The following is a 72,089-nucleotide window of genomic DNA, read 5'->3' on the forward strand; positions in this document are numbered from 1 at the left end:
GATGCCACCACGGTACGACCCACCTAATCAACGGGCCATCATCACTCTTCAGCTTATTCTTCCAATAATCACAGACCCGAGTAAAGTCCACCATGTACAACCGCGTCCTCATCGCAATCGAACGGGAATGATAGGAAAGTGCATGATGGCGGGGCTCGATCAATCGGGAGCGTTCCATAAGCCAAACCTACCAAAAGCGGGTATTAGAAAAAAAAAAAAAACATCAAAAAAAAAAAAAAAAGTGGTGTCTTTTACCTGCAAAATGACGGGACTCCCCAAGAACGGCAGATTGCGGTTGGATTTCCTATTGTCCAAACCAAAAATAATCTCTCCTAAGCATAAGCAAGCTGGGCTCCTGCGCAGCTCTATTTGCTTAATAAGGCCCAAAAGACGGGGATCACCCCTCAAGTCTTCATCAACGTTTCCTTGGAAGACATACACGTGTAACAAACAAAAGCCAAATGCCCTCCTCCTAGCAACATGAGAAACAGTAGGGTCGGCCCTGTTGATAAATCGGTCCACAAAATCCAACATCCTCACGCCTTTCGGGGTAACTAGACGGTCCACCTCAAGTCGGTCACCCAAGCAAGTCTCGAATTTGCTCTTATACCCTTGTGAAGTGGAAGGAATGGCAGGTAAATGTTCGGGGTCCCACCCACCAATAGCAGCTATTTCTTCAGGAAATGGGCAAATGTCACCTCCTGGGAACGCGAAAACATGATAATTCGGGTCCCAATAGTCAAGGCAAGTATCCAAGAACGGTTTTACAACCTTGATGAGTTTCAAACTCAACAAAGACCCAAGGTTATAAGCACCCATGTCATGCTTCTCCACATTTGAAAATTCATTGGTCCATTCCTTCAAGCGGATCTCTAAAGTATTCATAATGAAAAAATTTCTTTTGAAGATTTATTTTGAGGGTTTTATGTGAATAGACGAAGAAGAGACGAAAGATTTATGTGAATTAAAGCCCCGTCGACGCTTCTATTTATACTAATTGTTGTTTCCAAAAATCCGCCAGAACGGACCAGCTTGGGAACAGGCACAGCACCTGCTGCGCCTCTTCAAAGGGACGCAGCTCATCCTACGCCTCTTCCCCAGTCTCACTTCTGTGATTTCCGCGTTGGATCTTTCCTAATTCTATAACGCATGATTTCCTATTCCTGCGGGGTTTTATTTTGGTAAATACGAGAAGTTTACCATGTTTCAAGTTTCCTAAAGTCGCGGGCACGCATTTCGAGGCGACGTCGACACCTTCGCCATTTCATCACACTTAATTCTTTTTTATTTTTTAGGAAATAGTTTTCATTTTCTTTTTAGGAAATAATGTTCATTCGTTTTCTTTTTGGGAAATAATTTTCATTTGTTTTCATTTCTAACAAATTTCAGCATTTCATTTCTACATTTTCTAACTTATAGATTTATCTTTTTTCTTTTTTTAGGGGGTAACCCTCCCTACCGTCCGGTCATTTCCGGCAAAATTTTTGCATTTTTTGCATTCTTTAGAGTCTCATTTTTGCGCTAATTAAGGCCATATGTATATAAAATGTATGTTTTGCGTGATTTCTATGTAAATTTCGGCAGCATGACGGCGTAAACCGTTGTCTACCAAACCTGTTCAAGAACTAACCTGCAGATACAAGCAACACAACCCAGCAGCAAAGGCACTCAGGCCGTCGTATATACACCAAACAGAGCAAGTGTACAAGCAAACTGGGGGCTTGCGCCCCAAACAAAGTCCAAAAATGTTCAAAATCAGATGTACAAGTCTACAAAACTACACAAAACTACTGCTAGGCGCCCTCCAACTCGGCAACTCTCGCCACAAGAGCAGCGATCTCGGCATCCCGAACCTCGAGCTCCCTCAACACGCGAATTTTGTCTCCTCCCGAGATCAGGTCAACTCTCGCTCCGGCTCGCGGTCACCACATAAAAATGACAATAAATTGGCTCATGTCAATCGATGCAAGCAAGATTGGAAATCAAAAAATCAAAAAAATCAAATAAGGTTCATACCTGACGATCTCGACCACCGACGAGTGCCTCGATGGCAGTAGCTCGCAGCCGGTTGGCCACCCTCCATAGTGCCACGAACCGGGACGGCGCGATCTGCATTTTCAAAGGAAATTCTCAGCAAATTGAACAAGCTCAATCAAACGTGTTCCTACACGAAAGTTATACAAGTTAGAGGCTCACCCTCCGAATCGATCTTGCCGATCGTCTAGGCCGATCCGTCACGGCTACGTCAAAGTCACGCAGCTCGGAGATCGTCGTCCTCCCGGTCGCGTCAGTGTACTCGAGGGTCTCGGGGTACACTGGGGGCTCGATGCCCGCTGCCTCGACCTCCTGCAAAGACAAATAGCTCTCACCAATCGATGATCTTTCGTCGTAATTCTCAAAATCAAATCAAGAAAAAGTAAAAGATACTCACCACTGCCGGCCTGTACGCCAACCTCCCGTAAAGGAACGCCGAGTAGTCCTCGCCAGGGAGAAGAAGGTCGTCGCCACTGGCACCAGCCAAGTCCGCCTCCCTCTCAGCCTCAGAAGGCTCCCTAAACATCATCCTGTGAGGATCGACGGGAACCGTCAACGCGTCCCGAGAGCACTGACGAGCCAAACGCTCGCCCAAGTACCACACATGACCCATCGACGTCCTCGGCCAGCCGGCTCGGGCTCCTAGGTCGAAGGACCTCGGCGACAAAGGAGGCGCTCAGCGTACTCCGCCCAAGGTCCTGGGCACCCACTATGACAAGATAAAGCAAAGATCATTCCTATGATCAAGTAAAGGCAAAGTATAAGAAGTATAAGTGAATACGAATGGGATACTCACATTTGCTCGGTGAAGGGCGTTCACGTCCCACCGGTGAGACGTTGTGAGAAGAACGCTTGCTCTTCGTCGACACATCACCCAATCCCTCACCACGGGATAGGCCCTCTCCGCCGCTCCGTCCTCTTGGGCGCGAGACTCGGGAAGTAGGAGTACACCCACGCCCTGTAAGCGAGAATAATCAATGACGATCTTTCGTGATTTGATGTAGAAAGGAATTTACTTTGGTCTAAAGGAAGGTTCATACCTCCGGCGATAGTCCGGGCCCGACAAAGACTGGAGAAGTCCCCTTCTCCATCAACTCCGGACAAACCATGGCCCTCATGAAGCGGATGAGGACCGCAAAACCAGCGTGATGACCCGGTCCCGGCGCCTAGGGAACTCGGAGTCGAGAAAGAAAGGGAAGAAGCTTCGTCGTGACCTCTCGCCCTTGTCTCCGAGGTAAATCGAAGACAGAAACCACCAAAGCCACGGGCGAGCCCTCCGCTCACTGTACAGGAGGAGGAGCCGTCTCCCTCCCATCAATCGTCACCGGCCGGGGTCTTCCCCGCAAAGTAGTCTCGAACGTAAGAACGGGTACCAAACCCAAGATCGTAATGTGACTTTCGGAGACAAGTTCCACCGATCAATCTCCTCGCCTCGGCCGAGTCCGCCCTCATGGCGTCTCGGCCACACCATCTCCTCGGTCCCCACGGCGGACCGAGAAATCATGCCGTAATCCTCCAAAGTGACTCCCACCTCACCAAAAGACATGTGAAATGTGGAAGTCGTATCCCAGAATCGGTCCAAGAAAGCGCGGACCAGGCTAAGGTTAGCCCGCAACTTCCTCTTCACGATATCCCTCCGGACACTGAACCAGGAGGAGGACCGAACGCTCCACGCTCGATCATGGCCCTCTCCTCCTCCGCCGACACCGCTCGTAGTGCTCCATCGCCGTCGTGTACCCCGAGAACGACCTGATGTTCCCGGCCTCCTATTATGATTTGAAACAAAGCTATCTTTAGTTTTGAATGAAATTTGAAAGAAATTTGGACAAAAAGAATGAAAGAGGATGAGTAGTGAGTAGTGAATTCCTATTTACAAAACTCTTCACCGTCTGTGGGACGGGTGACCCTCTCGCACCCACACGAGGTGCCTACTCTCCCGGTCTTAGCCCACGCAGAGCTCCCCTCGGTGACGACCTCCTCGCCGACGTTGGCTCGTCTCGGGATCTCCTCCTCCTCGACGGCCTCCTCCTCGTGAAACTCAGCAGCTATCACCGCAGTGGTGAAGACCTGCTCTAAAGCCTCCTCAACAGTAGTGGCATCTATCTCCATGGGAGCTCTCCCAGAAGTAGAAGCCTCATCGCCTGCAACGTTAAAGCAAATTCAGGCCGCGTCACATGACGACAAGCCTTTGTTAAGGAGTTTTCGAGCCTTCAAAGCCCTGAAATTGCTCTTCCTTGCCATCCTTGGCCATATTCCCATCAACCCAATCACTCATGTGATAAATTGGGTCAAGTCAAGTCTAATTCGAAGCCTAGTTCCGGGTTCAAGTCGAAATTTCGGCAGCATTTCGCTATAACGGCGATTATGCCCTGGAAAAGTGTCCTGAAAAAGTTGTCACAAACCAAAATTCCGAGATGGTATAAAGTTTATCCATCACCCAAGGATCCCTAATATCAAATTTCATCGCAAATGGGCAATCCTAAGGCTATTTTCGAAGCAATTTACGGTTTAGCTGTAAAACCGTCTCAAAATTTCACTCAAAGGCTCAAAACTCGACAAAAATTCGAAACAAATACATGGTTATGCTCCTAACATCACCTAATATCCATTTCTAACGTCAATTTGACATGGCAAATCCATTTGGGGGAAAAGCCCCAAATTTTCGATCAAAAGGGTCGAAAACCCTAAATTTCGCGGCTCAAAATTCAACAAATGCAGAAGATTAATGCAAGATTAAGACACATACCTCGATTAGTCATGTTTAAAGCAAGCTTTTGAATCAAACCTTGGCGTAAATGGTGAAGATTTGAGAGAGAAATGAGTGATTTGTGTTTCGAATGCAAATGAACACAATGCCTCTTATTTTCGCGTTTTTACGCAGAAAAGCCAAATTGGGGAATAGACGCAGCAGGCGCTGCGCCTCTTCCAAGAGACGCAGCTCTTGCTGCGCCTCTTCCTTTAGTTCCCTCCATACGGATTTTCAAAAACTCGTTATAAGTTCGTTATTTGTGGGCCCATCTTTGGTGCGCCTCTTCCCCAATGCTATTTTACTCTTTTGGTCCGTTCGACGATTTTCTTTCGTTCCGGCTCTTATTTCCAAGCCAGCAGCAGACTGATTACTCCTTCCAAGACCCGTTTTTGCTTGTCGCAACGAGCATTTACTTATTTACAAAAATTCGACGCACATTCATTATGTCTCGAGCGAGAGTAAGCGGATATACTTTCCCTCTCATGACAAGAAGAATAATCCCAACTATGTCTCTAGCGAGAGTAAGCGGACGTACTGTCTCTCTCAAGACGTGAGGATTAACATCTACCCAAGCAGATTTTCCCTCCAGCAGTTCCCAGCCGTGTCCTGCTACTTGCAATATTTTCCCAAAGATTATCCAAACAATTTCCTCTCAGCAGTTCCCAGCCGTGTCCTGCTACTCTCAATATTTCTTGTTTCCCCGCGGAGTCCGACGAGGGTGTCGTTCTCCAGAAGTTCCCAAACCCAAAGCCTTCTTTCTTAGGTTCGTAAACCCGAAATTAGGACTTTTTAACTATAGGATCCCACTCCTTCTAGGTTCACAAGCCTTCAAGTTCCCCAAACCGATAGAGTTCCTATACCCAAACCTCCGGTTTACCCCTTAAGTTGAACTTACTTTAGGCCTCCTTCCCGTCAATGCTTTCCCTTAGGGTCCCATACCCTAGCACAATCCTTATATATCCTTTAGGTCTTACCCTTAGCTCCCATGCTCAACCTTAGCTCCTACGCAACTCCGGAAGCATCTCGTGGAAGAAGTCTCAGGTATGGTCTCTTCTTATGGCTGGCGAGCCTCCTTACGTAGTCTAATGGACTTTAAACGACCCTCCCCGATAGTCGACAGACTCTAAAATGTTCCCGACGACAGGTCCTTGGTTCAGACCCCTTGAGCCGCCTCGCGTCGCCATAGTCGTCGAGGTTGTAATCTTGATTGACTGATGGCTATACTTTGACTTTCGCCTTGTCCAAGCCTCAGTCAAAGTGGGGGCTCTGTAGATACCTCATTTCTGCACCTCCCGCAAACCACCCGGTGATGATTGGGCCGCATGTTTGATACGCGGAACGATTTGTGACAGTTCGTAAGATTATCGTCAAGTGATTGCTCAAATATTAATGTCGACCTCTTAGTTGTCATCTACGTCCCGATACGGTCGTTTTGGCAGTAATTAGAGTACATTCGGAGTCCGGGCCTAAAACCGTCTCCATTTTTCTGATAACCGTTAAATCCCGAGTAAGAATGTTCTGGAATGTTCCGGATATTTCTATTCCATATTTCAAAAATTTTATCTCTTGGCAAATAATATCCCGTAATATTCATATAAGATATTAAGGAAATCGAATTATTTCCGTCCTACCATAACTCAAACGCGGAGATCTTTCTTCAGCAGGAGGAAACCTCCTGGGAATAGACGCGGCAGTCTTTGCGCCTCTTCCAAGAGATGCGTGGGCTGCTGCGCTTCTTCCCAGGCCCTTTTCTGCATGTTTCTCGTATTTTTTTCATATCTTTCCGAGATTCACTTCCAAAGAGTCTCCGAAACCCTAATTCCTTCACGTGATTAGTATAAATAGGAGCCTTCGCTCCTCATATTTCTCACGCGAGTGTCCGCCCTTCTCTTCTCCCTTTGCATTCTAGACTTTGTTCTTACTTATTGGCGCCTACGTGCTTGAACTTTCGACCACGTAAGCTCGGATCTTTCCGGGTACCAGCCTCTCCGTTGCATGACCGACCAATTTGACCAACTACACTTAATCAACTTAATTAATCAATCATTTTCCTCTTACGAGGGCACTCTCTTTGCATTCGCGTCGAGCATCACTAATCGATATCTTAGTTCTTCTCGTTTCGTCAACATGTAAGTCTGAGGGTGTAAATCTCTCTTTTAATTATTGTATTATCATCAATTGTAAGGTTTACGTCGAAAATACCGTTAAAACCGATTCCTAAAACCCTTTGTTAAAACCTGTTTTTTGCGGATTTCCAGTAGATAACCATCGAGAAAGGACGCAGCAACTGCTGCGCCTCTTGAAGGAGGAGCGCGATTCTGCTGCGCCTCTTCGTGAGGTGCATGATTCTGCTTCCTTTCTTCTTCGTTTGTCCTATGTAATTCGTATTCAAAATCTTTCTTTTGCTTGTTCGCTTGTTAATTCTTCGTCTTAATGTCATAATAATTCCACATGTATATTATAATCATTCATTCACATGTTTAATTCATCAAATCCGACTTAAATCCCAATTAATCCAATATTTGCGGGTTTTCGTCATTAAATTCAATTCCGGGTTGTAGAGATTCAATTTGTTCATATTGGGTTTCTGGAATTCATCTTTGATATAGCTTTCATCTGTTTACTCGCATGTTCATCACATATTCGTCATATATCATCGTGTTTAGACTAGTTAATTGATTTCAATAGAGGACTCATTAATATTTTTCACTTCTATTTCATCATGTAAATAATCCGTTTGCATCCGTCTCATTCATATTTTTTGCTTTCATGACCTATTCATATGTTAAATAACTGTTAATCACTTTCATCCGAGTAAGTAATTTAATTAATCATTAAAATCACCAATCGACATTAACGGCTTGCAATTACGGCTTCACGACGGAGGCGAGCCAAGGAACGCAGACGCGGCGTCTGCTGCGCCTATTCCAAAGGAGGCGGCTCTGCTGCGCTTTGTTCTGGCTGAGTTACGTCACGAACTCTTTTTACGCCTTGACGTAGTTTAATTAGACTACGTATTAACTAACTATTATTCGTATTATCGCCTTCTGATCTGTTCGTTAGTTTATTTTATTCTTTTATTCCTTTTTCTCAAATTATCCGTTTTAAAGGTATTTTCGACACCTATCCCAATGTAATTAATGTAATTTTCATTATTGTATTTCTTTTATTGTATTCCTTTCATTGTTTGTATGTTTTCACATGTAAATGAGCATTAAATCCTACTTCGACCCAATTGTATGCTAAATTAGTTGTCAACCGACTTAGTCTAATTCTCACATGTTAGGATTAAAACTTGGATGTTGCATTGCATGCATATAGCCGACGATATATCAAGTACGAATAACTTCCCTAATCATTAGTAGAGGCCGCTATCGAGGCGGGCGGGATTAGGTGTTCGATCAAAAGAGCTTCCTAATACGTACCCTCACCCCTTACTCCAGATCTCCGTGAGCACCCGTGTTCATTGGCATCCACGAGAGTCATTCTAGACATAGAATGCTAAGGGTAACGATTGCTTAGTGTTCATGTCACTACTTTGTGTCTTGACATGACACGAGGTACTCGAACGGTTCCAATTTCCCATAAAAATTGGTGGCGACTCCATACAAAATGCAAACGCTTGTTTCGTTCTCACCAAGCGCCCCCGTGGGCGGCCCGCTGTCCACACTAGTATTCACATGCTAGGACTATGTGTTGTTATATTGTTGTTCACATGATAAGTACGATTGTCTAGCATCTATATGCTAAGACTATGTGTTATTCATATTCATATTCTTATGTTTACATGTTATATTAATTATGACATTTCGTGGCTGGGAGAACTCGGAGTTACTCCCCACTGACTGTGGCTTTCGTATTTGTATAAAATGCGATTGACAGGTAGGTGATGCATATATGGGGTACATGGACGAGCTAGCGAGCAAAGTAACCTTCGGACCTAGAATGGCTTTATTTTATTGTGACCCTTAAACACTTTTTATGTCATATACTTTTAGGGAAATATGTCTCCCTTTTTCACATTTGGGTTGTATAACTTTGTTTCGCGATTTTAGCGATGCTTTATTTATGAGTTTTTATTTTAGACCTTGCATGTTTGACACCTTCCCATTTGGATATTTTTATAACAGGTTCAGGTTTTTTTAAAATTTAAAAGTTTTTACCCAAATGAACCCATTACAAATATATCCATGCAATTTTTATCTAGAATTATCTGTTTACTTTTCCGCAATAAATGAGGGTGTCACAAATAAAATTACTAGAATGAAATAAATTCAAACTAATTCGTAAGTCATCCACACAGAGCCCAAACGGTGTCCTCGCCTCGACTTTGTTTTTAATAGCCATAACCAAATTTAGCGCATCACTTTCAAGAGTGATATTAGGGTGACCCAACTGGTTTGCTACCGCCAGACCAAACATAGCGGCTCGTGCCTCCGCAACATCTACATCCCACTCCGCCCCAACCCTCCTACAACCCATCCAGACCAAGCGACCCGCCTCATCCCTTGCCACCGCCCCCAGTCCCACCATTCCATTCCCGGCCATATGGGCATCGACATTGAATTTAATAAACCCATCCAAAGGAGGAGTCCACGAACAACCCCCTACCTCCGTCACCATTCTCGATTTACTAAAACCCCGATCAGCATACCCTTGGTAATCAGCCACCATCCTCACCAAACCCAAGCACACAACTTCCGCAGGAGGGTAAGAGTCTTCAAATAAGCGTTGATTCCATATAGTCCAAATACACCACATCATAGCCAGAAACCATCTAAGCTCCATCTCACCAAGTTGTTGTAACACCCAAAACACCCGTTCCTCACAAGAGTCACCAGGAGCGACCCCAACGAGATCCCCAAAGCCACTTACAACCCAATGCCTCCTTGTCCACTCACAACGGAAAATAGCATGGTCACTACATTCTTCGGTATCACAAAAAAGACACATTGGGGTAGGGCAATAATGACGGTCAAATAAACACTTCCGTACCGGTAATATTTTTGCACAAATCCTCCAAATAAAATGAATTAGTTTAGGCGGTACCTTGAGGTTCCAAATAAGCTTCCAAAGAGACGAGCCATCAGCGTCACCAGTCGGACTAATATTGCTTCTCCTTCCAAGTCAATAACCCGATTTTACCGTATAACGACCATCTTTAGATGGCCACCAAAACAATTTATCACACGACAACCTGCTACTCAAAGGAATATTTAACACCTTCTTCGCATCCTCCTCCATCATAACAGCCCCCACTACCTCCATATTCTAGCACGCATGCTCAGTATTAATCAGGTTAGCAACACGCATACTCGGATCAGTCTCCTTGTTTGGCGTAGGTACCATTCCCACACTATTACCAGATAGCCAGGCCTCGTCCCATATCCCAATTTTATGCCCATTCCCAACTCTCCACTTCAAGCCCTCCAACAAGAGCGATTTAGAGCCCCATAAACTCCGCCATGTGAAACTAGGGTTATACCCCCTTCTCGCATTCAGAATGGTGTCATTCTTGAAATATCGCGCCTTAAGGACTCTCCTCGCTAGAGAATCGGGTTCGAGCATTAACCTCCATATCTGCTTTGCTAGCAAAGCCTGATTAAAGACACGCAAATCCCAAAAATCCATTCCCCCCACACGCCTTAGGCTCACATAAACGCTCCTATTTCATCCAATGTAATTTTCGCTGGGCCTCAGTCGAACCCCACCAGAATCTCGCCATTACCCTACGTAGCTCATCAATAACACCCTCCGGAATGGAAAAAAGACTCATCATATAAGTCGGAATAGTTCGGGCCACAGCTTTGATAAGGACCTCCCTCCCGGGTTTTGAAAGCAATTTCTCCTTCCAGCCGTTAACTTTCTTCCATATCCTCTCCTTTAAACATGTAAATATCACCTTCTTCGATCTTCCAATAATGGTTGGAAGGCCTAAATATTTTTCATGCTTGTTCACTTCCCGGACACCCATTACCGCTTTTATAGCTTCCCTCCTCCGACCTCCAACTTTCTTGCTAAACACCACTTCCGATTTATCAAAATTATTTTTCTGCCCCGATGTTCTTTCATATTGGCTAATAATATTAGCTACCTTCGAGCATTCCTCAACATTTGCTTTAATAAAAAGGATACTGTCATCAGCAAAAAACAAATGAGATATCCTAGGAGCCCCCCGACACACCCGCATCCCATGAATATCACCCCGCTCCGCCGCTCTACCGAGCATATGCGAAAACGAATCAGCACAAAGAAGAAAAAGGTAAATAAAAGATCAGACTGTCTTGCTTGTGACAGTCACAAGCTTTTGACATTTCACAGTCCTTCTTCCACTTGCCCTCCCGCTTACTGTTTGTAAGAGGTCACAAGCTTGTGACGGAATAATACCGTCACAAATGAGAATTTCTGATAAAAGATTATAGTAAGGTATGCTAATCCAATTTTTGCCAAAACAAATGGGTATATTGGATTAAATTGTCCTAAAAAGGAAAGTTAGTACATTGAATTGTATTCGAGAGAGTATTATAGTTGAGAAGTAACTTACTAACAATAAAAGTTCATTATAAACTTACAAATTTAAGTTACTTTCAATTATAATATAGTTTTTTAATGATTTCGTATAAAAGACTATCTTTCCATATGACTTATAAATAAATAATTTATGTCTTAACGTTCAAACCCTTATAAAACAATTTGGCTTTTTTTTTGTCAGGAGGAAAAAAGGTAATTTAGAGTACCCCAAAAGTTACAGAACAAGTTAGTTGACTAAGTTGGCGTATAAACCCGACTAGCAAATCTAGTGCTACAAAGCCTAACTTAAAGATACATAAACCTTTATTAAAAATAAAAATTACAACAACAAAAACTGGAGCAACGAGGGCAAGATGATGAAGAATAGATGGACAACGAGCTATCTCATCCACGTCATCAGCAATACTAATAATTCCCAAAGACCAACGAGACGAATCAGGTACACTTAAGCCACAAGAGCGTAGAAAGAAAAGAGGAAGAACAAGTCGAACAAGATTGCCTTCAGTGGAGAAGATTCTTGTACACCGTGGTGATCGACTCCAACAGTTCAAAGACCAACGAACCAAGAAATCAAGTAATGTTATAAGGAGGGCAAGAGAGCTCCCCCCAACCAATCTCCCAGCTAGGAACCTCGAAAGAGGATTCAAGGTGAACCTGCCACCAACACAGCCCAGGCTCAAAGGCACGTCCAACGACGCCTTTGAAAGGCCATTATTCTATAGAACATAACTAATCCTATCATAGAGTCTGCCATAAACGGAGATTATTAGAAAAACATGACGAAAATAAAGTTAAAAAACGGCATTGAAATTGGAGGAGAAACATCGCATCCAACCTTCCTAACACCACAAACTAGACCCTTAACAACACAATCCAAACCAACACAACCACACAGACTAACACAAATAAACCAAAAGAAGACCAAGAAAACCGACGAAGAAAACAACCCTCCGAACCCGAGACAGTCTTTACATCTGACAAACATCTAGCTTCACCGACAACACCTAAAAGACAAGACAAAAACCCAAACACTGACATAACAATTAACCAGGACAAACCAACAAAAGCATCCAAATTGACCATTCGTACCACAACCCGACCCAGACAAATCGACGTAGCCCAAAGATGGCACACAAGAGACATGCAAAGCAAGATCAACCCCAACTAGACATGTAAAGACCAACCAGTGAGGGAAGGGGCGAGGGGAGGGGGAACACCAAGTTATGTACATGCACAACCACTATAAGGAAGACAGACCTCGATAAACAACCAGAACGACCAACACGGAGACAGACCAGCCAGATCCAAAGATATAACTTATCTAGGAGGTAGGGGAAATGGCGAGGGGAAGGCCAGGGGAACACCTCGTAGGTAAAGTCCCAGACGATGGCACTCGAAACACGGCGGCGACGACAACGGAGAAGCCGATGACAATGGCGACAGTTGATTAAAGAACCAACAACGAATGAATGAGCAATTCACAATTAGAACGGGGTGAAGAAGGATAGCCGGAGTAAACATAGATGAAAGAAAGGCGAAGGAAACGGAAATCAGACCACATCCCGGAAGACAAAGGACATAAATTGGAAGAAAAACGGCGTTAATCGAGAGTGAAATGAAGGTTCGCTGGAGATGGGCCTAAGCAGAGCCACATCTCCGGCGAAAGGATGTGAAGTAAGTGGAGTGAGATGGGTGGGAGGTAGATATGATGGTACACGGGAAATAAAGTATTAGATTTGGGTTTTTTTAGAGAGTTTTCTTTCTCCATTTTTAGAGAGAGAATTTGGCTTAAGGCAATGCCTTCTTCAATAGAATTACGAAGTATATGTAAATATGGTAAAGAAAAAGGATAGTTGACTTATTTGCGTAGTTTGGTAGCTTTTAGAGCATCTTTATTGGTAAGCAACAATACTATTAACTTAACTTTCCATCAATCTTTTAAGCTATAACATTTTTAAGTTATAACATCCCTTAATGATTTCAGTTACTAGAATTGTTACTTAGATGGGCATACATATTTACGGAGTATTTAATTGGGATATGTCTCTTTATGAATCCATTTAAGCTACTAGTTTCATGAAACTAGTTGCTCTAACTAAGGCTGTTTTTGGCAAGACACTTCATGTAGCTTATTTGACCAAAGTAGTTTATTTGTCCAAAATTTCAGCTACATGATTTTTTTGCAAATGTTTGGTAAGTAGCTTATTTGACCAAATAAGCTACCTGAAATGAAATGCTATCTCATGTAACATTTGAGAAATCAGGTACCTAAATGAGTTATCTTCCATTTTTTACCCCTTTAATCTAGTATATTAAATAATTTTCATATCTTTTTAGGTCATTTTACCTAAATCAGCTTTCTTTTCAGCTAGTTTGCCAAACACATTTTCATATAATCAGTTTTACCTTATCAGTTTCTAATTTTCAGCTACCTTATCAGTTACCTTTTCAGATTTCAGTTAGCTTTTCAATTTTCAGCTACCTTTTCAGCCAGTTTACCAAACAGAGCTTAAGCTAGTCCATGAAAAACACTTCAATAATTGAACAATTACTACTTTTTTTTGTAAAAGTTGCAAGTAAATCTTTTTATTTAATCATTGAAAATACTCTAATATGATAAAAACCATATACACTACTCTAGGCTAGAGATGGCAATTCGGGCCGGGCTAAGGCGGGCGGCACGGGCACGGCACGAGTCCGGCACGACACGGCACGGATGAATAATACTGATGGCACGGGCACGGCACGAACGGGTTGGAGGCGGGCCGCGGCTGCGTTTTTTGGAAATTCCCGTGCCTAGGCACGGCACGGCCCAAGCACGGAGGGTCCGACACGAACCAGGCACGGCGGGCCTGGCACGGCACGGCCCGAGATTTGGTCCGTTTCTTAATTATAAAATTAAATTCCATTTTTTAATTATTTAATTAAATCTAGTACGTTAAAAATACAAGTAATCAACTAAACAAGACATCAAATACATTAATATTTAATAAAATATATATTTAAATCATTAATATCCATTACTTATATAAATAAAAAAGTATTTAGAAAAAAATACTAAGGTTATTGGGCCGGCCCACGTGCTAGGCACGATTAGCCCATGGGCCAGGCACGGCCCGAGCACGAAACTGGGCGTGCCAGGAGCGGGCCGCGGCGGGGATTTGGGTGAGTGGGCCAGGCACGGCACGACACGGCCAACCCAATATCCGTGCCTAGGCCGGGCCATATTTTGGGGAAGGCACGATGGGCCGACACGCGGGCCGGCCCAGCACGGCCCATTGCCAACTCTACTCTAGGCTCCACCTAATTCTCGTTAAAAACAAAAAAATTCAAGATTATGAGTTGTTATAAAGGAGAGAAATTTTCTTCATGACAAATACTATGTACGTTACTTCATGAGGAGTATTCCGGTAGTGTACATTAAAGAAACTACTCCTATTATGTACGGAAACGGCATGGTTCGAGCAAACTTAATTAAAGAAACAACTCCTATTATTAATCAATTTATAAATTTATCAAAGTTGGCTGGTGTGAGTGGTAAGGGCTCTCATCTCTTAAACAAGTGGTCAGCCATTAAATTGCCTTCAGTACCCCGAAGGAGATTGCCCCAGCTGTTGGTAAGAGGATACTCCTGGTCAACACCCAAAAAAAAAAAAATCAATTTATAAATTTGGAGTTTGATAGACTTTCTAAAACTAAAGCGAAATACTTTGTTTGAAGATCAAACTGTTTTCATGCCAAGGTTATCTATTCGGTTCACAGACAGGGTTTGTCAAAACAACGGTCTAATCAGACCTAAAAAATATACGATTTTTTGGTTGGGTTATTTATATTGTGTACTCCGTACGTCCGTAGTTAAGTTGTAAAAGACACCTCAAAAACAGGCGAAAATCAACCACATTAGCACATGTTGCACGTGACAATCTAATCTTGCAAATGTTGGATTTTGGTAATTAAACTCTGTTACGTTACGCGACGAATCAAAAATAACCCATCTAATTAATTATTTAATTAATCTAAATCTGCAGTTTCCACATCTTATCCAACACCAAAGCGTGCATAATTACCTATTTTCCAAGTATTGAAACTGGGTGATCTCAGCTAACTAAATTATACTGCACTCTATTGACTTTCAGGTTTAAATACCCTGTATTCCATGTTTGTTTTGGCTCTTGGACGATACTTTGGGACTCTGATTTAGCTGTCGTTTAGGAGGTGGTAATCATCACCAAATTTAGTATTGTATACGGAAAAACAATCATAAAACGGTTATTATTGAGTTTAAGTATCACCATTTCATATGCAAAAAACTGAACACCATAAATAACGCAAATTTGAAATGAAGAACAAATTGTGACGCGTCATGAAGGAGAATTCGTTCTTCACAAGTAATGTCCATCCATGATAGCTTCTTACTTCTTAGACCTAGTTCCTAAGCCAGGCCGCCTAGCCGTAATTGTTATTACGGAGTATGTTTTATCACCATCCTGATAAATGTAGCAAGTTAGTCAATCTATTTGGCTTACATTATCCAATTTAATTCAGATTCGAGTCAGGTAAAACTATGACTACTTTGTTACGCAGCTCGTCCCTCGTTTTCACTATGGCTTTGATGTACAACTTCATGTAGTACACAGTATAATATTCGTACTATAATGTGGTAAAACTGGAGGAGAGGGATCACGTGACCCCTTTGATCAGTACCTATAGCCACAGCCCACAAGCCAGTTCATACACTGCCCTATGCCCTTATTACTTACAAGTCAAAGCTCGGTCAACTCTGCCAACTCAATACCCTCCATATACTTAACTCTTTCCAAAATTCAGAAGATCTCCTTCCTCTCTTTACTCTCCCACATCATGCTTGCCCACTTATTGTCATTTAAACCCCACTTTTCCCTCCTACAATTTCAATACATAAATGTACTAAACCTTTAGCTGGACTTTTGCTGCTTCCCAACGCCATGCAATGTTTTTCGTGTCGCTAATAACATTTCGACCTTAGAGTTTTACGGACATTTCCGGTCATTGTTACCCTTCTCGTAGAAAATGTCAACTTTTGAACGAATTAAGTTGGTGTTGCACTTACCTTAAAAGGATTCACCGAGAATTTCCTCTCTCGTTGAAAAAGCCCGATTCCATATATGATGCTGAACTCCATCTACAAGGAAAAGAAAAAAACCGTCATAATGCCACATTGCCATGGCAAGAAATGTTCTTCCACAAAGACGATAGCATATCGCGTAACACACACACGCGCGCGCCACACGCATGTCTCTTCTCCTGAAAAGAAAACGATAGCATAGGCAATATGCAATAGCCAATAGAGGGTGGACAGAAATCATACCTTAGATACCACAGTAGTCTATAACATGAATTCACCACATCCTCACATATAATGACCCTATATACTGTACATGGTATACCCATCATTTGTACAATTGTACCAAGGTGTTTTGCATAATTGTTGGCATTTCAATTCCTTACAGATGGGCATGTTGTTTTCCTGGTCACTATATGCAAAACATATGATAATTTCTATGTCTTGTTACTATCATATGAATAAACCTAGAGTTTCAACCACAAATAAATTATATTGTCTACCATTTCCTCACATGTAATACTGTTGTACCTTGTAACACAGGCACCTTGTTAACCACATCCAATTTGCACCAAAACATTTTTTACTGCTTAGATGAGCTAAAGAAATAATTCAAGAGAAGGTTTTGAGGCCATTATATTTTGTTATAGCTTGAAGAATTCCCAAAGGGCCGGCATTTCAGGTCCTATACATTGGTTTATACCCGCTGAGCAGTATTTATCGATCTATAGAACATGTAGGCAGTAATTCAATAAACAATTACAACCCCTTGTGCTCTTGCTCTTTGTAGTAGTAAATCACACATTATAGCATTGAGTACAATTAGTTAAAATTAGCCTTTTCTGGCATAAAATTTGTCACAAAAACAAAACAAAATAAAATCACAAATTTGACAAGTGACCACAATCAATAGCCTGGTATGCTTACTATGGTACTATATACCATACAAGGCATTTTCCATGAGAAGTAGATAAGAAACATGTGTGGTTTACTGAGTTTTAACCATAGTCTCAAATGTTTAGGAAGTTTCAATTGTCTTCAAATTAGCTTTCAGAATCTAAAGCCATGATTGAAAAAAAAGAGACAAACGGTCTTCTCAAGGATTTTTCTTCCGTTAAAATTTGCCTAACTCAATTCAGCAAAACCGAGCAAAGTTAAATATAAATCAGCAAAACTGAGGTTAAAAATAAGTCAATTTAAGTCCTTTTAGTCTCTTACTAATTGAGAAAAATCAAGAAATCCATAAATGTGCATCAAGTTTCATAGCATAGTGGTAGTATCAATTCATAAAATGCTACCTACCTACCCAATCAGGGACAATAATTGATGGCACCAAAGAGCTAGCTGCTAATCACCAAGAAACCATGGCCAAGTGCAAGCATGACAAAATGAGGAAAAGGGAGCGAGTAACAGAGCATCTTCCACAATAAAAGCTAAATCCGGTCATTCAATGTAAATCTACATGTTATGACAAAATAGCATCACATCATGACATGACATGCATACTTTGTCAATATAGCCGAGTGTGTCTACTCTCACACGTCCATACCCTATTTCACAAACTTCACAAATATTCAATAAAATACACAAATAATGTTCGGAACCTATATTGCCAAGACTCATATTCATTCTTCCAAGGGAATTATTATTACTAGTGTACGACCAAAATGGTACAAACTTTTCTCTAGTCATCCGATAACTGAAGTCCTTGGAATAGTGTTATTGACCGCATTATGGCCTCCCATAATGTTAAAATACCGAAAAAAAAAATGAGATTAGACGAATAGGGTAAGACCGATGGCAACTGCAACATTAAGCTGGTCTTTCTAACTTCTATGAGCTCCGGCAAAATGTTGGGTAAGAAAAGTTGGTCAGATATACGATTATACGCAGTCATACCCTTGTTTTAGTCTATGAAAGACTGTTACTAGATGACCAAAAATGAAAATTCTCAGAATCTTTTAAAAGAAAAGAAAATACAAAAAAGATAATATAAAAAAAAAAGATAATATAAAAAGGGTAGAAGAAGCACTGAATAAAAAAAAAAAAAAAATGTGCATTCAAAGCCTCCTGCCCTTTACTGCCTTAAAGCCTGTGATATAAATACAAAAATCTAAACAGTGGTGTGGCCTGTGGGGTTAAGGGGGAAAGAACAGAAACCAATAGATAGGGTCCATCAAAATTTAAGTAGGAGGGAAAAGAAATAAGGGAAGACTAGTCCTTTTTCTTTTTGTTTGTTTATGCTACATTGTTTGGTTTTTTCCCTTCTTTTATTCATTTTTAGTTGCTGATTCTTTCTCAGTCTAATGGCATGTTTAGAGATGTACAATAACTCTACTTCTTCCTCTCAACCTCCTCCCATGAGCCCTAGAATCTCCTTCTCTAATGACTTTGTTGAATCTCAAAATTCACACCATTTGCTTAATGCTTCAAGATCATTAGAAAGACCTCCACCTTCTTCTGATTTCGAGTTTTCTGTGTCAAATTACAGCATGCTACCTGCTGATGAGCTCTTCTTTAAAGGCAGGCTTTTACCCTTCAAAGACAACAACAATGGCAATAATGGGCAGTCTCAGAGGACCCTGAGAGATGAGCTCCTTGTCGACGATGAAATGGATTTCTCCCTTAAACCCCCAAAGCCTTCTTCTTCAAATAGATGGAAGGGTTTTTTGGGTCTCAGAAAGTCCCACATTGGTTCCAAGAAATCTGAAAAAAGTGGCTCTTTTGATGATGGTAAAAGGTTTGCTTTTCCTCCCGGGAATGCCAATCTTACTCTATCTCCCCAGGTATTCCTCTTTCTATTAACAAGCTCTTTACAATCATATAAAGACATAGGTGTGATTCTTAGACACATAAAACCTATGTTACTCTGACTCTTCTTATTCCCTTGCATAGAGTGTTCGACCCTTGAGACTCCGACATGGATATGACACTAGACACCTCATTTTTAAACCCAAATAAGCATACTTTTTTGCTGAATCCGTGTCCAGGTCTCAGATTCTTCTAAAGGAGAATAACATAGCTTAAAAGTTAAAAGTACTGTGCAACTTATGGCAATGCAGCCATGGTAGACCATTTCCATTAATTTGCTAACTTATGTACAAATAAGTAACAGAGTTAAAATTACTTTGTTTCGTTTCCGATTTCAGGACACAGTGAGCAATGATGGTTCAAGTAGCACTGATATGGAGATGGGAGTATAGTTAATAGAAAAGATGAATTCATGTCAATAGAGGGAAGGTGAAGATTTGACTGTTTTGTCTCTTTGATTGTTTTTTTTTTTACCTTCAATTATCTTGAAGGTCAAGATGGGAATCTAGGGATGCTGATATCTGGTCAGTAGATTGGTTTCTACTAGTTGGATTATTCATCTTATCTTTTTCATCCCACCCCAACCATGTGTTTCTAGAACTCTAGTGTTTAACTGCTCTAGGAAGTTTGTCGTTTCAGTTGTTTTGATGTACAAAGAGAAAACAATTATTTGATGGATTCCTCTCCAGTCTTATTTCAGATGATTAGCTCTGCTTTGGTTCCAGATGGGGCATGTAATGTACTTCATCTCTTTTTTCAATGTAGTTCAAATTCTAATGAGCTGGTTACCTTAGTTCTTATGAATTTTTCTCCCATATTTTTGCCCTAAAACACTAATTTCTGCATATCATGACATCATTATCACCCTATCCACATTAGTTTTTTTGTTTTTTTCCTATATTTCAGTTTTTTCAATTCTTAGCCCCCTCCCTTTGTCTGATAGAGGGATGGTAATTTGGGTGTTAGAATGGTTGACACACATTCTCAAGATTTGCACCCGTATTTGTTTAGAAAATTATACTCTCTCGAACTCAGATTAAACAACTCCATTTTTGGACAAATTACTTACATGCAAAATGATTAACTTGTCCTAACTCCTAATCAGCCAAGTTTTTTTTTGAGACGGTAAGAAAAAGACGACTTACACCATAGCTTTTTTGGCTATAGTATGAGCAATCCGATTAAGACTCCTAATCAGCCAAGCTGTAGATGGGGTTTATAACAAAATCAACTACTACCTTGTAATTTTACACCCACTAGCTTACTTTTACATTTGTTTATTGTAACTTTATTATTCCTTGTGCAAAAAAATAGTCGCCATTAGTAGCGACTTTAGCGAAGAATTACATTTGTTTATTGTAACTTTATTATTCCTTGTGCAAAAAAATAGTCGCCATTGGTAGCGACTTTAGCGAAGAAAAAATAGCATTTTGGGCTTGATTAAAATGCTTGATTAAAAAATATCCAACAATGTGAGTGCCTACGAAGGTTGTACTGAAAAAATAGTCGCCATTTGGGCTTGATTAAAACATACTTCCTAATTTAAAAATAGGGTCCATGTAGGATCGGATGGGGAGATTCGTCATGTCGCGTGGCGACTTTAGGATAAAGTCGCCATTTGTAATGACGACTTTAGAGAAGAAAAAATAGCTACATCAGTATTTTTTTGGTAAAATACTATGGTTAATTTGTTATCTAATATGGCTGGTACTCTAAGTCGAGCTCGAGACAATTGGCTATGATTATCAACACTTAACCGCTTTGCGATCACCAATCATGTGGTATACTTCAACTAGATTGTGTATATGTCAAATGTTGTCATTGCAAACATAAAGTCGCCATCTCTTCCACATACCCACCTGATCGTACTTGGACCCCATTTTGACAATTAAGTTTTTTCCCAACCCAAACCACTAATTCTTTTTTAACATTACTTTAACAAAATGTTTGCAAAAAAATAAAAATAAAAAAATAGGAAGTTTAATCCATAACAAAGGAAGTACTCATCTGAAATAAACCATGACAAAAGTGGTCCAAATGAAGGGCCTATACAAATACGTACTCCTATTTTTATAAAGCTTCCATATTCGTATTTAAACGAGAAATACAAATGCACATTAGGATACCAATACTTGTTCTTTTTGGGTTTTTTTTTACTACACCACATTGATGAATACAGTATATTCAATAATGAGGTAAAAAAAAAAGAGTAAGAATGGAAAATACACTGATATTCCTAATACGTCTTTGTATTTTTGTATAAAAATTGGTATTGAAGCTTTCAAAGTGAATAGTTGGGAGTACAACTTAGAGTAGAATTTTTGCTACCCTTACATTGCCTTGCCATAGTTCTCTCATATGTATGATATATCCTCAATAGGTTACAACAATAATCCTGTTCATGCGTATTTTGGGTAATGAATTCTCTCGTTAAACCATCCACAACAATAGTCATCTCATTTTCCTCAAAAAAAAAAAACAATAGTCATCTCATCATCGCTCCTCTTTCATCATTTTTCTTTTATCCAACTTAGATTTTTGCTTATCATCAAGCCCGACAAAAAAAACACCCATAATAATGGTACAACAATGACTGATTTTTTCTAATTTTTGTCTTCGTTTTTTAACATTAAAATGAAAAAAAAAAACTAAATAAAAAGACGTAACTCTCATTTCTCCTTCCCTCTCTCTTCTTTCCTTGGCCATCATACACTATGCCTCAGAAAGCCAAGCTATTAACAACTTAAATGATTTGGCAAATTTTCATTGTTGCGTGTGTCTTTTTTCTATGATTCCGATTTGTGATTTTAAACCAAATCAATGTCATGGATGGTCTTATATATGAATGTCGCTCCAACAATGTGAGTGCCTACGAAGGTTGTACTGAAATATGATGCTCCCACAACTCATCCTCTCTTAATCAATTACTTGAAATTACAATCTCATTGATGTTTTAGCAATTAAAAGACCACTTAGGACCTGTTTAGTTTCTAAGGACTAACCATCTTGAACAAGGTAAACTTTCCTAAACCTTTAAGCAAACAAATTCGGAAATTTAAGTAAACATTTGTAATACCCAAGTATACCATAAACTTCCACAAGCCAATCATGGACTCGGTAAAGAGAAAATAAAAAGGGGGGCATGAGTACTATTAGTCTAATGCACTGAAGTTCAATTCTGCAGAATCTAAATGTTGTTTTGAATACTTACGGTTGATCACTCTAAAGTTGTTTCACAAATTCAAATCCACTAAACCAGGGGAGATGGCCAAGATGGAGATGTGTGTGGTTTTTGGACCCCTATTTTGGAGTGATGTAGTTTGGATTCAAATCCACTACCACAATGATTCAAGACCAGAAAGTCGTATTTGGTCAAGTAACAAGATATGCAAGGCCACATAACAGGAATCATGGCACAAAAGGAAGACAATGGGGACGTCAGGCGCAGGTATTAAATTAAGAACCACAAAAGGATGCACTTAGCAGAAGTTAACAATAAAGACAAGACGGAACACAAAATCAGTCTTTCCAAACAAATCAAAACAATGCATTTCGCTCGTAAGTACCTTTCTCCTTGAGTGGAAGCATGGGGAGGCGGCTACCTAGACATTACACATTTACACCTGCAGATTTTCGTAGAAAAGGATCAAATGTAACAACTTCCAACCTCATCTCTCAACTAATCTTAAGGAAATTGGATATCTAAGTGAATACTAAACGAGCTGTAAGGTTCATACCAAAATATTTTCCGAAAGGCTCAATGCAGTTTGCTTGGTTCCGATTTCAGGTTGGATCAATCTTGTCCAGATCCGTCAATAACCCGAGTCACTGGAATATGAAGTGTCCTAAAATATTCAGAAACCCTCAATTGTATTTCTTTTGTTTGCTTAGAATAGCGCATTGGATTACAACTTACAAATTTGTTATAAAGCCTGCTGAGACATCTACTTCTAAGGGCAGGCCACATAGAAGCTAATGTACATTAGCATTGGCATAATCGTGATTATTATTAACCAAGCCAAAAAAAAGGCATAATCAGTTAATCACTGCATTGGTAAACGAGTAGAGTATAACCATTGGAGCACTGACCTGTTCCCGGAACCACAGTTCATGTTTCTCAATCTTTGATTTCAGTTTCACAATATTACCAGCATGCTTTTGGAAAAATCTCATCAGCTAGGATAATTATCATGGAGACTCTTGATCATGATCGACATGAGCCATGAGGCAATGATCTGTGGCTGGAATGAAACTGATTGTAGCTCAACTTGATATGATGGGGAAACTGGATATCTTTCTCAAGCAACTCATTCATCACAATAAGTCCCCAAAGGTCATACTTCATTTAGTTGTCGCCATGAACAGGAGAAACTCCAGCACTCTTTATATTTCCCACCCGAAGTAAGAGCCAAGTCTGACGAACATATAATAGAATCAGTTACTAATTACTTCTAACAGAGAGCAAGTAATACTGACAGTAACACATCACATATCTGTGTACGGCTCCGACATACCCAAAGGCTTACCTTGAATTTGGTTGGAGAACAAGCAGGATAAGATTGATATCAATTTCAGACAATATCCGGCTACTGAAAAACACTCTCCGAGTCTCCACCCACCATTGAATGCTGTCTCTTGTACTAGATATATTGCCTTGTATTGTATGACTTGCCATATTCCTTTCCCAAGAGATCATGATTTCCGATTGAAGGTAAATGTATCCTGCAAAATAGCTTGGAAAGCTAGTGAGGTTGCAAATGACCACCTTGTAAACTAGTGGCTATAACCCTTCATAGATAAAAGTGTAAGTCTAGAGAAAGTAAAAGAAGGCCTTCGTATTATAAGGAGCTAATCATCAAGACAACTGGGAGTATGGAACTTTGTCAAAGCTTTTATGAAACTTGGATGTTTAATTTGGCTTCTAGCTTAGAGTGAAACTCCACGGCTCGATTCACAAGTGATGGCTTTACTTTTGGTCTACAGATTCAGACGCATTAGATGTTTACAATAGATCATGAGATTGCAACTCCGTACAACTTTTAGGTGTATGAACCTTCACTGTTTCCTTGGCTCCCTGCTGCTGAGTGCTGATCACGTTACCTTTTAACCAAATCAACAAATCTACGAATCTTATCAGGATATTTTGCATCAAAAATAACTCTTCAATAAGTTAGAGATCTTAAATTGCTACAAGCCACATCTTAAAACAGTCAATCCTTGAATATTTCTCAGAGACAAATTGATCACACTTTGTAGACTACATAATCGGAATCTAAACCCACATTACGAGTCTCATTGGAAAATTTGTACGTGAAAGGGTTGATGATACGTAATTCTTATGTAGCCATCTATATGACCTGGTTTTACAATGACCTTCACTATGCAGTTATTGTTTGTATAGCAACTTACAGAAATTATTTTCAGTTAGGAGTGGCTACTGGACAGCAAAATGCAACTCGGAGGCTCTATGTTCTATGTCTACCTGGCCAGGAGCATTGGTGATGTTGGACTGGCACCAGAAGTGGTGCGATCAAGGTGTCAGACCACTACTGAGGGTAGAACACTACTGACAGCGCAGTTATGTTGATCTGACTCCTTTTTTTTTTTTTTCCTGAAGTACCTATGTAGAATACTCAACCCTCTGACATGAAAACCGGAAAAAGCACACTTGATACTAGATTTTAGGTAAAAAAAGACAAAAAATACCTCTACACTGACACATACTGATGCCAGATATGTGACAATTTGTAGTCGAATTCGAGCAACATAGGATCGAACATCTATATAGATGACACCGTGTGGAAGTAACCCGAGCTGCACTGCGCCTCTGACCCTGATATTAACCCGACTTGATGGTCCCCACTGCAAGTATATAACCTGCAAAGCCAAGCTGCAAATGAGGATTCCAATTAGACTATACTAAACTATGTTCATGCACAATGAGGTGTAAAGGGTTAAAGGCCACTTAGTGAAAACATCTCAGTTCTCACAGAGTTCTGTACTGACAATCCTATTCAAATTTCACACATTCCGGTATCATGACCAGTTCCTCACAAAAATTTTGGATAACACAAAGGCACAAGATGCATAGTGCCATACTGCCATGGAACATTGAATTTGTCTATTTTATATCCACCTATCCGAAATTTCCGAGTCTTTTACTGCAGCATAAGTTGCCCTTTGATGAGTCATACCATTACTTATAAAATGTGCATCTGTTATTGGAATTAAAATGGGTGGCCTATTAGACCCCTTTCGCAAAAGGGTGAGTACCGACAATGCATTTTTAAACTCTCTTTGGTGTATTGTGAAACGGTTTCATATTGAGTAATATACACACAGACCAGCCTATTAAAATAAAAAATCCGTCCAAGTACAATTACCCACCAAATGGCTGTCCTTAATAATTTCACAACGGGAATTCGTGTTTTAACCAATTCGATATCCCTAACTCGTCCCAAACATGGTAACTCGCTTGTCTATGAGCCACAAAATCACGTTAGAAACCGGCCCAATTACGGCTGTGAAAAGCTCTAATTCCCTTCAATGACTCCATTACTATGCTTCAAACTATAATTCCATACATTTATCGCTTCCAATTTCCGCCCCCGTAATTTAATTAATTCCGCACTGTAGCGTCTACAATAGGAACTATCAACTCATCCTCCATTTCTACCGTCACATACTCTACTCGGAAAATCTCAGGTGTAACTAAATTTACAGTAGCAAGAGTAAAAACAATCACTAATTACAAAAATTTGGGAAGAAAAACCTGAATTGTTGGTGATATAGTTGGATTTGTACAGAAATTTTCTTCTTATTCTTGATTTATTGCATCTTCACGACTTCACCCTGCAAATTTACAGTGTTAAATTGTGAGAATTACAGCGAGAGGGAGAGAATTAAAGGGAGGTGGTGGATTTTCTGTACAACGACTCTACGCCTACTCTCTGTAGTCTGTGTTGTTTAGTCATACCTGCAAATGGAGTTGATAATTTTAGAGCATTGATTGGTTCTCAAAATCGTTACATAATAAACTCCTTTCAATAATGCTCTTTAAAGTGGAGGTGATCAAATACGCATTAAGGTACACATATGGGTTTAAGGGTTTGATGGAACGGATTTTCGTAATTTTGAATACACAAATTCTCATTATAGACGGACACTATCCGTCTATACGTATAAACGGATACCATTTTTCCTCACAAAATACTCATTTGCCATAAAGTGGGAAGCACATGGGGGTGCCCACCTTGTCCCCCCCTACCCATTTTATTAGAGGTCTTTACCTACGCCCCACCCGCCTATACCAAGACCTATTGTTTTGAATAATATGTTGTGTGTATCCTCTTTAACCCAAAATCTCATTTGTGACGGCACGTATCCGTCACTTTGGAGTGACGGATACCATTTTCTCTCACAAATGACCCAAATAGAGGAGAGAGGGAAGCACATGGGGGTGCCCCCACCTTGTCCCCCCTATCCGTTTTGTGAGTGACATTACCCGTCACTTACTCCGACCCGTCTTCAGCAAGACTAATTGCCTCTTTAATGGGTTCACTTTGTTAGGTTTAATGGGTTAACTCGTTCAAAAACATTATAAGTTGTAGGCGAAACCAAATATAATAGTACACACACTTTTTTTACATTTCTTTTTAATCTATCATTGTTGATCGAGTATTAAAACTAGGTTTGTGATCCGTGAGATTCACGGGTTTATCTGTTTTAGTTTTGTTGTTTTTATCGTATTGTTTATATTTGTCTGAGCAATTAGTTGATCCATTTAAAAAATATAGTCTTGAAATACATAAAAGTTAGTTGGTTAATGCCTTATTTCTTTGACAATTTTTGTTTATTTTCAAAACTATATATTGTATTTTAGTTGTTATTTTGATTAATATACTAAAAACATGTGGTTTTAAAAAACGTTAACCTTTAAATAAGTCCAGTAATTCATGACACCATGTAAAAAAAATTAAATGCTTTAGGTTGCTTTTTGATTAGATTGTATAGATTTTGTACTAAATTTTCTATGTAAAAGTTTGAACGTCTCTTTGTCTTCCGGCAAATAAAGTTAGTAAGTAAAGACGAAAGGTAAATTAATGCATAATGTTGAATTGTTTCTCTTTTTTTTCCTTCTTTTTTTGAGAATAATAAATCTCACAACTAGTTTTGGAGCCCGTGAAAATCACGGGATCGTTAATAATTTATTGTTTTAATCAGCTTAAAGATTATGGACTATGAATGTTTATCTTCCAACAAAAAATTTGGGCGTTATTGTAAGTTCTCTTTATTGATTGAACTAGTACGGGTGCCCGGCTTCGCTCGGGCTACCTTTATTTAGCATTAAAATTTATTTTCAATTAGTTAAAATTACTTTAAAATTGCATAACTCATAGATTTATCATTAATATATTTTTCTAGCATACGGAGTATATCTTAAAATTACAATGAAATAAATTATGATACAAATTCACTACTCTCGCTATTAATATTTTACTTAAATCGATTAGTTAGTTAATTGTTCATATATACTTTCTTTTGTTCTTAGTATTGTTGCTTTTATTACATTCGTTATTATTACTTTTGCTTTCACTACTCCCGTCGTAATTATTGTACTTTCACTATTTGTACATAAATATTGATAATTTCACTACTCACTATTTTGCTTTTACTATTTAAACATCCAATGAGTGATTACTATCATATTACTTTAATAAATATATTACATATATGCATTAAATATATTACATGTATGCGTTAAATTAATCAAATCGAAATAATTATGGAATTTTATATTTTTTGGAAATCTAGCTTTATTTATTTACATTTTATTAGTTTTCCAAAATATAATATACTTATATTATATTTTTTTATGTTAAAATAATTAACATATTTATACTAATTAATACCATAAGTGGAGGCATGTTTATTTAAGGAAAATCATCATATTCCGGTGTTCTCTAAATTTATACTTTAACCAAAACTATATTATATTTACATTGAAGTCCCTTAATCAGGTCCATCGCATAGTGATATTGATTTAAAACTATATAGTATAATTAATTTGTATAGATTTATTTAATTACGTTGGAGTCTCTTGGTTTCTGAAATTAATATATAGTATTGATGAATTAGAGTGTTTAGACCGACAAAATAAAATCTCAAAGGTGTTTAAGGTAGACAAGTAGAGATATTGTGATAACACAAGAGATGATAATCGTAGACTTTATGGCAATGTGTATAGGTAGTATAAATGAGGAAGGAAGCCAAAAATTCATCATTTAAGAAAAAAGTGATATGCTAAATTAGTAAAATGTATTAATTATTAATAGGTATAAAGATGAGAGGAAACTGAAAAGTTTATTACATTTACATTCTTTTGTCACATTAAAATTTGTCATTTTAGGTACCATTTAATTAAATTGTATAGATTTATTTATAGATGAGTGAATGAAATCAATGCCATGTAACTATAAATTGATAATCCACGTCACATTAGAATTTCCATATTACATTTAATTAAATTTGTCATTTTAAGTACTCCTTTAATTAGATTGTATAGATTATAGATGGGGTTTTAGGGCCGCCGCATGAAACTTCATAGCGAAAAGAGTTGCATATTAAACTAATAAAAAGTTGCCTAAGGTAATTGATCACTCAATATTTTACGCATTTTTAACCCATGTTTTATTTCTTATTTAGTCTAATTAATAACCCGAGTTAAGTTAATTCACCCATTTTAGTTTTAAATAAAATATTAGTCGTCTAGTTTTATGTAATGTAATTTATACTTCCTCCATTCAACTCCACTCTCCCTATTTGTATTTTGCACAAATATTAAGAAGGGTGGGGTTGGGTGGAAAATATTGTAAATAAATAATAGGGTATAATGTAATTAAGCGGGGTATGAGTGGAAAATGGTGGAGTTTGATGTAGAAGTAGTTGGGTATGAGTGGCAAATATTGGGGTATGAGGACAAAATGGTCATTTGGCATTCCTTTTTAGGAAATAGGTAGAATAGAATTGAATGGATGAAAAAGGAAAGATGGTAGAGTGGAGTTGAATGGAGGAAGTATTACTTTTTGGGATTTTCGTACTCCTCTTGGTAATTTTGTTTTGTAGGTACCAACTCGAGCGAAAACCCGAGTCCGTCACATAATATTTCTAACCCGACGTGCGTGCGGCCCGTGGGCTGTTTTCCATGGGATTGTATTTCGATGTTGCTCAATTCTTCAATGTGGGCCTCGCTTCTTATTGGACCATTTTGCAAAGTGGGTGGAGTTTTGAGATGATTGCAAGGAGCTGGCAAAACCCATCTTTTTTGTCTTTTCCTTCTTGGATTAAAACAGATGGCCTTCATTTTTTGGGCTGGTTTTTTGGAATTGGAGAGAAAAAGGGAGGGCTCCACAATTGAGAAAAGGAGGACGAGAAGTAGTAGGTTAGAAAAAGGGGGAGCGGCTCCAATTGGTGTCTGGTTCTAATGTGCTGGGGTTGGCTGGGCAGACGAACGAAAAAAGCGAGATAGGAGCACTAGTAGTAGGTTTACATTTTGTTCTTTCAAAAATAAAAAAAAACTCATTTCTTTACATTTCTTAGTCTAATTTAGTTAGTAATTATGGTTCACAAGATTTGTATGAAGATTTATCATCTTATTCTTCCTTGATTCAAGTTGGGTATAATTTCTTCTCTCCATTTCTTTTATTGTTATTTAACTTATTGTTATGTTTTTAATTACCTTAGTCATTTTTGTTAATTAAAGTTTCAATCTTTATACTCTTGTCATTTTCAGTGTTATAATTAGACTATTGGATAACATGTTTAGTCTTAATTCATTCTTGTTAAGTCATTAAATTAGTTACAAACTTTATTATTAAATTATGCTCAATTTTATGTTTAGAGTAATTATAAATGTGTTTTGTGTTAGATTAATAATGATTAGTGAGTAATTTTCTCACTAGGGTTCGATTTAGCCCCGACATGTGTAAGTTATTTGATTAAATCCTCTTTTAATTAGTTGTTGGGGGTGTAGTAAGGGTTGATTAGGGGACTTGATTTGTCTTGAGCTTATTTGTGGTAAGTATTTGACTTTTGACCCTTGTCCATTGGCGGGAGCCGATTAGGTTGGGAATTGGATTACCATATTTAAGTTTAATTGCCGACCTAGGTTGAGACCGAGAGGGAGAACCAAGGGAGGGCACCCCTAATCTTGTGTTTGAAATCAACCTTCGAGAGAAGGGGGGGGGGGGATGACCCGGAAACCGACGTGAGCTTAATGACCTTAGTCAATACTAGGCTACCTTGAGAATTACATGTGTTTTCGGGTAGTTGGGTATTAAACTTGGGATACCGACTTTCGAACCCGAGAGGGGGGTTAGTCGGGATAGCTAGTGTCCTATTATGAGCCCGAGAGGGAGTTCGTAGGCAAATTAGAGGCGTTTTCCACTTTACACATCACCCTTATGACCAATTAACGGGATTATGGTAGTAAATGAACATGTCGGAGGTGAGATCGGACCCTAGGCTTTCCTTTATTGTTAGACCTTTATTATTTATATTACTTGCTTTCTTAGTTTAATTTAGTAGTCTTAGTTAATTTAGTTTAGTTAATTAGTTTAATATCAACCAATTTCTTGATTCGCGTAGCTAACTTATAATCTAAGACAAAACTAGTATTCAAACTTGATCTCCCTGTGGTTCGACCTCGACTACCCTTACTAGTTGAGTAAAATTGTTTGATCGGGTACGACAACCTCTACCCGCATATCAGTAATATTTTTAAATTATATGAGTATGTATCATCCTCCTGCAATTTAAAAACACAAAAATAATAAAAAATAAGATTCTAATTAATTCAATATGCAATAAAGAAAAAAAGTAAAAAAATATTCTAGTTATCTATGTAAACTTTACATAGCAATTTTTGGAATAAAATGGAAATTTTGATTGTTATATAATGATGAGGGGAAAGCAAAAAGATCATCATTAAATAAAAGTAATAAAGTTAAATAAATAGGGTAAATTGATGACTAAAGTTATGAGAGGGAGATAAAAAGTTTGAATCAATTTTTTTTAATTTATTTTGTATGTTTGAGACTTTATATTTTTAAATTTTTTTTACTAATAAGCATGTGACACATGATAATAAAAAATGGTTTTTTTTTATGACACATGGCTTAGTGAGATGACTTAGTGAAATATTTAGTCTTGCCTTTTTATAATATCTATAAAATCTTATTAAAAGGCTAGCCTTAAAAGGCCACGCAGACAATGCCACGTAGGATAAAGAAAAGCCACGTATGCATTTGCAATGCCACATCTTAATCTATAAAATCTATAATCTATAAAATCTATAATCTATAAAATCTTATTAAAAGACCATGCAGACAATGCCACGTAGGATAAAGAAAAGCCACATATGCATTTGCAATGCCACATCTTAATCCGCGTGTCACTCTAATCTATAAAATCTTATTAAAAGGCTAGCCTTAAAAGGTCACGCAGACAATGCCACGTAGGATAAAGAAAAGCCACGTATGCATTTGCAATGCCACATCTTAATCCGCGTGTCACTCTAATCTATAAAATTTTATTAAAAGGCTACTTGAAACACGTATTAAATGTCACGTAGACATCGACTAAAAGCCACCTAGCAATAAATTATTTTTTAATCCACTCTTTTTTCCTTCTTTAAAAAAAAACCAAAATTGGATTAGTAATCCCCTGTTCTTTTACTCCACCCACATATGAATCAACTACATATACAATTTTCAAAATATCATCTTCCCCAATTTTTTTTGCCAAATTGCAATTATTTTTATAATTTAAATCATGATCTTATGATTTTCACACAAAAAAAAAATTACTAAAACTTATAATGAATTTTAATAAATTTCTTAAAGTATCCTTAATATTAACAATATAAAAGTATCCTTAATATAAATTAATAGAATTTAATTATGATAATCCTACATGGCAAAAAATTAAATGTATTAAGTTGCCTTTTAACTATATAGTATAGATATAGATTATATAGATTTATAGATGTGACATTCGTGATGCACAATCTTATTAAAAGGTTAGCCTTAAAAGGCCACGCAGACAATGCCACGTAGGATAAAGAAAAGCCACGTATGCATTTGCAATCTGGCAAAAAAAATTGGGGAAGATGATATTTTGAAAATTGTATATGTAGTTGATTCATATGTGGGTGGAGTAAAAGAATAGGGGATTACTAATCCGATTTTGTTTTTTTTTTAAAGAAGAAAAAAAGAGTGGATTAAAAAATAATTTATTGCTAGGTGGCTTTTAGTCGATGTCTACGTGACATTTAATACGTGTTTCAAGTAGCCTTTTAATAAAATTTTATAGATTAGAGTGACACGCGGATTAAGATGTGGCATTGCAAATGCATACGTGGCTTTTCTTTATCCTACGTGGCATTGTCTGGGTGACCTTTTAAGGCTAGCCTTTTAAGGCTAGCCTTTTAATAAGATTTTATAGATTAGAGTGACACGCGGATTAAGATGTGGCATTGCAAATGCATATGTGGCTTTTCTTTATCCTACGTGGCATTGTCTGCGTGGTCTTTTTAGAAGATTTTATAGATTATAGATTTTATAGATTAGAGTGACACGCGGATTAAGATGTGGCATTGCAAATGCATACATGGCTTTTCTTTATCCTACGTGGCATTGTCTGCGTGGCCTTTTAAGGCTAGCCTTTTAATAAGATTTTATAGATGTAAGGAGCTTAAAACATATATAATTATAAGGTTTTTTATCTTCTCAATATTTTAATTGTCATAAATCATATAGTAGCATAGTTATGAACTTTAATAAATGTTAGTCTTACTATATCATCTATACCAATTTGTCAAAAATTCTAAATTTTATATTTTTGCATAAATGATAAAATGAGTTAAATAATAGCCTACTACAAATCTCATTGTAATCTCTTATGTGTTATAAGACATATGCATTAGATAATATGACATGCACGCATAAATATTAGATAATAATTTACATTTAGCCATTATCTATGTCCATAGAATTTTTTTGTCCAACTTGTTAATAAGATTGAGATCCTCGCAACTTCAACTTCATTCTATGATAGCTATTTTTCAAAGGGAAAATGATGAATAAAAAAGAAACACATACCCAAATAAAACATACATTAATTTGAAAGTTTCTGAAATACTAAATTTTATCTATGAACCTAAAAACAATTAGTCATTCACATTCATATAGTCAATTTTGTAGTTAGTTTATAACATAGTATTGAGTGGAATGGAAGGAATCTCCCTACTACAAAGAGAATAAAAATTCTCTCAGTTTTTCCTCCAAAAAGCATCTAACTAAATTAGGAAATAAGTATCATAAAATTATCTTTTCAATAAATAAGTTTTAATAATTATAACTCCAATCTTTTTATTAAATTCATAATTATTATTTTTTTATTAAAATTAAATAAAATTAGTAATTATAAATTAAAAGTTGTTAAATTTTTCAATAATGCAATAATTATTATTTTAGAGAATCACTTGACATCCCCTTTTTACTAAAAAAAACAACAAATCTCAAATTTTTTCCGCCTAAGTTTACCGCCTACGTCGCTAACTACTACTTACAGTACTTAGTATATTTATCTAATTAACTACTCCCCTAATTCATTTTAATGATATTCGGATTTTGTACACAATAAAAGTAGCCATAAATATATGACGTATAATTGAAAATAGAAAAATACCAATAGTTTAATTGTTAATTTTTCTTACATTTCCATCTAGAAAAACCGTGTTATAGCACGGGAGCTACACTAGTATTTATTTAAGCAATTATAGTATTTCTCTTCTTCAAATAGTCTTCTTTTTCCAATGAACTACCCTAAAAAAATTCCACTGAGGGATTAATAAAAAACAAAATGGTGGAATTTGATTTATGTAATGTTAATCTTATCGTTATTAATTTAAGTTTTCTCTTGAATAATGTATGAAATAGGGTATTGAATCATAAAGATGTAAGTATATCTATAAAATATAATTAAAAGGCTAATGTGACATGACAAATTAGTTGTGATGTGGCAAATGTGACATGACAAATTAAATGTGACATGGCAAATTAAATTGTGACGTGACATGTGACATGGCAAATTAATGTGACATTATTATTATTATTATTCTTAAATTATATATGTTTATTAAATACTCCATATGATATTATTATTATTATTATTTTTTTTTTATTATTATTATTACTATTATTATTATTATTATTATTATTACTATTATTATTACTATTACTATTACTATTATTATTATTACTATTACTATTGTTGTTGTTGTTGTTGTTGTTGTTGTTAAAATATATGATATGATTAATTAAAAAATTAGAAAAGTGATGCTACAAATTCACCTATAAGTTTCATAATTTATCTATCTATCTATCTATCTATCTATCTATCTATCTATCTATCTATCTATACAATATAATCAAAAAGACAACTTGAGTGTAATTTTTACTCCATATGACGTTGCTAACAAACATAAAAAACTTCAATAAGTAGCTTATTTTTTCAATTCCACAATCAAAACTTACTCTCATAATTAATGGTAAAATAAATTTAGAAAATTGAATGAAAAACCTTTTAAAATTCCACAATTTACTTTTTTGAACCATCATGGAATAATTAATTTTACAATTTACAATATAATTAAAAAGGCAACTTGAATGTCATTTTACTCCATATGGCATTGCTAATACATAAAAAAATTAAATAAGTAGCTTATGTTTTCAATTCACACTCAAAACTTACTCTCATAATTAATGGTAAAATAAATTTAGAAAATTGAATGAAAAAGCTTTTAGAATTCCACAATTTACTTTTTAAGCCATCATGAAATTAATCTTTTCAATTATGTCATTTGCTTTTCCAATTCATTTTTTTCCCCAAATCCCACTATTTGTCTTTCTAAGTGCTTTTTTATATCATTTATGTTACTACTTTTTTTAAGGTGATTGATGGTCTTTAACCATTAATTTGTTATCAAATATATAATGTTGTGTACTTGTGCTATTATACTTTCTTGATCAACCTACTTAAATTGATATTTTTCTATTCATATGTTTAATCATCTCTAACATATATTTTTTTCCCTTTTCATTTGATATGTACCATTATCAAGACATGTATGAAAAGGAAGCGGTCATGCACCTTCAGATAAATACTAAATAGTATGATTTCTAAATTAGACTCCGTATGTTTTTTAGTTTATATGTTTTTTCAAATAAATTCTTTTATAATCTTTATTACTAATTTTGTTTCTACATAGGATCATTTACTCAAGTTTATCAAGATTTCGACGAAATTCTTGTACTAACAATAGGGAATTTAACAAAGTTTATGAACCTTTTGGATTTCGATTGTGGGAATATCTTCTGTAGATTTATTTGAAATGAAAGCTCAATTCATATTTTATGGAGTAGAGACCGTTTGAATCATTTCTAATTTTTTTTATATCCATATAATAAAATTATTATGATATTTTGTCTATAGAATGCATGTTACTAGATAATTATTAGTTCTTTATTTTAGAATATATCAAAATTTACGTGATTCAATGGACTTCAATCTAAATTACAAGATTCGCTCATAAATTTTTATCTAATCATGTTCAACGACTTATTTTACTCTTAGATAATGTTCAATTATTGGTATGCATGCTACATCTTTCAATTATTTTAGTTTCTATTATTTTCATATGATAACGTGCATATGTCTTTGATACCTTGCCATATGAAATTTTTTGTCGCGCACACACACATATAAAATACGTTGTTTGTACCATTGTCCATTTGTAAAGTTTCTTAAGACGGGTAGTTACTCATTGTCGTTTGCACAATTTATTTTAAAAATCCAGTGAAATTTTATTATATTTGACAAATTTTAACGTGACATGGGAAATTTTAATGTGACATGGATTATCAATTTATAGTTAATTAGCATTGATTTAATTCATTAATCTATAAATAAATATTTGCAATATAATTTAAAGGTACCTAAAACGACAAATTTTAACGTAACATGGTAAATCTATACAATATTATAAAAAGATAAAACTAAGCATTTCACTAAGCCATGTCTCCTATCAAAAGCCATCTTGAATTTTCATGTGTCACATGCATGTAATTAAAGAAAATAAAATAAAATATAAGTTGTACCATAGAATGTAAATGTTAATAAACTTTTTAGATTCGTCTCATCTTTATAGATATATTAATAATTAATAATTAATTTACTCTACATACTAATTTAACATCTAATCTATCTATAAATAATATAAAAAGGCATACTAATGGCCTAACTAACAAGGATTAAGGTTCAAAGTGGAGGTGATCAAATACGGATTAAGATTCACATATGGGTTTAACGGTTTGATGGTACGAAATTTCGTAATTTTGAATAATATGTTGTGTGTATCCTCTTTAATGGGTTCACTTTGTCAGGGTGAATGGGTTATCTCGTTCAAAAACATTATAAGTTGTAGGCGAAACCAAGTATAAGAGCAAGTCCAACCATGAGGAAGGCAAGCAACGAAAAATTGAGGAAGAGAAGTTGAGGAGCAAACATTCATTCCAACAATGATGATTAATCCTTATTAAGTTGAGGATTGAGGAGTTCAGCGACAAATAGCGGATGAAAACGCTGCGCATGAAGTCCCTATGTGGACCATCTTTCATTTTTTTATTGTTTTGTAGTACACTAACTTTTCTTATTAAATAAATTTTTAATATAAAAAATAAATTTGTGGGGTATGTTAAAGTAAGAGAGTTAAATGATAAAAGAGTGTGAGATGAGGAATAAGTGTAAATTATTGTTGGAGAATATTTTGGTTGTAAATTGAAAAGTTGAGGAATAGTGAAGTGGATGAGTAAGAAATTATAAGAGGGAGTGGGATGAGGAAGAGAAAAATTCATTGTTGTAGATGGTCTAATGGTACACACACTTTTTTTACATTTCTTTTTAATCTACAACTAGTGTGATTCCCGTGCGTTGCACGGATTCTAAAATAATTGTCGAAATGTAAAATGCGTAAGGACGTTTTAGCCTTTATTGTGTAAAGGGACTGTAGATCAATTTTAATGCTAACATATTTGATTAACAATACTTATTACTTAGATAGTAGTTATTGCTAAACTAATTAACACTTATTGGATTACACATTTTTTTCCTTTAGATAGTAGTTTTGAGAAGTTTAATTGGTAAACAAAACAAAAAATGACAATCCATTTGTATTTAAATTTGTTTAACATCGCATGTGTTACATACAACATGTACACGTCTTCTCTATTTTGATCTTTGAATCTAAAGTATGATAAACGTCTGATACAGATAGAGTCATGCAGTACACCCTTAAGCCTCTTAGATCCCTTCTTTTTGGACCTCTCCTCCCCACCTCAACCATGTGTTTCATATCTTTATTATTGTCAATGTCTCTTGAAATGTTTCTGACAATGAGTTTAATGTGCTCTTTTTTCATCATCAAAATATTTTTTTTTACTCAATTTCTTTTTAACCCCGTTGGGACTGTTATATCAACTCTCAATGCTCCTTTAAAAGTTTTTCCTTAAGTTTCTTTTTATACTTCTCTTATTCTAAAGAGTGCTCTTACCCTCACCTTACCCTTCTTTTCATGACCAGCCTTAAAGGATTTTGTTACACATGTACCAAGCATCGTAATTTTCTTTTCTTGTAGTTTGGTTGGTGGGGGTATACTCCCACATAATGTTACTCTCTCCTCTCGAGGTTTGCCTATTTCACCTTCTTGTAACATGTATCACCATCATTCTAAGAGCATTATCCACATTTTGTGGGTTTGTCCCCCGTTTTGTGACGTGACTCATATTTGAGCACATTTAGTCTCCGAATTAACCTCGTTCCTATGCTTTATATCACTTATTCGGTTTATTTCTTGTCTTCAGTTTCCCATTTTGCATATTCTTTGAGGTTATGTGTCCTTAGTAGGAAAGGATGGCTAACCTTGCATTTATGAGGCGGAATGGAGCTAAATTGATCACATCCAATGACTACGCATCAAAGGGAAGACAACACTAGAAGGCCTAAGTAGATAATAAAGTGAAATGGACAATGATGAAAGGATCCTTGTGTTGGAATATGTGTCCTCAACAATAGTGCGATCACATGATTTAATATCATAATTAAATCTAATAATAAGACTACGTAAGGGATGATTTATTATATAATCAACTGATCATCATTAATCGGTAATGATTGACTGACTAGAGTTTGACATTACTGTCGTTTGACGGTGGTGGTCAGTTGATCCCTTAAGGTCACACCTAAAGGACAACTCCCTTAATAGATAAATTGATTAATTGTATGACGATACAAGGTGATCAATTCCTTAAAATTGAACAATTCATTTGTGAGAGAGAATATTGATATCTTATTGTAATGGGATTAAATGAGATTTATTTTAGTAATAAAAATGCTTTATTACTAAAATTGTTTATTGTTTGAGAAACAATAGAGATAAGAATGAATGGTTAATTATAATTGCAAGATGTTGTGAATTATAATTATATGACCCATTTTATTTATGTGATCAAGTATCACTAGTCAATTTGTTGTATGTAATTTAATTAATTTATAAAATAATATTTATGTGATAAATATGCATTAAATTAATTAATAACATGTAACATACTACATGTGACATATTGTGTGACAAATGACAAATTAACAAAATAAAATGGTAGTCCATTTTATGTTAAATGGACCGAAAAATTGGATGGTGTAGGGTGTGAGCATGATGTTATTTTATTAAGTAAAATAGATGTCATCATAGCTAGTGCATACTAGCTTAACATACCTAGTGTGTTGTGAAGAGAAAAAGTAAAAAAGCAAGATGCCAATTTTGGCTCCTTCCCCCTTGCCTCCACCGGTTTCTATACTCTCTTTTAAGAGAGTTTTGTTCTCTTATCATACACACTACACTACTATTATTCATTCTTACATGCAAAATACCCCTTCTCTCCCACTTCTCTCTAAACAAGTTTTAGAATACTAGAAATTGTTCATCAATTCTAATATCACAACAAGGTTACTAATGTAGTAATAATAACCATATTAGAATACATTTTAAGGGTACTAGTGTATTAATCTAGTTGTGGACGCGGGCCCACGGGGGCGCTTGGGGAGAACAAGCGTTTGCATTTGTGGAGTCGCCACCAATTTACACTACAAGAAAAACTAAAACAGGCGACCGAAATTTGGCGACTGATAGAATTAGTCGCCAATTTGGCGACTGATTTTCAGATTGGCGACTGAAATCAGTCGCCAATCTGGCGACTGACTTTTTTAAAAAGGGAATCAAATTTGGCGACTGACATTTTAAATTTGGCGACTGATTTTGGGGTAGTCGCCAATTTGGCGACTGAATTTCAGTCGCCAAATCAGATTTCAGTCGCCAAATTTTTTTATACAAATCAGACCCCCCTCTCTCCTACTTTACTCTTTCGAAATAAAAAAAAAAGGCTAATTAGCGACGACACCCACGACGAGCGACGAGCGACACAACTACACTTCCACCGCCACTTCCACCGCCATTTCCACCGCCATTTCCACCGCCATTTCCACCGCGACTTCCACCCTCTTTAATTAGGTTAGTTTTTTTTGTTTAATTTCAGTTTAATTAGTTTAATTTGTTAGATTAATTTGTAGTTAGTTTGATTAATTTGAGGTTAGTTGGTTAGATTTATTTGTAGTTAGTATGTTAGATTAATTTGTAGTTAGATTTAGTTTAATTTGTAGTTAGATTTAGTTTAATTTGTGTTTGAATTAAAAGGGAATGATTAAGGAGGTTTTTGTCTTGGTTTAGGGTTATGGGTGGGGGTGGTCCGGTGGGTGGCGGTCGGCCGTGGGTGGGCCGTGGCTGGGTGGGTGGCGGTTCGAGTCGTGGGGTGGTGTTTGGTGTTGGTAGCTAAGTGAAACCGTCTCATTATCATTAGTATTAAGCTAAGTGGAACCATCTTAATTAATATTATTATTATTATTATTACTAAGTTAAGTGAAATCGTCGTATTATTATTAATATTAAGCTAAGTGAAACCGTCTTTTGCATTAATGGAATTAGCTAAGTGGAACCGTCTTTTGGATTAAGAGAAATTAGCTATTAGCTAAGTGAAACCTTCTTTAGGACTTGATTTTGATAAATTTAGTTTGATAATTCATGTTATTGATGAATTGAGGTTGAATAACCTTGTTTTTTTTGTTTTTGTTTTCTCTTTTCGTGGTTGTCACCGCTACCGCTAGGCACCACCGCACGCGGTAGCCGTTGCTTCTTGTTTTCTTTTCATTTTTGCTTTTACTTGATTAGGTAACCTCCTCTTACCGATTTACCTTTTAAATTTACTAATTTTAGTTCAAATTATGCTACGGACTTTAGGATAGAAACCTTTATTATGTGGTTGAATTGTGCTATTGATTGACTTAATTAATTTAGTACTTGATTGTGTTGTTGTTTGATTTGATGTTGACTTAGTACCCGTTCAAGAATTACTCATTAGGAGTAATTCTTGAATAGTCCCCATTTTGGGACTGTCTTTGTACGTTTCAAGTCATTTAGGTAGTAAACACGTACTTGTGATTTATTAATGAGGAATGAGTTTGGTGGCGATCCCTTTAATGTTCTCCGAATACATGTATATGTGGAGTAATTAGTTATTCTACATAGATGTGTATTTGGAGAATCAAGGGAATTGCCGAATTTTTTCCCCATTAATAAATTACAAGTGTGTTTGCTAGTGACTTGAAACGTACATTGACGGGTTTAGGTTGGAGTGATAAGGACCCCATTCGAAGATGGATTACTTATTGACAATATTTATATATTGTTTTCATATGTTTATTGTATAATGTGGAGTATAATGTTTAAATTTTGTATGTAATATTATTGTTATTTTTTAAAAATGTTTAAATTATTGTGGGGTCTTCTTTAGATTAAAATGAAGAGATTGGAACGTTCATGGATGTATGAAGGAAGATTAGACCATTCTAATAAGAAAAGACGTCCTACCGCTAGATTTATAAAGGGTGTTAGCGAGTTTATTGAATTTGCTAAACAACAAGATAAATATGACTTGGTAGACAAAAAACTTAGGTGACCTTGTGCCAAATGCAAAAACCTGAAATACCAGCTTGACATTGTAGTAGAAGAACATCTCATTATAAACGGGTTTAAGCCAAATTATTACAATTGGATTTCACATGGAGAAGCATATTCTCCAATTCATGAACAAGCTCACACCTAACAAATACAAAATGATGAGAACCCATATAGAGAGATGGTTGTTGATGCTATGGATTTCACTATTTTTAATAGTGATGACCATACAACTATTTCTGAAGAACAACCGCCACACCCACAAGCAAAAGCCTTTCTTGACATGTTAAAAGCCTCAGAAAAACCCTTGTATGAAGGAAGCAGAATGGCATTGTTACAAGCCGCTTCTAGGCTAATTACCTTGAAATGTGAGTTTAATATGCCATTTGTTGCTGTTGATGTCATTGCCTCGTTCCTTGAGGATTCTTTCCCCGATGATAATATCATGACCCGAAGTTTCTATACTACCAAAAAAGTAGTTAAAGGTCTTCAGTTACCGCATGAAAAGATTGATGCATGTCCTGAAGGATGTATGCTATTTTGGAAAGATGATGCTTTGCTTGACAAATGTAAAGATTGTGGGGCGGATAGATATGAGACAAGTGAAGGAGATACAGTTTTGGTGGTGAAAAAAGGCAACGGTAGTAAGAGGGCCAAAAAGAGTAAGAAACCAATAGCATGTAACCAATTGTTTTACTTTCCTCTCGCACCAAGACTTCAAAGAATCTATGCCACCAAAAACATTGCCGAACAAATGAGATGGCACAAAGAAAACCCACGTGCTCCGGGGAAGATGAGTCATCCTAGTGATGGGGAAGAATGGAAACGATTTGATCAGATGTATCCTGATTTTGCCAAGGAACCCCGCAATGTACGACTTGGCTTGTGTACGGATGGATTTGATCCTTTCGGTAATTTTGGGAGGAAGTATTCTTGTTGGCCCGTTATGGTCACACCATACAATTTACCACCTTGGTTATGTATGAAAAGACCATTTGTATTCTTGTCACTTATTGTTCCCGGACCAAAAAGCCCGAAACGTAATTTGGATGTTTATTTACAACCATTGGCGGAGGAGTTGAAATATTTGTGGGAAGTTGGGGTGGAAACTTATGATGTGTCTAAAAAACAAAATTTTCAACTTAAAGCTTCCCTTTTGTGGACAATAAATGATTTTCCCGCCTATGGTATGCTATCTGGGTCTACACAAGGACAAAAAGCATGTCCTTGTTGCATGGAGGAAAGTAAAGCATTTTGGCTTCCCAATAGCAAGAAAATAAGCTGGTTTGATTGTCATAAATGCTTCTTACGAGAGGGAAATCCACATAGGAAGAACAAGAAAGCTTTCACAAAAGGTAAAGAGGTGCTTGATGCCCCTCCGAAACGAGTGCCTGGAGATGAGATATGGAAGACGGTATGTGATTTACCATCCCCTATTGATGGTACCGAGGAAGAATTTAAAGAATTGAAAAAGCAGAAAAACGGTTGGTTTAAAAGAAGCATTCTTTGGGACCTTCCTTATTGGAAGACAATGTTGATAAGACATAATTTGGATGTAATGCACATAGAAAAGAATTTCTTTGAGCAACTAATTGACATGATCATGGATGTAGAAGGTGAAAAATGTGATAGCATTGCTTCTAGAAAAGATTTGCAGAAATTTTGTCATCGTCCCAAATTACACATTCGCGGCGACGGGTCTAAGCCAACATCCATTTTCACTCTCGACAAAGCTAAGAGAAAAGTATTGTGTGAGTGGTTACAAAATTTGAAGTTTCCTGATGGGTATGCATCAGATTTTAGTCGATGTGTTGATCTTAAGAAGCTGAAGTTGCAAGGCTTGAAAAGTCATGATTGTCATGTATTCATGGAGCGATTATTACCCGTTGCTTTGAAACACCTCGTGCCGACAAACGTTTGGAATGCAGTTGTTGAGATTAGTCAATTCTTCCGAGATTTATGTGCCTCTTCAATATGTGTTGATGACATGATTCGTCTGGAAGAGCAAATACCACAGATATTGTGTAAGCTTGAAATGATCTTTCCTCCTGCAGTTTTTAACTCCATGGAGCATCTACCGGTTCATTTGCCATATGAAGCCAAAGTTGGGGGACCCGTCAAATATAGGTGGATGTATCCATTTGAAAGGTAATTAAGATAATCTAGCTACTTTTAAATTAAAATTAATAATAATAACTAATCTATTTATTATATGTTAACTTTATTATTAATAAAACTCATCATTAACTTTTATAGGTTTCTTAATCATTTGAAGAAAAAATTGGTAATAAAGCTAGGGTGGAAGGTTCTATATGCAATGCTTATTTAACGGAAGAGATTGCAAACTTTTGTTCTCTTTACTTTGAAAAACATATAGAAACCAAAGCAAAAAACTTGAATGTTGAGAAACCGGATGAAGTAGACGGAAGTTTACCCGAATTTTTTCAAACTCAAGATGATGAAGGGTGTTCATCAAAGGGGCAAACAAGATATTTGGATGATAAGGAGTATAATCGTGCCCACCTTTACGTGCTATCTAATTGTGACCTCTTGGAGTCATACGAAACACAATTTGTTAATGATTTCATTCAGAGGAATCCTAATATAAGTAAGGATGATGTTTGGGACAAACATGAGGACCAATTTCCATCATGGTTTCAGAAACATGTAATTGAGTTGAATATTCAAGATGATTTGATAAGAAGTTTGGCTTTTGGTCCTTCAAAAATGGTAAGAACGTGGAATCGATACTCGGTTAATGGGTTTAATTTTCAAACATTCAACCACGGTAAAGGTAAGGCTAGGTGCAATTGGGGGGTTACTATTTCTTCTCTTGATGACAACGAATACTATGGTATAGTTGAAGATATCTTTGAAATTAGTTATAGTGGACGTGACCGAGCTTATAAAACTGTCTTATTCAAGGTTGACTGGAAGGATAATTCTGTGGCTGGAATGAGAGTACATGAACAATACAAGCTTGTAGAAGTGAATCGTACTAGAACATACTCTAAGTATGATCCATTTATACTTGCACATCAGGCTCATCAAGTGTATTTTGCTACTTATCCAAGCACAACAAATGATAGGAATCAAAATGCGTGGTGTGCAATCTTTAAGACAAAGGCACGGTCACAAGTTGATACAACTTTTTTCCAAGAAGAAAACGTTTCAAATGAAACGCTTTTGTCTCCACCCGATGAAATCAACTATGAGCATGAGAATAAAGATGGTGAAGACATGGAAGATGAAGAATATTATGATGTGGAAGAGAGACTGCCGGGGGAGAATGAGGCGGAGGAGGAGGAGGAGGAGAGAAGGGAAGACGAGGAGGAGAGGAGGGGGGAAGATGAGGTGAGGAGGAGAAGGGAGGAGGAGAAAAGGAGGAAGGACGAGGGGTTTGGAGATGAAGATGATTATGATGATGATGATGACGATGATGAGGATGAGGAAAATGATGAGGATGAGGACGAGGGGTTTGGAGATGAAGATGATTAAATTGGTATAATTTTGTATTCCTCAAGAGTAAATTATTAAAATTTAGAAGTCTGTATAATTTTCATTTATCATTATTTGTGTTAATTTTTATTTGTATTACTGCAGATGGCTGGAGCAGGTCGAGGTAGGAAGCGTGGAGGCGGCTCAGGTTCTGGACAGAGTACGCGTCCGGAGGAGGAGGAGGAGTTTGTGCAGGAGGATCCGATGCAGACAGACGGTGACGGTGAGGAGACTGACGCTACCGACGAGCCAGTACGGGTGCCGATACGGTACACTTCGGATCATCGGATGATTCTTGAGCCGGCGGGATTATGGTAAGTTTTATTCTTTATTAGTCTACTATTTTTATTTCTTTTTTTTTTTTTTTTTTGTAAAATAATAATTGTTTGTAATTTTACATGTTCAAAATAAATGCAGGTTTATGGACGATTGTGTGATACGAGGTGTCACGAAAAGCACGAAGACTAATTTCGTGGGTACAATTCCTACATCGTGGACACAAGCTTCTAATGCACAAAGAGAGGCGTGGTTCAATAACTTTCGGGTATATATTTTCCGTAATTCTTTGTTTTAGAAACCAAATAATTAATTTTGATAAATTTTTTAAGAACCAAGGTTATACTTTTATTTTATACTAATATGAAATTTTGTCGCTTTTTTTTTGTAGCTATCATTTGCTTGGTCACCGTCTCAAGAAGTAATGTCCGTAACAGGTACAATGACGTCGGTACTCGACGATATCGGGACGTGATCTGGAAGGTAATTAGGCGCCCAAAGGAACCAGAGCACATGAAAGGTATTTAATTAACTTGTTTTGTTATTTGTATTAATTAGCTTATACTCTCTTATATTATAAATAATATCAGTAACTTATTAGTTATGATTTCATATGTGTAATTGCAGGTGACAAGTATGAAGGCTTAATAAAGCATACCAAAAGTGAAGCTTTTCAGAAGAAGTCTAAGCAATCATCCCTCAACAAAAGAGGAGGAAAGGAAGACGCCGTGAACGAGCCTACTCATTACGCGGGTTCACGGTCGCTCGGGATAAAGTATTGGGTGTAAGTTTGTCTATTATTTCACACTTTTTTTGTTTTCAATGCAACATGTTTATTTTATGTTAGATTTTTTTTGATTTTCTAACATGTATGTTTTTTTTTTTTCATTCGAAAGGAAAGAAGAAGTCAAAGCCGATTGCGACGCATGATTCGGAACTGTTTCTGGACATGCATTCCAGGGTTGACTACAAAGGGGTTAGAAGTTGGACTAAGCCAAAAGACAAGCAATTATATGTAAGTTTTCCCTAACACTTAATTTTTGTTAATTTATTCTCTTTTAAAATGTCGTATATAAGGTGGTTACCATATTAACTTACAACCATTTGTTTAATATTGTAGAAAGCATTTGAACAAGAAAAAGCCGCCAATCCAGAAAAACCGGATAATGACATATGGTATGAGTTGGTGGATGGCTTCAAGAAAGGGCACGTGTATGGTACCGGAAGTTCAACACCGGCTTTCTATGAGAAAACGCGTAGAAGATCGACTTCAACAATTCCCAGCAACACGTATCAACCGAGAATTATTAGTCAACTTCAAAGTCAAATAAGAGAGCGTGATGAACGTGATGCCAAACGTGATGAAGAACTTGCCAAACGTGATGAAGAATTCCGCCAAATGAAGGAAATAATGGAAATGTTTGAGAATTGGTGGCAAGGTTGTAACCCCGGACCTAGACACAACTACGATCCAAATGATCCGCATGGTCCACATGGGGGGAGTAGAGCCGGTATTGGCTTCCAAGTAAGATGATTTTAGCATGTAAGCTTGTAAAACTTGAACTTTAGACTTGAACATTAGAATAGCTTAACTTGTAAAACTTTCATTTTCAATATATGAAATGAAGTTTGAGAAAATGGGAGGTGTTGGGTTGAAATGTATGGTGTTGTGTGTGTTGAAATTTGGGATGTATGGTGTTGTGGAACATCGGTTTGTATGCAGGTTGTAAATATTTGGCCAGCAATGAAAACGAAAAAAACCACCAAAACATACATTAGCTTTGGCGACTGAAAAGGGATTTGGCGATCGAAATTGATCGCCAAATTGGCGACTGATTCATGGTAGTCGCCAAAATGGCGATCGAAATTCGCCGCAAATCCCAATCGATCGCCGCTAAATTTCCTCACCAAATCAAGCTACGTCACCCAAATTTGGCGACTAATACCAAATTTAGCGATTGAAATTCAGTCGCCAATTTGGCGACTACCTCAAATCAGTCGCCAAATTGGCGACTACCATATCAGTCGCCATTTTAGTCATTTGGCGACTGATTTTTCAGTCGCCAAATTTGGCGACCGACTTTAGTCGCCAAAGTTAGAAAAGGCGACTAAGGTCCGCGACTGACGTTTGGCGACTGATTTCAGTCGCCAAATTGATTTTGGCGACTGATTTCAGTCGCCAAAATCAGTCGCCTGTTTTAATTCTTTTTGTAGTGTTATTGTGGAAAATTGGAAACCGTTAGAATACCTCGTGTCATGTCAAGACACAAAGTAGTGACATGAACACCAAGAACTCATTACCCTAGCATTCTATGTCTAGAATGACTCTCGTGGATGCCAATGAACACAGATGTTCACAGAGATCTGGAGTAAGGGGTGAGGGTACGTATTAGGAAGCTCTTTTGATCAAACACCTAATCCCGCCCGCCTCGATAGCGGCCTCAACTAATGATTAGAGAAAATTGTTCATACTCGATATATTGTCGATTATATGCATGCAATGCAACATCCAATAGATTAATCCTAACATGTGAAGAATTGGACTAAGTCGGTTATCACGTAATTTAACATGCAATTGGGTCAAAGTTGGAGATTTAAGTTCAATTATATGTGAAAGCATACAATACAATACAAGAAATATAAATACGACAAAGATAAAAATACAATAATTACATTGGATTAAATGATTTATGTCGAAAATACTTCTAAAACGGATAATTTGAGAAAGAAAAAAATAAACAAATTAACGAACAGGAATTAAGGTGATAATACGATTAGTAGTTAATTAATACATAATTAATAAATAAGGTCAAAGCAAGACGGGAGTTCAGAGACAGAAATCAACCAGGAATAGGCGCAGCATAGCTGCGTCGTTTGGAAGAGGCGCAGCACTTGCTGCGTCCGTTCCTTGGCTCAGTTCTGGCTGTGAAACCGGAATTGCAAATCGTTAATGTTCGTTGGTGATTTTAATGATTGATTAATATTATTTGACTCGGGTGAAAGTGATTAGCAGGTTATTTACATGTGATTAAGGGTCATGAAAGCAATAAACACGGATGAAACTAATTATAACGAATTATTACAAGGTTTAATTAGGTTAAATTAACAAATTAAACAAACCAAACAAATTAATTAGGTTAAATAAAATGAATTAATGATAAATATGATAATAAACAGATGGAAATATATCAAAGATCGAATTCCAGAGATCCAATATGAATGAATCGAACCTCTAAAACCCGGATTGACTTTAATGATGAAAAACCCGCAAATATTAATTATAAGGGATTTAAGTCGGGATTTAATTAGAGCTGGCAAATAATGACACGACACGAAAACACGACACGAAATTAACGGGTTTGGGTTGAGGCTCAATGACCCATTTATGTAAGTGGGTCGACACGAACACGACACGATATTTAATTGGGTCGGGTTTGGGTTGAGCTCTCTAAACACGAACTCGACACGAATTTCATCACATAAATATACTTAAAACTTTCCAAATATTGACATGACACGAAAACACGACCCGAACCCGACACGATATTAGCGGGTTAGGGTTGAGGCTTCATGACCCATTTATGTAAGTGGGTCGACACGAACACGACACGAGATTTAAACGGGTCGGGTTTGGGTTGAAGGGTTTGTGACCCGTTTACATGTGACACGAACACGAACCCGACACGACCCGATCTGTTTGCCAGGTCTAGATTTAATGACGAATTAAATACTAATGATGATGAATAATATGTTAAATTATTATGTTAAAATTGCTACATTAAAGAATCAGAGAACGAACGAAAGAAAAAGAAACGATTTGACAAAAGACGAAGGAAGAAGAAAGGAAGCAGGAACTGCGACAGCCTCACGAAGAGGCGCAACAGTTGTTGCGTCCTTTCTCGACGGTCACCTTCTGGTAATCCGTAAAAAGGATTTAAAGTATGGTTTTAGAAATCGGTTTTAGAAATACTTTTGACATAAATCTTACAATATTGATTACAAAAGTAAAGAACAATAATAAAATAGGGATTATACACCCTCATACTTACATGTTTGACGAAACGAGATGAACTAAGTATACGTTTTAGTGATGCTCGACTCGAATGTAGACGAAAGTGCCCTCGTAAGAGGAATTAAAACAGATTGATTAATGTTGATTATGGTGGAGTTGGTCAAATTGGTCAGTCATGCAAAACGAGGCTGGTACTCAGAAAGATCCGAGCTTACGTGGTCGAATGTTCAAGCACGTAGACGCCAAAAAGTAAGAACGTGGTCTAGAATGCAAAGGAAGAAGAGAAGGGCGGACACTCGCGTGAGAAATATGAGGACCGAAGGTCTCTATTTATACTAATCACGCGGAGGAAATAGGGGTTTCGGAGAAACTTTGGAAGTGAATCTCGAAAAGATATGAAAAGATACGAAAAAATACGCAGAAAAGGACTTGAGAAGAGGCGCAACAGGCACTGCGTCTCTTGAAAGAGGCGCAACACCTGCTGCGTCCTTTCCCAAGTGGTTTCCCCCTGCGGAAGAAAGATTTCCGTGTTTAGGTTATGGAGTAACGGATTAATCTTGTTTTCCTTAATATTTTGTGTGAATATTACGGGAAATTATTTGCCAAAGATTAAAAGATTGTAAAATATGGAATAGAAATATCCGGAACATTCCAGAACATTCTGACTTGGTTTTAGAAAATGAAGTTGGTTTTATGACCCGGACTCCAAATGTACTCTAATTACTGTCAAAACGACCGTATCGGTACGTAGATGACAATTAAGAGGTAGACACAAGTGTTTGAGCGATCACTTGACGATAAACTTACGAACTGTCATAAATCGTTCCGCGTACCAAACATGCGGCCCAATTATCACCGTGTGGTTTGCAGGAGGTGCAGAAATGAGGTATCTACAGAGCCCCCACTTTGACTGAGGCTTGGACAAGGCGAAAGTCAAAGTATAGCCATCAGGTCAATCGAAGATTACAACCCGATGACTATGGCGACGCTAGGCGGCTCAAGGGGTCTGAGCCAAGGACCTGTCGTCGGGAACATTTTAGAGTCTGTCGACTATCGGGAAGGGTCGTTTAAAGTCCATTAGACTACGTAAGGAGGCTCGCCAGCCATAAGAAGAGACCATACCTGAAATTCCTTGAAACTCCAGGGAAAACAAAACGCGATATTGGGAGAAGACACCAGGACACAGTCTGGAACTGCTGGGAGAAATCTGCTTGTGTTCGGCTTCAAACAAACTTCGGAAGGATTCGGGGTCGATGTTGATCTCCATGTCTCGAGAGGGAATGACTGTCGGTCGTGAACTCTCGCTGGTGGAACATAATCGGGAACTGATCTCCATGTCTCGAGAGGGAATGTCTATCCGTGTACTCTCGCTGGGGGAACAGAATAAAGGTGTGTCGAAACACCTGTCAAAGATGGAACGCTCGTTGTGACAAGCTAGGTCTTGGATAAAAATAAGGCGATAGTTTGCTGTTGGCTTGGAAGGTGTGGATCCGGGCGAAGAATATACGTCAAACAGACCGAATATGTGATATGGCATCAAGGAAGAGGCGCACCAAAGATGGGCCCACAAAATAACGAAATCATAACGAATTTTTGAAAATTCGTATGAAGGGAGGCTGAGGAAGAGGCGCAGCAAGAGCTGCGTCCCTTGGAAGAGGCGCAGCACCTGCTGCGTCTATTCGTGGACGTGTCTTTCCTGCGTAAAAACCCGATGAAACAGAGGGTTGATCTCATTATTTCGAAACATAAACTCTCAATTTATCTCTCAAATTCCAACCATTTCCGTCAAAATTTGATCCAAAATCTTGCATTTGCCATGACTAATCGAGGTATGTGTACTAATCTTGCATTTATCCTCCGTATTTGATCAAATGGGATCGACAAAATAGGGGGTTTTTTTTTTGGGGAAAGGTAAGCTTCTCATTAAAAATAGAGTGTCCCAATTACAAACAATATCATCATTCAGAACATTAACCCTATATTAGGCCTTCTGAAGATGATCAAGCCAGACTAATACATTTGCATTTCGAGTTTTAATGTCACAATGTCTAAGTCTAATCTTAACTTCATGCTTCACCCTGTCAACAAGAACTGTTGGTCGCCAAATAAATCCATCCACCCTGCTAGTATTCCTCATCTGCCATATCTGATACATCAAGCAAGCTAAGACCACATCAATCACCATCTTCTTGCAAGCAGAAGGCTGCCTCCAATTGATCATCCACTGGATACACTTCGTGTCAGGTAGCTTAATGTTACACCAGTCACTGATACATTTAAGACACTGTTTGCTATAGTAGCATTCAAAAAAAAGATGATTATGATTCTCTTCCTGAGTGCCACATAGGAAACATCTGTTGCTAGTAATAATCTTCATCCTGCACAGCCTGTCTTGCGTGAGTAGCCTTTGATGAGCCACTAGCCAACATAGGAAGGCATGTTTAGGAATAATCCATCTGTTAAGAACCCATGGGTACCAAGGAACTTTCTCTCCATCAGGTTTTAACCATTTGTAACCAATACTAACAGAATAGTGTGCTAAGCCATTCCCATCAGTATAAAGCTCTTTGAACATGTCTTTGACCTGGCAAATTTTTCTCCAGGCCCAACTACTGCCCACTCCAGGTTTATAATTCATCCAATCAGTCTGTTTAATATACACAGCGTGCACCCATATGACCCATAGATGGTCTTTCTTCTGAGTTACCCACCATGCATATTTGCCAATACTGGCCACATTCCATAGGTGCAGATCCTTGAGTCCCATGCCACCTTGTTTCTTTGGTTTACAAACCTGTTCCCAGGAGACTAGAGCAGGACTTTCACTTTGATCAGTTCCATGCCACAAAAAATCTCTGCAAACTGCCTCAATCCTGCCAATGACAGCTTTAGGTAGAATAAAAATTCTACTCCAATAGCTATGCAAGGTAGTAAGGACTGCCCTAATTAAAACAATCCTCCCTGCATAAGAAAGTTTACGAGAACCCAGGCTCCTGATTCTATCCACCACCCTCTCAACAAGACAGGTGCAGTCAAGAATAGAAGGTCTCTTAGGGGAGACATTGACTCCCAGATATTTAAAAGGGACAGTCCCTCTTTTAATCCCTGAATTCTGCTCAACCTCTCTTACCAAAAGATTTCATCAATCCCATTGCAGTAAAAATTGGACTTACTCTTATTCATACTTAGACCTGATGCTTTAGAAAAATAGTCAAAAGCTTTTAGCATCAGAGTGATTGAAGCTTTATCTCCTTTACAGAACAAAATCAGGTCATCTGCAAAGCACAAGTGTGTGAGTTTCACCCTATTGCATAGTGGATGAAACTTAAATCTCTCCATCTGCTGAACTACCCCCAAAATTCTGCTCAAGTATTCAAGACAAATAGTGAACAAAAGAGGAGAAAGGGGATCTCCTTGTCTGAGCCCTCTTTGTCCCTTAAAGAAACCAAAAATATTGCCATTAAGAGCCAAAGAATAAGAGGGAGTAGTCATACACTGTACCACAATTTGAATAAATTAAGGAGGGAAACCCATAGCCTCCATCATGTCAGTCACAAAACTCCATTCAACTGAATCATAAGCTTTTTGAAGGTCAAGTTTCATCATGATTCTAAGTGAACAGCTCTTCCTCTTGTATAGCTTGATCAAATCCTGACAAATCAGGATATTGCCAACAATGTCTCTTCCTTTTATGAAAGCACTCTGAGATGAACTAATCACATCAGGAAGAACCTGGCCAAGCCTTGCACATAACACCTTAGAGAGACATTTATAAATTGTATTACAACAGGCAATTGGCCTGAATTGCAATACACTGTCAGGGAGCTCAGTTTTTGGGATAAGAGTGAGGATAGTAGTGTTGCATTGTTTTAACAGCTGTCCAGACTGGAAAACCCCCTTTACAGCAGCAATCACATCAGGTCCAACAATGTCCCAATTATCTTTAAAAAACTGACTAGTATAGCCATCAGGTCCTGGGGATTTAGTACCTGGAATGGCATACATAGCCTGTTTTATCTCATCACCATTTACAGGAGCTAACAATATGTCACAGTGTGCCTGAGTTAGACAATGACCAGATGCCACAACCTTCTTATTAATATTAGTAACCTTTTTAGAAGTACCCAGCAGCACTTTATAATATTGCTCAAAAGCTGCCTGGATAGCATCAGGGTCATCACACATGTTTTGATCCATATCCCTGATTTGAAACACCCTATTCTTGGCCCTTCGTCTTGTAATCCGGGCATGGAAATATGAGGTGTTATCATCTCCAGATTGCATCCACTCATATTTAGCTTTTTGTCTCAAGTATTGATCTCTAGCAACTTTGAGATCAGCAAGATCTTTAGCACAATCCTTTTCAGACTTACACAAATCTTCATTGAGGGGGTCTTGTATCAACTGAATTTGGAATTGCTGTAAGGCAATCTCAGTAATATGAGTAAGATTCTCAATGTCCCCAAAGTGCTCCTTATTCAATTTTCTCAAACCATTTTTCAAACCCTTCAATTTTTGGACAACTCTAAACATTGGAGTTCCATGACTCTCCTTACTCCATCCATTCCTAACAATGCTATCATAGTCTGGGGCTAAAGACCACATATTGAAGTATTTAAAAGGAGAGCCTCTTCTAAGCACTTCCCCCTCTAGATGCACAAGCCCAGGGTAATGATCAAACAAGCCTTCAGGCAAAAAGTGCACAAAACTATCAGGGAAAATATCCAACCAATCCACATTAACTAGGACCCTATCCAACCTGCTATAAACCTTAGTGCCATGTTCATGTTTATTAGTCCAGGTATAGAAAGACCCCTTGGCTCCAAGATCTGCTAACTGACAGTCCTAAACCACCTGGGATAGAGGAGCCATCTCAGCATGAGAAATATGAGCCCCCCCAATTCTTTCATTGCTAGCCATGACTGCATTGAAGTCACCTCCAACTACCCAAGGCCCTCTCACAATCTTACAATATTGCCTTAGACTATCCCATAAAGGATGTCTTTCAGCCTGCTTATTCAATCCATAAACAACAGTAAACCAAAATTCTTTTCTCCTTGCTTTATCCAGAACCTTAGTATGAATGCTCTGAACAGCAACATCAATAATTTCAACATCAAAAGCTTTAGGATCCCAAATAAGCCAAATCCTTCCCCCTTTATGCAGACTAGAGTTGGTACAAATGGACCAATCATCACAAATATTAAGCTTAACTTTATTCCAGTTCTTAACTTTTATTTTAGTCTCTAACAAACCACAAATACCCACTTTATTATGAGATAAGAATCTCTTTATTTCTAACTGTTTAGTGGGATTATTCAAGCCTCTAATGTTCCAAAAACTGCAACTACCCATTCTCAGTTATAGATTTGCTGGACTCCTCCTTCTCCATATTCCTGCATTCAATCAAACCCAGTCTAGCCTTATGCATAGAGGTAGACAAAGCCTCCATAAAGGTCACTCCCCCAGTGGTAAATCTCTTCCCACCATCCTCATTTCTCATCAATCTTGATATGAATCGTCTAGGAAGAGAGTTCTCCACCACAGGAGTATTGACAACCATAACTGGAGTCATAACAAGAGCTTGGCACAATAGGTGTAGAAGGAACCACCATCGAGCGGTGTCTTCAATCGCTCTCCTGAACAGTGCGATCGAGCGTTTTTTTAGCTGGCATTGGTTTAGCTGCCCCAACACCCTTAGGCCTCCACACTTTCTGAATCCCAGTTTTATCCATCTTACCCTTCCTGCAATCAGTAGCCACATGACCTAACCCCTTGCATTGTGTGCACTTCAGAGGTAACCAGTCATAGACTACCTTTAAAGTCTGTATGTTTCCATTATCATCCACAAATTTAAGCACAGAAGGGAATGTTTGGTCAATGTCTACTTCAATCATAATTCTGGCAAAACCTAAAAAAATTCTGTGATAAGTAGCATCATCACACTTGATAAATTTGCCTACTCCACTACAAATTTTCTTCAGGCATTCTGTTCCCCAAAACTTAACATCCAGGTCAAATAATTTCATCCACAAAGGGATCTTTTTAACATCATGTTTAACCAACTGCAAATCAGGACTCCACTCTTTGATGATAACAGGTTTATTATCAAAGAGAAGATGTCCATTATTAAGCACAAATTTCTGTTGTTCCTTAGTTTTGAAGCGAACGAGAAATATACCATTGGGCATGAATGATATCTTATCAACCCCTTGCGATTTCCAGACCCTGTTGACGAAGCCTGTGAGAACAGAGCTTGGAGGATGCGCGCCAAGTACGTAACAGACCACTGATGTAGACCAGTACTTGATTTCACCAGCAACATCTTCTTTGGTGACTTGAATCGCACGGTTCCTCCTGCTCGATCGTTCTTCCTGACTTCCTCCTGAACCCCGTCCTCATCTTCTAAAATAACTTCCAGTTCATCCTCGAACTCTTGTGACGAAAATTGTAACTGACGATGATGAGATTTTCCTTTGTTATTAGATTGTAGCTGAACATCATCCTGATTTTTGGTATTTTTTTGATTAGAGATCGTCGATTTCTGTAAATTTCTGGTTAATTTTTTTGATCGAGCCATTGCTTGATGAAAAAGCTAACTAAAATTCATAGGTTTCTCTCTCTAACGTAATTATTAACCTCTACGCAAAATTAGGGTTTTCGACCCTAATTAGTCGAAAATTTGGGGCTTTTCCCCCAAACGACTTTGCTTTACAAAATTGACTTTGCGAATGGCCAATTGGTAGTATAAGGATCATAACCATGTATTTGTTTCGAATTTTCGTTGAGTTTTGAGCATTTGAGTGAAATTGAGACGGTTTCACAACTAAACCGTAAATCGCTTCGAAAATAGCCATAGGATTGCCCATTTGTGACGAAACTCGATATTTGGAATCCTTGTATGATGGGTAAACTTCCTACCATCTCAGAATTTTGGTTTGTGACGGATTTTTCATGACACTTTCTAGGGCATAATCGCCGTTATAACGAAATGCTGTCGAAATTTCGACTCGAACCCATGACTAGGCTTCAACTTAGGCTTGACCCAAATTACCACATGAACGGATGGGTTTGTGGGAAAATTGCCAAAGATGGCGAGAAAAGAGCGATTTCAGGGCTCCGAAAATTCGAAAATCCCCTAATCAAGGCTTGTCGCCACTTGACGCGGCCTAAATTTACTTTAATTTTGCAGGTGACGAGGCTTCTACATCTGGGAGAGATCCCATGGACGTGGACACCGCTGTTGACCCTTCTCAGGTGCTTGAGGAGGCGTTGGAGGAGGCTTTCACCGCTGCGGTGATGGCTGCTGAGGACAAGGTCCTGGAGGAGGAGGCTGTTGAGAAGGAGGAGGCCCCGAGACGGGCCAACGTTGGACGGGGTGGTCGCCAGCTGAGGGGAGCACCTGCGTGGGCCGAGACCTGGGACAGTAGGCACCTGCTTTGGGCTGCGGAGGGTCACCTGTCCTACAGGACGGTGAAGAGCTTGGTAAATAGAATTCATCACTCTTCATTCATCTTCTTTCATTTCTTTTTGTCACTCCTTTTCTTCTTCATCTGAGCTAAAGATAGCTTTTGTTTCAAATCAACATAGGAGGCCGGGAACATCAGGTCGTTCTCGGGCTACACGACGGTGATGGGGTGCTACGAGAGGCTGTCGGCTAAGGAGCGAGCCATGATCGAGCGGGGAGCGTACGGCGCCTTGGTGCAGGCCTGGAGGGATATTGCGAGGAGGAAGCTTCGGGCTAACCTCAGTCTCGTCCGAGCTTTCTTGGACCGGTTTTGGGACACGACCTCCACGTTTCACATGCCTTTTGGTGAGGTGGGGGTCACGTTAGAGGACTACGGCATGATTTCTGGTCTGCCGTGTGGGACTGAGGTGGTGGAGTGGCCGGAGACAGCCATGAGGGTTGACTCGGCGGAGGCTAGGGGGCTGATCGGCTGGAACTTGGCGCCGAAGGCGGCTGCGGTACCTGGCTTGGTGCCTAGTTTCTATGTGCGGGACTACTTCGCGGGGAAGACCCCGGCATCGGTGGTGATCGAGGGGAGGGAGACGGCTCCTCCTCCCTACACTGCAGAGCAAAGAGTCCGTTTGTGGCTCTGGTGGTTCTTGTCTTCGATCTACCTCGTAGACAAGGGAGAGAGGCTTTCGACAAAGCTTCTTCCCTTTCTGTCTGACCCGAGAGACCTAGGCCATTGGTACTGGGTCACTGCTGGTTTTGCGGTCCTCATCCGCTTCATGAGGGCCATGGTTCGTCCGGAGTTGATGGAGAAGGGGACTTCTCCTGCTGCTGTCGGCCCTGGACTGCTGTTGGAGGTATGAACCTTCACTTCTCTTCATGAAAGATCACTTTCTTTTCTTATCGAATCACGAAAGATCGTTGTTGATTATCTCGATTTACAGGCGTGGGTGTACTCCTACTTTCCGGGCCTCGCGCCCAAGAGGACGGAGCCGGTGGAGAAGGCCTATCCCGTTGTGAGGGATTGGGTGATGTGCCGCACGAGGAGTCGGCGTTCCTTCCATGACGTCTGTCGGCGAGAGGTGAACGCTCTTCAGCTGGACGGCGTGAGTATTCCACTTTACATTTGTTCTTTTTACTTTCTCTTACTTTTAGAACTGATCATAGGAATGACCCTTTGTTTGCTTCTTCTAGTGGGTGCCCAGGCCTTGGGAGGAGTACGCTGGCGCTGCTCCTTTCATGGCTGCTGCTGAGGACGTCGATGGGACCTGTGTGGTACTTGGGTGAGCGCTTGGCTCGTCAGTGCTCTCGGGACGTCTTGACGGTTTCCATCGATCCTCCTCGGACGATGTTTAGGGAGCCTTCTGAGGCTGAGAGGGAGACTGACTTGGCTGGCGTCGGTGGCGACGCCCTCCTTCTTCCTAGCGAGGACTACTCGGCGTTCCTCTACGGGAGGTTGGCGTACTGACCGGTTGTGGTAAGTGCTTTATCCTCTTTCATTTTTGATTGTTTCAGAATACGATGAAAGATCATCGGTTAACGGAAATCATTTGACTTTGCAGGAGGTCAAGGCGGTGGGCATCGAGCCTCCAGATTACCCTGAGACCCTTGAGTACACCGACACGATGGGGATGACGACGATCTCTGAGCTACGTGACTTTGACGTGGCGGTGAGAGATGCTGGCTTGGACGAGTGACAGCATCTGATTCGGAGGGTGAGTCTTCTAATTCGTATAGTTTTGTGTAAGAACACATTTGTTCGAGTTTGTCCAATCGCTAAAAATTTTCTTTTTGAAATGCAGGTTGCGCCATCCCGGTTCGTGGCTTTGTGGAGGGTAGCCAACCGGCTACGGGCTACTGCCGTCGAGGCACTTGCTGGCGGCCGAGGACGTCAGGTATGAACCTTCCGTTTACTTCTTTTTCGAATTTTCTAATCTTCCTTTATGTTTGGAGTGATTGACATGAGCGAGTTTTGTTGTTTGCAGAGGGAGCGTGAGCTGGAGCGAGAGCTTGCCCAGTACCGAGAGGAGACAGCTCGCCTGCTGAGGGAGCTCGAGGTCCGCAACGCCGAGGTTGCTGCTCTCGAGGCGAGAGTTGCTGAGCTGGACGGCGACCTGCAGTAGCTTCCGTGTTGCTTCTTGTTTTTTGGTTGTATTTTTGTACATTTATACATTTTAGGATCCGCCTGTGGACATTTGGATCTTGTTTTGGGGCTCGAGCCCCCAGTTTGGTGTACATATCCCTTTTGGTTGTATATATGATGGCCTGAGTACCTTTGCTGCTGGGTTGCTTTGTTTGTACCTGCAGGTTAGCTTTGAACAGGTTTGGTGGATGACGGTTTACACCGTCATGCTGCCGAAATTTACACAGAATTTACATAGAACATGTATTTGTACATATAGCCTAAATTAACGCAAAACAATGACTCAAAAATGCGAAAACTGGACCGGAAATGAAAATGCAAAAATTTGAAATGCAAAAAATTGGACCGGAGATGAAAATGCAAAAATTTGGTCGGAAATGACCGGATGGTAGGGAGGATTACCCCCTAAAAAAAAGAAAAAATAAAAACATATAAGTTTGAAATGCGATGCGGAAAGAGAGTGAAATGATTCCCCAAAAAAAGAAAATTAAAAAGAAATGTATAAGTGTGCTAAAATAACGAAAATGCCGATATCGTCTCGAAATGCGTGCCCGCGAATTTAGGAAACACGAAACATGGCAACTTGTCGTATTTACCAAAATAATAACCCGTATGAATTGGAAATTATTCGCTGAGGAATTTAGGAAAGATCCAACGCGGAAAATCACAGAAAGAGTGCTGAGGAAGAGGCGCAACAAGAGCTGCGTCCCTTCGAAGAGGCGCAGCACTTGCTGCGCTTGTTCCCCAGTGCGTCCGTCCTGACGGATTTTAGGAAACAACTTTTAGTATAAATAGAGACCTCGAGGGAGGTTTTATTCACATAATTCTTCCGTCTTTCTTCGTCTTATTACACAAATCTCCCAAGATAAGCATACATCATGAATACTCTTGAGATTCGTCTAAAAGAATGGACAAATGAGTTTTCCAATGTGGAGAAACACGACATGGGTGCTTATAATTTTGGATCGCTTTTGAGCTTGAAGTTGATCAAGGTAGTCAAACCCTTCCTAGATGCTTGTCTTGACTATTGGGACCCGAATTATCATGTATTTGCCTTCCCTGGAGGCGACATTTGCCCATTTCCCGAGGAGATTGCTGCGATTGGTGGTTGGGACCCGGAACATTTGCCTGCTATTCCCTCCACTTCTCAAGGTTATAAGAACAAGTTTAGAGACTTGCTTGGATTGGCTAGAGTTGATGTTGACCGTCTTGTGACTTCTAAAGGAGTGCGAATGTTGGATTTCATCGATCGATTTATCAATAGGGCTGATCCCACTGTCTCTTATGTTGCGAGGCGAAGGGCATTTGGATTTTGCCTATTACATGTGTATGTCCTTCAAGGGCATGTTGATGAGGATATGAGAGGCGATCCTCGTCTCTTGAGCTTGATTGAGCAAATGGAGCTGCGCAGGAGCCCAACTTGTCTGTGTTTAGGAGAGATCCTATTGGGCTTAGATAACAGGAAAGCCAATCGCGACCTACCTTATTTGGGAAGTCCATGGTGGCATCTTAATCAGATGGATTGTACCATGGTGGCATCTTAAATCTGTCACTGGAGTATCCTCCTTGGATCCTACCCGTTCTGTTCGCATTCCCGGCTTGGAGTTTATGATATGCATTTTCCCGGAGAGGTTGATGAGGCAGGTTGGATTGAAGCAGAGGATCCCGAAGCTTGACACTGTCCCGCAGACTGCCGTGGCGCTTACTACTGAGAGTCGAAGGGAATGGGCCATCAAATGGGTTTTGGTTCTTGAATTCTTCCGTTAGTGCTCTATGGGTGTCAGATTCCTATCTGCGGTGGGGGAATGCTACTACTCCGGAGGAGCGTGAGAGGTTAAGGAAGCGTGAACCTATTGACTACAAGGTTCGTGAGGTGGAAAAGGAGAAGGAGAAGCATCTGAGTGAAGGAGAGGAAGAAGCCGGGTTTCGAGTTGTTCATCCTTCATAGAAACCGAAGACTTTTCCTGTCGTCGAGATGGTGGTTGACAAAAATGGTAAAGCAAGACCACGAGAGAGACCATTGGTGATTAGTTCGGAAATGGCGCAAGAGCGTCCAGCTCGAGGTCGGGACAAGAAGTATGATAGGAATGACAAAGGCAAAGGGAAAATGGAAGAGTAGCCTAAGTCTGTATTATTATTTATTATTATTATTATTGTAATAAGAAGGTGGGGTTTTTAGAATCCTAGCCTATTTATTTTTATTATGTAACGTACTATTAATGAAATAAAAAGGTTAATTGGTTATGCAACCGTCGTAATTTTCTTTTCATTATTCTTGTCGAATTTCAAATGTATTTGCAAATGTCCTTCTATTCACATTTAAAGTAATTAATTGGGTTGTATCCCGTGAAGGATTGCCTACGTATTCATTAAAAAATGAAATCAAACCCTTGCGCGTAGTTCGAGTAAATGTAAAAGAATAATTGTTCTAAGCAAGAGCTTGTAGTGAACTTTAGAAAATAAGCATGAGCTTTACTTACTCCTAAAATGCAATTTAGTTTATTTGATGATATGAGAATGAAAAATTGTCAAAGTGCAAGAGCAAGATGACATTAGCTTGATTCAGCTTGGCTAGGGGCCGTTTATTTCGTGCCACAAGAGCGACACGTGAGGTCACGCGAGGCGCGTTTTTGCTCCTATTCTAGGCATAGTAACGTTTTAATTGGTCAAGGTTTGTTGGGTTGGCAAATTCGTTCCCATCTAGGTCTGTGATCCTAACCGCACCCCCTGGAAGTATGGACTTGACTAGGAATGGCCCGGCCCAATTGGGTTTGAATTTTCCTCGTGGATCGACAGGTAAAAGAGCCCTAATTGATTTGAGGACCAAGTCTCCTTCCTTGATGTTCCTTGGCTTAACCCTTTTGTTGAAGGCTCGTTTGATACGCGCCTGGTATGTTTTCACATTATGTAATGCACGTAACCTTCATTCATCCAGGAGGATGAGTTCTTCATATCTATCTTTTTTCCACTCGGCTTCGGGTATTTGACTTTCGAGTAAAATACGCAAGGATGGTATTTCTAGCTCGACTGGTTGTACAACCTCCATGCCGTAGGTCAAATAGAAAGGAGTAGCCCCAGTGGGCGTCCTAACGGATGTACGGTATCCCCATAAAGCAAAGGGTATCTTGCTTGGCCAATCTCTATAGTTGTCAATCATTTTCTTGAGAATCGTGACAACATTTTTGTTTGCTGCTTCTACCGCGCCATTGGTTTGTGGTCTATATGGCGAGGAGTGGTGATGCTTAATTTTGTACTTGGCTAACAATTGTTCAGTCTCAGCTTGGAAATGTGACCCATTGTCACTGATGATCTCACGTGGGCAACCATATCGACAGATAATGTTGGTTTGTATAAACTTTGCGACGTTCTTGGCCGTAAGACTGGTGTAGGAAGCCGCTTTTACCCACTTGGTGAAATAATCGATTGCTACTAGGATGAAACAGTGACCTCCTGTTCCGGCTGGGGTGATTTTACCGATGATGTCAATTCCCCAAGCAAAAAATGGCCAGGGAGATGTCATGGTGTAAAGCAATGAAGGAGGAACATGTTGCACATTCCCAAAGATTTGGCAATTATGGCAATGTCTTACATATTTGATGCAATCAGATTCCATCGTGGTCCAATAATACCCTAAACGTGTGATTTTCTTTGCCATCATGGGTCCACTCATGTGAGGGCCACATTCTCCATCACGGACTTCTTCCATCATTTTCCATGCCTGTGAATGAACAAGACAACATAAGATTACCCCAAGAGGTGTTCTTTTGTATAACGCTCCTTGCATGAGGATGTATTGGGAAGCTAGCAAGCGGACGGCGCGTTGTCCCCTTTTGTCCATTTCTGGTGGATAGGTGCCATTGAGTTTGAAGTTTAGGATTGCTTGGAACCAAGGCTCCTCTGTAATTTCCTCTTCATTGGTGATTTGGTGCACATAAGCTGGTTGTGATCGTCGTTCGATGCACAAAGGCATTTCTACCATGTTATCCGGTATATTAATCAAGGATGCAAGTTTTGCAAGAGCATCTGCAAATTGATTTTCTTCTCGAGGTAGATGTAGGTAGGTTACTTGATCGAAGAATTGGGCTACTTGGTCTATTCTGGCTTGATAAGGTGCCAAGCTTTCGCTTCGGATTTTCCAAGATCCCGTAATTTGATTGATGATCAAAGAAGAATCCCCATGTACTCGAAGATTCTTGATGCCTAAACTTATTGCCGCTTGCAATCCAATGAGACAAAGCCAGATTCTGCAGCGTTATTTGTCACCTCGAAGTCGAGTTTGACAGAGATTGGTGTATGCTCGCCTTCAGGAGAAATGAGCAACACTCCTATTCCAAATCCTCTTAAATTCGATGCCCCATCAAAATAGAGGTCCCAGGAGTCTACATCCGTCTGGAGTATATCCTCATCCGAAAACGACCAGGTGTCTATCGTTTGTGTATCATTGATGGGATTTTCTGCGAAGAATTCGGCAACGGCTCGCCCTTTTATGACTTTCAAAGGCACATACTTGAGATCGAACTCTGAGAGCATCAAAGTCCATCTCGCTAAACGTCCATTGAGAACGGGTTTCTCGAAGAGGTATTTAACAGGATCCATTTTGGAGAATATTTTGACGGAGTAGCTAAGCATGTAATGGCGTAGCTTCTTTGTTGCCCACACAAGAGCGAGGCATGTCTTCTCGAGTGGTGTGTATTTGCACTCGTACTCCAAGAACTTCTTACTAAGGTAGTAAATGGCTCTTTCTTCTTTTCCTACAGTTTGAGCTAGCATGGCGCCCATGGCCGTTTCAGTTACAGTGAGGTATAAACCAAGAGGTTGATCTCGTTGAGGTGGCATAAGCACTGGCGGTTTGGCTAGTATTTCCTTGATTCGATCGAAAGCCTTCTGACAGTCATCATCCCACATAGTGTGATCTGTTTTCTTTAACTTCTTGAATATAGGTTCGCAGATCATGGTGAGCTTCGATATGAATCGACTTATGTATTGTACCTTGCCTAGGAATCCCCTAACTTCTTTCTCTGTTTGAGGTTGCGGCATTTCGATTAGAGCTTTGATCTTGGAAGGGTCTATTTCTATACCTCGTTGGCTAACAACGTATCCCAGGAGTTTGCCATATGTTACTCCGAATGCGCATTTATGAGGATTGAGCCTCATGTTGTACTTCCGTAGCCTTGAGAAGAATTTGCGAAGGTTCGCAATGTGTCCCTCTCTTTCCTTGGACTTGACAATCATGTCATCTACGTATACCTCAACTTCTTTATGCATCATGTCATGTAAGAGCGTAGTTGCGGTGCATTGGTATGTAGCTCCGGCGTTGATTAACCCAAACGGCATAACCGTGTAGCAATAGGTTCCCCACTGAGTGACGAAGGCGGTCTTATGCATGTCCTCTAAGGCCATCTTGATCTGGTTATATCCTGCGTATCCGTCCATGAAGGATAGCAACACGTGATCCGCCGTATTATCCACCAATATGTAGATATGTGGTAGAGGAAAGTCATCCTTGGGACTTGCTTTGTTTAAGTCTCTAAAGTCAACACAAACACGGATTCTCCTATCCTTTTTGGGTACGGGTTCTATGTTAGCTACCCAGTCTGAGTACTCGGAAACTTTGGTGAACCCGGCTTTGAATTGTTTATCGACTTCTTCTTTGATCTTGAGAGCCCATTCTGTCCTCATTCGTCGAAGCTTCTGTTTCAAGGGTTTGAAACCTGGTTTGATTGGGATTCTATACTCTGCGATGTCCCTGTCGATCCCTGGCATATCTTTGTAGGACCAAGCAAAAACGTCTTTGAACTCGTGTAGAAGGTCTATGAAATCGGCCCTTTCGGTGGGGCTCAAGGTTGTCCCTATCCTAAGTTCTTGGGGTTCTAGTTCAGTTCCCACATTGATGGGTTCAATATTCTCTATCACTGGTCCCCCTTCCCCCTCTTGTAGTATTTCTTTAGCTATGTAGGGAGGTATTTCGATTGAGTCAGGGTCAGGGTCATTCTCATTATCATCGTAAACAGAATTGCATTCAAGATAACACGAAGAGTAAGCATAACTTGATTTATTCATATTAAGATTTGAGAAAAGTTGAAACAAAGAAGCCATCTGATCCGTGGTCAGTGGCGGTAAAGGGACAGCGGTTGGGACATTTCCCGAACTACTGTTGCTATTTGACACTAAGCTAGGAGAAACGAGGGGAGTGGGAATGACGACAGGAGGAGACTCTCTAGGAACTTCTCTAGACTCTGACTCTGACTCCGACTCTGACTCGAATTCATCGTCTTCTGGTTCTCCTTTGAACATCTTTCCTTCTCCAGTAGTGAGCTTGAAGAGTCTTCCTTGATTGTTTGTCCACTTGATCGATTTTCTCCACCCTTTCTGCTGATTGGTGTTGATTTATGTGATTAACGCGGTAGGGTTGAAGTGATCGTCTTGAAGTATCATGGTAATGATCTCATCCTGCGCGGCTCTAACAAATCGATCTTCTCCAAAGAGTAGACTCACGGCTTGTTCGTCTAGGCAAGGTGCTTGACGAGTCTTGACGGTAGGAACCATTTCTGGAGGAATGAAGTAGCAATCGTGAAAGATCTCGATTCCGGCTAGCTTCCTTTCGAGATAGTGCCAAGGTTCGGGAAATCCGTGAAAAAGTTCTTGACTTCCTTCCCTAACGAAGTATCCATTTAGGGTAGGGAGATAGGGTCGCATTTGGATTCCCACATTCTTACGGTTTTGAAATTGAGCGAGCATCTCGAGGACTTCCTCTTTGGTGGGTTTGTATCCTAGTCCAAGGGGTATTCTTTGCGAATTAGCCTCTTTGTAGGGTGCAAAGGTGTTTCTTCGGATAGGATTCAAAGGCATTCCCGGGAAGTATCCCTGGGTTTTGAGTATGTGGTTGACCACTAAGTTAGAGTAGGGATTGAAGTATAATGGTGCCAACTCACTCTCTATGACATTTATGATATGGAAGCCCCCAAGTTCATGTACTGGATCTGTAAGGACTTGATTACTTGACTTCTTTTCGATTATTGCCTTGACGGGCGACGAAGTGATCGTCACCACCTTACCATTTAGTGGGATTTTGATTTTCTGGTGGAGTGTGGATGTTACCGCTTTGGAAGCGTGAATCCAGGGTCTTCCCAGAAGTATGTTAAAGGATGCCTCAATGTCCACTATTTGAAAGTTGACCTTTCGCTCAATCGGCCCTGTGGCTATGGTTAGGTCAACGAGTCCTACCACCTTTCGTCGTGTACCATCATATGCGCGAATACCTTGGTTGGTAGGGGTCCAATCCGATTCTTTCATGCCCAATTTGTATGCCATTTTACAGGGTATGACATTGACTGCGGAGCCATCATCTACCAAAGTCATTGGCACATTATTCTTTAAGCAAATGACGGTGATATAAGGAGCCAAGTTATGACTAGCACCGAAAGGTGGCAAATCCTCATCCGAGAAAGTAATAGGATTACTTAGCTTTTGTGATTCTTGGAAGACCAAGTTGACCACGTCGTCGGGTGTGGAGTTATGTGCCACATTTAGTTTGGCCAAAGCTTGCAGTAAAGCTTGGCGATGTGGGAATGAGCTTGCCACTAGTTGCCAGACTGAAAGATCAGCCTTTGTCTTCTGTAGTTGCTTTAGCAAATGGTCGGTAGAGCCTTCTTCGTTATCATTTGGTACGACTACATTGGTTGGACCGTTTGCTATGGGACCATTTTGAGAGGTGTTTTGGTATGGGCGCCCTGAACGAGTGAGGTGATCTACATCTTGATCTTTACAATTTTGGACTATTTCCTCACTGACTTTGACTAAGTAGTGTTCAGTGAGATACTCGTCTTCATCATCATCGGCCCATATTCCATTGACAGTAGCAAGCTCTCTCATTCTCATGATTTCAGCCTCTAAATGGATAATTTGGTCGACTAGTTCATCAACCATGGCTACTACTTCTTGCATTATAGTGTTTTGAGAGAAGACTAGTGGTGCACGTTTTTTAGGTATGGCGTCAGGACCACGTAAGGTTGCCACTGCACTTTCTAGTTCCACGACTTGCCTATCCACACTTTTTGCCCATGCGATGAAATCAGTGATGGTTGGAGAAATGGTGTAGTAGTTCCCTTTATTTTCTATTACATGAACTTCATTTTCGACTGGAGAAATGAGATGTGAACAATCTATGGTAGATTCTTCACTTGTAATCACTAGAATTCCAAGAGGATTCTGAGTGTTGTTAGGTTTACCCCCAGGGGGTATTGGTAGACGACCGTCTTCAATCATATCTTGGAGTACATTTTTCAATTTGTAGCATTTCTCTGTATCATGTCCTTTACCTCTATGGTATTCGCAGTACGAATTCTTATCCCAGAACTTGGACTTCTTTTCTGGTTCGAGTGTAGGGCCTATGGGTTGAAGTTTACCCAGCTTCATCAACCTTTTCAAAGCGTTGGAATATGTGTCCCCTAGATTTGTGAATTTCCTTGGAGGGGTACTCTTCTTAGATGGTTCGAGGAGATTAACTTCATCAGTCTTGCTAGTAGAGCCGTAAGAACGACTTGTCGAGCCTTGATATCCACGACCTATCGTTTTGGACAAGAGCCCTTTACGGATGTCATCTTCGATCCTTGTCCCTAGTACGGTCAAATCTTTGAAAGTCTTGATGTTTTGATACCTCAAATGATTTGCATAGATGGGCTTTAGGTTGTCCACGAATTTCTCTACGAGGGTAGCTTCATCCGGACGTTCAACAAGTTGAGTACTAGTCTTCCTCCACCGACTCAGGAAGTCGGTGAAACCTTCCTTGTCATTTTGGGTAAGAACCTCTAAAGCGCGCATGTTAACTTGGATTTCAGCATTATCCGCATACTGTTTAGAAAACTCGATTGTAGCATCATCCCAGGTAGCGATTTTCTTGTGTTCTAGCGAATAGAACCATTGTTTTAGGATGGTGTCAAGAGATGAAGGAAAGATCCTTAAAAACATCTCGGGTTTAATGCCTTTGATAGACATGTAATCCTTGAAGGCACGAATATGGTTCAAAGGGTTTTCATGCCCCTTGAATTTAGGGATATCCGTCATGTTGAAGTTGGTTGGCAACTTGGAACTCACAGCCTCATATTTGCGATTGTTCTCCCTATAAATGTCATCCCCTTTGAGATACATCAATTGTTCCTCCATGTATTGGAGTCGTTTCTCAGCTGCAGTCATACCTATGGGAGGGTTTTCGTCACTGAAGGTGTTCACGAAGTCATCGGCCACCTCACTTTCTCGAGGAGGCATCCTCGTTTCCATGGCATATATTCGGCCCTCAATGGTGTCAAGGCGATCATAAACTTGGTCTTGAGTAACTTGAAGACGAGCTAGCGCGGCTAGGATTTGATCATTACCATTCTGGAGTTGGTTGAAGTTCGCGTCGCTTGTTTCAGGCATCTTGGAAACTGAATAAGAGATCGACGACGAATCAAAACACGATCGACCATTCTAGCACACTTATTTGAAAAGAAACGTTTTGATTCGTGAAGTGGGAGTGTGCCACTTGTGTCAAATGAGTTTTGAGGAAATGACAAAGTTTGAAAAATGTTGGTCCTAGTCAACTTTAGTGTAGTTGTAGGAGTGGACTCGAAGTGAGGTTTTGAAATGGGTTTTGAGGCCCGAATTTTGACTCGACAATTGGACAGAGTTTCGGCTTGTTTTGCGCTAATATTAGGCCCAAGTTTCGAAAATTTGCATTTTGAAGAAGGATTTTGATTTTACAAAATTCGTCATGGTTTTGTTTAGAAAATGGTGATCACGTATGGTACAAACAATATACAAGCATTATAACGGGATGCTGAGTGCATTTAGAAGGGTTTTGGTTTAAAGGGTGGGTTGCCATACCGAACAATCAAACCCGAAGTCTGTGGAGAGGCTTGTACCAAACAAGAGTAAGGCCGATTCCTAGTCCATTTCCTCAAGTAGTGAAAGTCCTTGATACAAACAAGAGTAAGTACCATGGTATGGATGACGTCAATCGCTATCCATCCTTAGGCCCAAATAAGAATTAGGACCGTCTAGACGGGACGATTGGTCGAATGGGTTGGGTTGGGCCTAGGAAGACCGAATAAAACGATCTAGGAAGACCGAGTTATGAAAACCGACAATTGTCTTGTACAAACTATTCCCTAACCTTGTTCAAGTTTCACCCTTTTGGCTACAAGTAAGTGTATTATCCCCAGCGGAGTCGCCAAACTGTGGACGCGGGCCCACGGGGGCGCTTGGGGAGAACAAGCGTTTGCATTTGTGGAGTCGCCACCAATTTATTGTGGGAAATTGGAAACCGTTCGAATACCTCGTGTCATGTCAAGACACAAAGTAGTGACATGAACACCAAGAACTCGTTACCCTTAGCATTCTATGTCTAGAATGACTCTCGTGGATGCCAATGAACACGGATGTTCACAGAGATCTGGAGTAAGGAGTGAGGGTACGTATTAGGAGGCTCTTTTGATAGAAAACCTAATCCCGCCCGCCTCGATAGCGGCCTCTACTAATGATTAGGGAAAATTGTCCATACTCGATATATTGTCGATTATATACATGCAATGCAACATCCAATAGATTAATCCTAATATGTGAAGAATTAGACTAAGTCGGTTATCACGTAATTTAACATGCAATTGGGTCAAAGTTGGAGATTTAAGTTCAATTATATGTGAAAGCATACAATACAATACAAGAAATATAAATACAACAAAGAAAAAAATACAATAATTACATTGGATTAAATGATTTATGTCGAAAATACTTCTAAAACGATAATTTGAGAAAGAAATAAATAAACAAATTAATGAACAGGAATTAAGGTGATAATACGATTAGTAGTTAATTAATACATAATTAATAAACAAGGTCAAAGCAAGACGGGAGTTCAGAGACAGAAATCAACCAGGAACAGGCGCAGCATAGCCGCGTCCTTTGGAAGAGGCGCAACACTTGCTGCGTCCGTTCCTTGGCTCAGTTCTGGCTGTGAAGCCGGAATTACAAATCGTTAATGTTCGTTGGTGATTTTAATGATTGATTAATATTATTTGACTCGGGTGAAAGTGATTAGCAGGTTATTTACATGTGATTAAGGGTCATGAAAACAATATACACGGATGAAACTAATTATAACGAATTATTACAAGGTTTAATAAGGTTAAATTAACGAATTAAACAAACCAAACAAATTAATTAGGTTAAACAAAACGAATTAATGATAAATATGATAATAAACAGATGGAAATATATCAAAGATCGAATTCCAGAGATCCAATATGAATGAATCGAACCTCTAAAACCCGGATTGACTTTAATGACGAAAACCCCGCAAATATTAATTATAAGAGATTTAATTCAGGATTTAATGACGAATTAAATACTAATGATGATGAATAATATGTTAAATTATTATGTTAAAATTGCTACATTAAAGAATCAGAGAACGAACGAAAGAAAAAGAAACGAATTGACAAAAGACGAAGGAAGAAGAAAGGAAGCAGGAACTGCGGCAGCCTCACGAAGAGGTGCAGCAGGTGCTGCGTCCCTTCGAAGAGGCGCAACAGTTGCTGCGTCCTTTCTCGACGGTCATCTTCTGGTAATCCGTGAAAAGGATTTAAAGTATGGTTTTAGAAATCGGTTTTAGAAATACTTTCGACATAAATCTTACAATATTGATTACAAAAGTAAAGAACAATAATAAAATAGGGATTATACACTCTCAGACTTACATGTTTGACGAAACGAGATGAACGAAGTATACGTTTTAGTGATGCTCGACTCGAATGTAGACGAAAGTGCCCTCGTAAGAGGAATTAAAACAGATTGATTAATGTTGATTATGGTGGAGTTGGTCAAATTGGCCAGTCATGCAAAACGAGGCTGGTACTCAGAAAGATCCGAGCTTACGTGGTCGAATGTTCAAGCACGTAGACGCCAAAAAGTAAGAACGTGGTCTAGAATGCAAAGGGAGAAGACAAGGGCGGACACTCGCGTGAGAAATATGAGGACCGAAGGTCTCTATTTATACTAATCACGCGGAGGAAATAGGGTTTTCGGAGAAACTTTGGAAGTGAATCTCGAAAAGATATGAAAAGATACGAAAAATACGCAGAAAAGGACTTGGGAAGAGGCGCAGCAAAAGCTGCGTCCCTTAGAAGAGGCGCAGCACCTGCTGCGTCCTTTCCCAAGTGGTTTCCCCTGCGGAAGAAAGATTTCCGTGTTTAGGTTATGGAATAACGAATTAATCTTGTTTTCCTTAATATTTTGTGTGAATATTACGGGAAATTATTTGCCAAAGATTAAAAGATTGTAAAATATGGAATAGAAATATCCGGAACATTCCAGAACATTCTGACTCGGTTTTAGAAAATGAAGTCGGTTTTATGACCCGGACTCCAAATGTACTCTAATTACTGCCAAAACGACCGTATCGGCACGTAGATGACAATTAAGAGGTAGACACAAATGTTTGAGCGATCACTTGACGATAAACTTACGAACTGTCACAAATCGTTCCGCGTACCAAACATGCGGCCCAATCATCACCGGGTGGTTTGCGGGAGGTGCATAAATAAGGTATCTACACTAGTTAATTAGTATACTAGTTTAAGGGATTAGTCTTGGGTGCAATCTAAGGAGGATCTCTACTTTGTGATTTTTGGAGGATCATCCAACATATTAAGCTCAAGAACAATTAAGGAAGGTGACCTTATTTGTGCCCTATATTTCGGACCTATATACAATGTAAGGGACATTGTTTTTCCTCATAAATCTCTTATTTTGTTACGCATGCACTAGATCTAAAGAACAAATAATTAAGAAGTTAATTAGTTCATTATTAGAGGAGTCTAATAAGAGATATATGAACTTAACAAGTGGTATCAGAACATAGGATTTTGCATGCATAATCGGTTATTGTTTTTCCGAGTTAAAATGTTAACATATAAAACTAAAAATTTGTGATTAATATGAGTAAGCCACGAAATAATTATGCATATTATATATTATGGTCCTAAAATGGTTTTAGGTCATTTTTATGATTTATGGAAATTTATTACTCATTTTAATGAGTTTTAGTGATTTTATTATATTTTTATGAATAAAATGAATTTTTTTCACTAAAATAAGTTAACCTTCACTACTGTCCATGGTATTTTAGTATGCCCTCACATGAATATTTTATGTATTGCATGTAAAATATCATATTAATGTGATTAATATTTCATGATTTATGAATTTTTTGTGTAAAAATGGCATAAATGGAGGTTAAATGACTAAAAATGGTTAAACTT

The 72,089-nt window shown here is 38.8% G+C and overlaps 3 protein-coding genes and 2 long non-coding RNA genes across 12 annotated transcripts; 2 read left to right on the forward strand and 3 right to left on the reverse strand.

Annotated features, from left to right (window-relative positions):
* Positions 1-8,982: 8,982 nt before the first annotated feature.
* Positions 8,983-9,736, reverse strand: LOC141617140 (uncharacterized). Its single transcript, XM_074434315.1, has 2 exons — positions 9,085-9,736; positions 8,983-8,996 (listed from the first exon to the last, which is right to left on the reverse strand). The coding sequence occupies exons 1-2, from the start codon at positions 9,734-9,736 to the stop codon at positions 8,983-8,985; spliced, it is 666 nt and encodes a 221-aa protein (XP_074290416.1).
* Positions 9,737-14,704: 4,968 nt separating this feature from the next.
* On the reverse strand, positions 14,705-26,312 carry LOC141623198 (uncharacterized). 8 transcript variants are annotated; one of them, XR_012533254.1, is made up of 10 exons: positions 26,203-26,312; positions 25,999-26,078; positions 24,933-25,103; positions 23,753-23,948; positions 23,316-23,640; positions 22,964-23,071; positions 22,793-22,849; positions 17,722-17,873; positions 16,404-16,475; positions 15,568-15,801 (listed from the first exon to the last, which is right to left on the reverse strand). It is a non-coding gene; the product is annotated as an uncharacterized LOC141623198 (long non-coding RNA). The 8 variants fall into 8 exon arrangements; XR_012533251.1 differs by having other exon boundaries at positions 17,718-17,873; XR_012533253.1 differs by lacking the exons at positions 15,568-15,801; positions 17,722-17,873 and adding an exon at positions 14,705-14,945.
* LOC141623197 (uncharacterized) lies at positions 18,536-20,003 on the forward strand. The gene is made up of 2 exons (XM_074439277.1): positions 18,536-19,201; positions 19,565-20,003. Exons 1-2 carry the CDS (start codon positions 18,722-18,724, stop codon positions 19,616-19,618), a joined length of 534 nt encoding a protein of 177 aa, XP_074295378.1. The 5' UTR covers positions 18,536-18,721; the 3' UTR covers positions 19,619-20,003.
* A 3,045-nt stretch (positions 26,313-29,357) lies between the features above and the next one.
* LOC141621324 (uncharacterized) lies at positions 29,358-37,318 on the forward strand. Its single transcript, XR_012532227.1, has 3 exons — positions 29,358-29,902; positions 35,410-35,458; positions 36,731-37,318. It is a non-coding gene; the product is annotated as an uncharacterized LOC141621324 (long non-coding RNA).
* A 13,858-nt stretch (positions 37,319-51,176) lies between these two features.
* LOC141617141 (uncharacterized) lies at positions 51,177-54,758 on the reverse strand. Its single transcript, XM_074434316.1, has 5 exons — positions 54,547-54,758; positions 54,050-54,362; positions 52,726-53,965; positions 52,326-52,470; positions 51,177-52,068 (listed from the first exon to the last, which is right to left on the reverse strand). The coding sequence occupies exons 1-5, from the start codon at positions 54,756-54,758 to the stop codon at positions 51,177-51,179; spliced, it is 2,802 nt and encodes a 933-aa protein (XP_074290417.1).
* Between the last annotated feature and the right edge of the window lie 17,331 nt (positions 54,759-72,089).

This window comes from Silene latifolia, chromosome X (assembly GCF_048544455.1).
Source record: "Silene latifolia isolate original U9 population chromosome X, ASM4854445v1, whole genome shotgun sequence".
Lineage (NCBI taxonomy): Eukaryota > Viridiplantae > Streptophyta > Magnoliopsida > Caryophyllales > Caryophyllaceae > Silene > Silene latifolia.

Bases quoted from the DNA above. Each gene is read 5' to 3' on its own strand.
- LOC141617140 (XM_074434315.1), bottom strand. From the start codon at position 9,736: ATGTGTCTTTTTTGTGATACCGAAGAATGTAGTGACCATGCTATTTTC.
- LOC141617141 (XM_074434316.1), bottom strand. From the start codon at position 54,758: ATGGTTGTCAATACTCCTGTGGTGGAGAACTCTCTTCCTAGACGATTC. The intron at 52,471-52,725 runs GTTTCCCTCCTT...TGTGCTTTGCAG, and splicing joins TGACATGATGGAGGCTATGG to ATGACCTGATTTTGTTCTGT. The intron at 52,069-52,325 runs GTAAGAGAGGTT...TGTCATTGGCAG, and splicing joins GGGATTGATGAAATCTTTTG to GATTGAGGCAGTTTGCAGAG.
- LOC141623197 (XM_074439277.1), top strand. From the start codon at position 18,722: ATGGCATGTTTAGAGATGTACAATAACTCTACTTCTTCCTCTCAACCT. The intron at 19,202-19,564 runs GTATTCCTCTTT...TTCCGATTTCAG, and splicing joins ATCTTACTCTATCTCCCCAG to GACACAGTGAGCAATGATGG.